Source organism: Oncorhynchus masou, chromosome 21 (assembly GCF_036934945.1).
Source record: "Oncorhynchus masou masou isolate Uvic2021 chromosome 21, UVic_Omas_1.1, whole genome shotgun sequence".
Taxonomy (NCBI): domain Eukaryota; kingdom Metazoa; phylum Chordata; class Actinopteri; order Salmoniformes; family Salmonidae; genus Oncorhynchus; species Oncorhynchus masou.
The window spans coordinates 50,765,597-50,837,685 of record NC_088232.1 but is presented as its reverse complement, the minus strand read 5'-3'; the positions used below and the strand labels follow the sequence as shown (position 1 = coordinate 50,837,685).

General features: G+C 43.3%; 3 protein-coding genes across 4 annotated transcripts; 2 read left to right on the top strand and 1 right to left on the bottom strand.

Annotated features, from left to right (window-relative positions):
• Positions 1-5,691: 5,691 nt before the first annotated feature.
• Positions 5,692-11,694, bottom strand: LOC135508488 (GTPase IMAP family member 7-like). The gene is made up of 3 exons (XM_064928723.1): positions 11,568-11,694; positions 9,776-9,814; positions 5,692-7,883 (listed from the first exon to the last, which is right to left on the bottom strand). The coding sequence occupies exons 1-3, from the start codon at positions 11,593-11,595 to the stop codon at positions 6,961-6,963; spliced, it is 990 nt and encodes a 329-aa protein (XP_064784795.1). The 5' UTR covers positions 11,596-11,694; the 3' UTR covers positions 5,692-6,960.
• A 33,261-nt stretch (positions 11,695-44,955) lies between these two features.
• Positions 44,956-47,304, top strand: pomk (protein O-mannose kinase). 2 transcript variants are annotated; one of them, XM_064928716.1, is made up of 3 exons: positions 44,956-45,073; positions 46,037-46,324; positions 46,446-47,304. In XM_064928716.1, exons 2-3 carry the CDS (start codon positions 46,052-46,054, stop codon positions 47,220-47,222), a joined length of 1,050 nt encoding a protein of 349 aa, XP_064784788.1. In that variant the 5' UTR covers positions 44,956-45,073; positions 46,037-46,051; the 3' UTR covers positions 47,223-47,304. The 2 variants fall into 2 exon arrangements, with proteins under 2 accessions (XP_064784788.1, XP_064784787.1); XM_064928715.1 differs by having other exon boundaries at positions 44,956-45,080.
• A 247-nt stretch (positions 47,305-47,551) lies between these two features.
• ivd (isovaleryl-CoA dehydrogenase) lies at positions 47,552-57,599 on the top strand. The gene is made up of 12 exons (XM_064928714.1): positions 47,552-47,952; positions 48,732-48,821; positions 49,138-49,189; positions 49,339-49,508; positions 51,177-51,270; positions 51,417-51,547; positions 53,581-53,677; positions 53,781-53,874; positions 55,382-55,463; positions 55,688-55,792; positions 56,141-56,213; positions 56,400-57,599. The coding sequence occupies exons 1-12, from the start codon at positions 47,830-47,832 to the stop codon at positions 56,531-56,533; spliced, it is 1,245 nt and encodes a 414-aa protein (XP_064784786.1). The 5' UTR covers positions 47,552-47,829; the 3' UTR covers positions 56,534-57,599.
• Positions 57,600-72,089: the final 14,490 nt, after the last annotated feature.

Genomic DNA, 72,089 nt, shown 5'->3' with positions numbered 1-72,089 from the left:
GACCATTATTCGCAAATGGAAGAAACACAAAAGAACTGTCAATCTCCCTCGGCCTGGGGCTCCATGCAAGATCTCACCACGTGGAGTTGCAATGATCATGAAAACGGTGAGGAATCAGCCCAGAACGACACGGGAGGATCTTGTCAATCATCTCAAGGCAGCTGGGACCATAGTGTCGTGTCTCTGGCTATGCCGGATTAAGTGATATGACATGCTATTCTATAAAATAATTTCTCCGTAATTAATATTACCTGATTGAGCTAATCATGTAAATGTAATCAACTAGAGAGTCGGGGCACCACAAAATAATATATATAGAGCTGTTATCTTCCGAATAAACTCTTAAAGACCTAGTAATATTTTACATCAATAGCAGTCAATATTAATCGTCACCTTAATTCAGTCTCATCTGAAAGTTGTAAATTCTTGTTTATCTTCACGAACCCTGGCTAACAAATTGAATCAGCAATGCAATATTGAGTTTATTTATTTACTAACTACCTAACTAATCACACAGAGTTACACATACACATAATTAGTCATAACGTGATTACAAATTACATCATAAAGGAAAAAGTCCCTAGCGGGCGAAACCGATGACAGCTTGTTACACAAAAGAAAAGGGGCTGGGTTTGAGTGAAAGAGCGGGAAGACTGAGAAACAAAGGAAGAAGCTGTGCTATCGTAAATACAGTATCTTATGCATTCTAAATTACCGCCCATTTGGAAAAGGAAAATGCAATAGATATTTACTCTGAGCTGTGCTTCAGTAGGTTGGTGGTAGATGGAAGGCCGTGTTGCCAAACCGAGTCCTTTGTTTACATTTACATTTAAGTCATTTGTGTCCTTTGAAGAATGTCTCTGGTGGTCAATTGGATACGTTGTAGACGGGATACTCTGTCTGTTCCTTCCTAACCCTTGTTTGCAGCTGTTGTTGCTAACTCAACGGCTAGGAGGTATCACTTCTGTAGTGAATAAGAGTTCAAAGTTCATACCATTCGCAACCAAAGCTCACGCTGATGTTGGCTTCGTTCTGTAGTTATTATCTGAACCATTCTGACATCGGACGTCGTCCTCACATCCTCGGAACAGGAGGTTATATTGTCGTCAAGGCTTTATATAGGAAGGGAGAGGAGGGCGAGTTTGAAAAGTTTTATAACCCATGTCCTTTCACAGGGACAGGCCACTGATTGAGCAGAGCCCAAACCTTATGAAAACCCAAATCTCACATTTTAGAAGCTAAAATCACATTTCATCCCATCACGAATAATTTCATATTCAAACAATAAAATTGAACAACAATTCCACGTGAATCTGATAACTCTGATGTGTAGACTTTCCACTGTAGAGTTTGTCATCTTATCATTGATGAGAATGTCTCAGATGACAACCGAACTGACATCATATTCATTAAGTACCACCGCATATGTTCAATTGGTCGGATTACCAGAATATAGTTCATTTCCCCCCACCTTCTGATGTTCCCAGAATCTCTATGTTAACCAAGGGGTTTGCAAATAAAACATCAGTAGGGTAGAGGAAAAAGGGGGGAAGAGGTATTTATAACTGTCATAAACCTACCCCCAGGCCAACGTCATGACAATAGTCACCAAGAAAACAATTGGTAACACACTATGCCGTGAAGGAATGAAATCCTGCAGCGCCCGCAAGGTCCCCCTGCTCAAGAAAGCACATATACATGCCCGTCTGAAGTTTGAATGTTGTCATCTGAATGATTCAGAGGACAACTGGGTGAAAGTGTTGTGGTCAGATGAGACCAAATTGGAGATCTTTGGCATCAACTCAACTCGCCGTGTTTGGAGGAGGAGGAATGCTGCCTATGACCCCAAGAACACCATCCCCACCGTCAAACATGTAGGTGGAAACATTATGCTTTGGGGGTGTTTTTCTGCTAAGGGGACAGGACAACTTCACCGCATCAAAGGGACGGACGGGGCCATGTACCGTCAAATCTTGGGTGAGAACCTCCTTCCCTCAGCCAGGGCATTGAAAATGGGTCGTAGATGGATATTCCAGCATGACAATGACCCAAAACATACGGCCAAGGCAACAAAGGAGTGGCTCAAGAAGAAGCACATGAAAGTCCTGGAGTGACCGAGCCAGTCTCCAGACCGTAATCCCATAGAAAATCTGTGGAGGGAGCTGAAGGTTTGAGTTGCCAAACGTCAGCCTCGAAACTTTAATGACTTGGAGATCTGCAAAGAGGAGTGGGACAAAATCCCTCCTGAGATGTGTGCAAACCTGGTGGCCAACTACAAGAAATGTCTGACCTCTGTGATTGCCAACAAGGATTTTGCCACCAAGTACTAAGTCATGTTTTGCAGAGGGGTCAAATACTAATTTCTCTCATTAAAATGCAAATCGATTTATAATATTTTTGACATGTGTTTTCTGGATTTTTGTTGTTATTCTGTCTCTCACTGTTCAAGTAAACCTACCATTAAAATTATAGACGGATCATTTCTTTGTCAGTGGACAAATGTACAAAATCAGCAGGGGATCAAATACTTGTTCCCTCACTATATGTCCATAGATGCCACATATCAAGTTTTGTGCAGATCGGCCATACGGTGCCAGAAGAGTAGCATTTTAAGTGTTTAAAAAAAAAATCTAAATGTCGGAAAATCCACCATGGGTCCCTGAGGAAAATCCTTTGTGAGGAGAGTGACCGACAGTATGTACTGAATTTCATGACTTAATGTCAAACGAGGTGAGGGGTGTGACTTTTCAAAGTTCGTATTTTCAACCTCCTGTTATAGCGCCACCATCTGGTCAATTTTGTAAATGCTGGATATCTATGGCAGGACGCATCATTCACATAAGTTTTGTCAAAATTGGGCCAGTACTGTTTGAAATATTGCGTGTGACTAACGTATGAATGTACTAACAGATGGAGACCGATCCACAGTCCCCTCCCTAATTGTATTGTTGTGGACAATGAAGCGGCCTTCTCAAAACATAAATACATTCATCAATACTGAAAAAACGGAATTACAACTATCGAAAGGTGCAGAATTATGGGTGATTACTCTTCTTTTATGCATATTTCACCAAACAATTTGATACACATCACATGTTATTCCTGATAAGCATATTGTGTGATTCATTCACTGTTTTCCTCACAATCCAACTGCATATATTCAGTTGAGAGGCTTGTCTGCTCATAGGTTCCACTGAAGCAGAAACACAATCCACATAACAAATAAGAAAAGGTGTCTACAGTGGAGGAACATAATAAGTATGAATGCAGAGGCCTCAACCCAAACCAAAGCTCTGCCATGTTGAAGATAATGACTTCATTCTTTTTATTGTCTGCAAAGTTGTAAAACAGTTCCTAGAAATTAGACAGTCCCCTTTGCTAGATCGTTTTCTGTATTGTATCTGTTTCAGACCTACTACGGATAAAGACATGAATCATTTTGTGCAGTAGTATTTACTGACTGCTGGAAACAGTGAACACATTTGCAATCTTTTTTTCTTATGATGAAAACAACGTGTTGGTATTCTATGAAGAGAACGCTTTACAGTCAATTTAGTATTTATTGATGACCATTTTATTTTAAAGCTTTGCAAAAGGTGGTGTAAGATATACAGCCCAGGTACAAAAGCAAGACATTCTGAAAATGTGATTAAAGCATTAGAACATTGTTGTTCTGCCATAGGTACGTTTAACGACAGTTCCTAAAAATGCTTCTATGCCATTGAGAAAAATTCTAAAGTTGTGAATTGTAAAGTTTTGAAAAACAATCAGCATCCATTTTCTCTCCTTCTTTATGCTTCGACAGACAATACAATGATGCTCAGATGGGGTTTCTAGTTGTTTTTCTTCCTCACAACATTATAGCCTCCTGTCATGGCAGTGAGAGCTAAGCTACCCACATCTGTTCTTGATCCTTCCATGGTAAACACTTCATCCTGGCTGCAGTTATATCAAGGCTACACCTGGGGACAGACACCTGGGGACAGACACCTGGGACAGACACCTGGGCTACAGACACCTGGGGACAGACACCTGGGGACAGACACCTGGGGACAGACACCTGGGCTACAGACACCTGGGACAGACACCTGGGGACAGACACCTGGGGACAGACACCTGGGACAGACACCTGGGGACAGACACCTGGGGACAGACACCTGGGGACAGACACCTGGGCTACAGACACCTGGGGACAGACACCTGGGGACAGACACCTGGGGACAGACACCTGGGGACAGACACCTGGGGACAGACACCTGGGACAGACACCTGGGGACAGACACCTGGGACAGACACCTGGGGACAGACACCTGGGGACAGACACCTGGGGACAGACACCTGGGGACAGACACCTGGGCTACAGACACCTGGGCTACAGACACCTGGGGACAGACACCTGGGGACAGACACCTGGGGGGACACACCTGGGGACAGACACCTGGGCTACAGACACCTGGGCTACAGACACCTGGGCTACAGACACCTGGGGACAGACACCTGGGGACAGACACCTGGGACAGACACCTGGGGACAGACACCTGGGGACAGACACCTGGGGACACACACCTGGGGACAGACACCTGGGCTACAGACACCTGGGCTACAGACACCTGGGGACAGACACCTGGGGACAGACACCTGGGGACAGACACCTGGGGACAGACACCTGGGGACACACACCTGGGGACAGACACCTGGGGACAGACACCTGGGGACAGACACCTGGGCTACAGACACCTGGGGACAGACACCTGGGGACAGACACCTGGGGACAGACACCTGGGCTACAGACACCTGGGGACAGACACCTGGGGACAGACACCTGGGGACAGACACCTGGGGACAGACACCTGGGCTACAGACACCTGGGGACACACACCTGGGGACACACACCTGGGGACAGACACCTGGGGACAGACACCTGGGGACAGACACCTGGGGACAGACACCTGGGCTACAGACACCTGGGGACAGACACCTGGGGACAGACACCTGGGCTACAGACACCTGGGCTACAGACACCTGGGGACAGACACCTGGGGACAGACACCTGGGGACAGACACCTGGGGACAGACACCTGGGCTACAGACACCTGGGACAGACACCTGGGGACAGACACCTGGGGACAGACACCTGGGGACAGACACCTGGGGACACACACCTGGGACAGACACCTGGGGACAGACACCTGGGGACAGACACCTGGGGACAGACACCTGGGGACAGACACCTGGGACAGACACCTGGGGACAGACACCTGGGACAGACACCTGGGGACAGACACCTGGGGACAGACACCTGGGCTACAGACACCTGGGGACAGACACCTGGGCTACAGACACCTGGGGACAGACACCTGGGGACAGACACCTGGGGACAGACACCTGGGCTACAGACACCTGGGGACAGACACCTGGGGACAGACACCTGGGACAGACACCTGGGACAGACACCTGGGGACAGACACCTGGGGACAGACACCTGGGGACAGACACCTGGGCTACAGACACCTGGGGACAGACACCTGGGGACAGACACCTGGGCTACAGACACCTGGGCTACAGACACCTGGGGACAGACACCTGGGGACAGAATAGAACTGTCACCGATGTTGACATGTTGACCTGTACAGGGACTTATCCTGACCCCTGAAAGCTAAGTAGCAAGATTTTTACACAGGAGACAACAGAGACAGTTTCACTTTTTATTTGTTTTAAACAATGTGCAACTAGATATATAAAACATATATAAAACATATTCCACAGGAAATTCAGCTAAAGTCACAAACATTTCATAATTCCCTTTTGTTAACAAAAACAATTATGAATTCCTGTTTTTACTAACATGAGTGGCGCAGCGGTCTAAGGCACTGCATCTCAGTGCAACAGGTGTCACTACAGTCTCTGGTTGGAATCCAGACTATATCACATCCGTCCGTGAATCGGAGTCCCAAAGGGCGGCGCACAATTGGGCCAGCGTCGTCCGGGTTTGGCCGGGCTAGGCCGTCATTGTAAATAAGAATTTGTTTGCCTAGTTGAATAAAGGTTCAATAAACATGTACACACAGGGATGTTTATTTGGTAACTTCATTGCTATTGAAGCTTCTACACCCAAAATATTTTCATTATTATTTTATGAAAATGAAGGTACTGATAAAGGACTAAAGAATAATTGAACAAAGTGGTAAACAAAAGTAAGTTTCCAAAGCTGTAACAACTATCACCATCTAAAATATAAATACCCCCTCCAGAAATGATCCAATATATTGGTTCATATTAGCAAGCAGGTGTGCTATTTATCAATAACAAGTTTTACCTGTAGCCCAACTGATGCAGCATAGTGGCTATATCATTAGCTAGATCACAAACTATAAAACTTATCTTATTGCTAGTTAGCAATGTATTGATGAATTGAATGTCCCCGAAAAAAAACATTCCACTGGCACTCATTCAAGTTACATATAGCATCGGACTCCCCTATGCATTCAACACCATTGGCGAGCTCTAAAACAGATCATCCCAGCTGTTGCTAAAAACTCCGGTTTTAATAGGGTGCAGTCCGCACATTTTCTGTAGTTCAGAAATACAATGTAGATGCACTAGAAAGCTGTGATCCTCCTCTTTTTAACAGTAGCCATCAAAGCTGAATGTTGTGCAATGACTGGGGCATGCAAGTTTCTTTCCTTGTGGCACTCTCAATTTGAAAGCGCCTCAAGATAAATATTATTTTCTCACATAGAATGCGACAAGTTGACCAATTGAATAAGTAAACTATTCCACAATGGGGTTGTCTGATTTTGCAGTTGATTACTTGTGCTGTTGGAAAAATGTATGTGGACCAAAGAAATGAATTATAATAAAACATTTGGGAAAACCAAAGCTGCAAGGGCACAGCTCCGCCTGGCTCTCAATTAGGTTCATAGGTGCCAGGTTTCAGATGTGTCTGGAACAGGCCCAATTTTACACTGAGGCAAGTGTGCCAGCTCCACTTCTTTGTGTCTTGAAAATCTTAGCTATTATGACACCTGCTATTATGACAACTGTTACTCCTACAATAATTAATGTTACTCCAATAGCATTTCCCACTGTTCCCCCTACAGTAGCTATTAAATGCACCCCTCCTATGACCAACAGAACAGCAACAGGCAATATCACAAAGAACATTATCTTTCTCCTCCCCTTCTCAACTCCCTCCTGTCTTATTCTTTGCTCTATGATTCGTTCCTGCTCCTGCCTCTGCTTTTCTTCCTCCGCTTTCCTCTTCTCCTCCTCCTCTTTGATCCTTTTCTGAGCCTTCTCATACATGTCATTGGTGTAGTAATGTCCTCCATTATTCTCCACCATTTCTTTGATCTTCTCCAGAAGCTCTGTAACCTGAGTGGGGTCTTTATCGTTGTTATTGAACGAGTGATATCTGCCCCCGCAGGTGTTGAGAAGTTTCTGGATGTCCTTGGACTTTCTCAGAACGTTGACCACTTCTTGACCATTCAGCTGATCTTTACAGGTGAACAGCAAGAGGGTGTGCAATGAAGCGTCCTCTCCAAAGTTCTCCTGGATCCACTTCACGGTGTTCCTCTCCTCCTCTGTGAACCTCCCCCCCAGCCTGATCACCAGCAGGAATGCGTGGGGTCCCGGAACAGACAAGTTGACACACTCCCCTACTGTCTTTTTCACTTCTTCATCTGTCTTCACTGTGTCGAAGATGCCAGGAGTGTCAACAATATGCACCCGCATCCCACAAACCTCTCCAATCGTTTTGTAACACTTGTCTGTCACAGAATTAAGAGAGGCGTTCACTTCAAACACCTTTTTCCCCAGGATGGTGTTTCCGGTTGCACTCTTCCCTGCTCCAGTCTTACCCACCAGAACAATCCTAAACAAATCTAAAAAGACAGGACTGTTCATGACAAGATGTTCTGTTGTTTTATTCTTCCTTAGAGGTACAGTGCATTTGGGAAAGTATTGACCCCTTGACCTTTTCAACATTTTGTTATGTTACAGCATTTTAATGACATTATATTTTTTACCTCATCAATCTACACACCGTAAGGACAAAGCAAAAACTTTTTTATTTTTTATTTTTTGCCAATGTATTTTCAAATAAAAAAACTGAAGTATCACATTTACATAAGTATTCAGACCCTTTACGCAGTACTTTGTTGAAGCACCTTTGCTAGCGATTAAAGCCTAGAGTCTTCTTGGGAATGACGCTACAAGCTTGGCACACCTGTATTTGGGGAGTTTCTTCCATTCCTCTCTGCAGATCATCTCAAGCTCTGTCAAGTTGGATGGGGTGTGTTGCTGCACAGCTATTTTCAGGTCCCTACACAGATCTTCAATCGGTTTCAAGTCCGGGCTCTGGCTGGGCCACTCAAGGACATTAAGATACTTTTCCCGAAGCCACTCCTGCGTTGTCTTGGCTGTATGCTTAGGGTCCTTGTCCTGTTGGAAGGTGAACCTTCGCCCCAGTCTGAGGTCCTTAGAGGTCTGGAGTAGGTTTTCATCAAGGATCTATCTGTACTTTGCTCCATTCATCATTCCCTTGATCCTGACTGGTCTCGCAGTCCCTGCCGTTGAAAAACAACCCCACAGCATGATGCTGCCACCAATATTTATGTATTTTTTATTTCACCTTTATTTAACCAGGTAGGCCAGTTGAGAACAAGTTCTCATTTACAACTGCGACCTGGCCAAGATAAAGCAAAGCAGTGCGACATAAACAACAACACAGAGTTACACATAAACAAACGTACAGTCAACAACACGGAAGAAAAGAAAGATATGCTTAACCGTGGTGATGGTGCCAGGTTTCCTCTACACGTGACGCTTGGCATTCAGGCCAAAAAGTTTCATCTTGGTTTCATCAGACCAGAGAATCTTGTTTCATATGGTCTAAGAGTCCTTTAGGTGCCTTTTGGCAAACTCCAAGTGGGCTGTCATGTGCCTTTTACTGAGGAGTGGCTTCCATCTGGCCACTCTGCCATAGAGGCCTGATTGGTGGAGCGCTGCAGAGATGGTTGTGCTTCTGGAAGATTCTCCCATCTCCACAGAGGAACTCTGAACCTATGTCAGAGTGACCATCAGGTTCTTGGTCACCTCCCTGACCAAGGTCCTTCTCCCCTGATTGCTCAGTTTGGCCGGGCAGCCAGCTCTAGGAAGAGTATTGGTGGTTCCAAACTTCCACTGAGGCCACTGTGTTCTTTGGGACCTTCAATAATGCATAAATGTGTTGGTACCCTTCCCCAGATCTGTGCCTCGACACAATCCTGTCTTGGACTCTACGGACAATTCCTTCGACCTTATGGCTTGGTTTTTGCTCTGACATAGACTGTCAAGTGTGGGACCTTATATAGACAGGTGCGTGCCTTTCCAAATCATGTCCAATCAATTGCATTTACCACAGGTGGACTCCCAAGTTGTAGAAACATCTCAAGGATGATCAATGGAAACAGGATGCAACTGAGCTCATTTTTGCGTCTCATAGCAAAGGGTCTAAATACTTATGTAAATAAGTTATTTAAGTTTTTTATTTTAATAAATTTGCAAAAAAAATCTAAACCTGTTTTCACTTTGTCATTATGGGGTATTGTGTGCAGATTGATAATTGATTTTAGGATAAGACCAACGTAACAAAATGTGGAAGAAGTCCAGGTGTCTGAATACATTCCGAATGCGCTGGAGATTGAGTATAGATCTGAATCGGCTCAGTTGATGGAAATGGGAAATATCAGTCCTTCTAATCTGGGGTGGTATTTTTGGAGATGAATTAACTCACCAGTAGAGGAGGTCTTGTCTTGGGCTACCAATGGAACAACTGAATGGTGTAAGACAAAATAATACACAGTGAGACATTTTTTTTAATAATGACAATAGGAAACAAAAAAGAATAACTCATTATATACAGCAATCATTTTAAGTGGACCACAAAAACATATCAAATACTTAGGATGCTTAATTAAGTGACAACAAACCACACATATATAAAGGTAACTTTATCCTATTACTGAACAATATGAAAGCAGATCTAATTCTATGGAACAATTTTCACCATACAGTATATCTTACAAGTAGACTTAACATCGTCAGAATGGCATGGCACCCAATGTTTTTACATGTATTCTCTGTAATACCAATTACCCCACCTGGGATATTCTTTAAAAAGTATACTCAGTCATAACAGACGTTATATAGGCAAATACAACTCATAGAATAAAACAAGGGAAATGGTGGTTTTCATTTTGCAGGTTTGGAATTGTATCATCTCGCCACGCAGGGCTTTTACTTGCAACATATCGTTAAACGCACTAAAGAGGAACAACGGGTACATATTTTCATGCATCTGTTTTCAAAGGATAAACCTAAGAACATGACCAACTTCATAGGTCATAACACTAAAACAATATGGGATAAAATTAAACGTATTCTACAAGAACCAATATCACTCCCTGAAAACACAACCTATGGAACAGCCCTTGGATAGCTATTCAGAATTCATAGATAAATTGGCCCGCGTGGAAATGAAAGGAATGGATACCATAAATGACTTGTTAAAAGAAAATACATTTATTTCCAAGACAGAATTAAGAAGCCATTTTGGATTGACCAATGTAGATATTTTCAAATACGTGCAATTTAAAAGTGTAATATCAAGAAATGTCTATTTGAAATATTTTGGACATCAGAGCAATCTTGAGGGAATCCTATTTGAGTCAGAAAAGGATGTTCATATGATAAGTAAACTGTACAACTACCAAGACATAAAAATATCTGATATTGGCACAAATTGGAGGGAATGCTGAAAATAACGAGATTACAGCAAACGAAAATGTTGCTTAATCCACTATAAAATGAATGTATAGAACGTATTATACAAGAGACAAAATCCACAAGTTCTACAGCACAACGAACGATTCGTGTCTTAAGTGTAAAACTAACAACGACTGAATAAGTATTACAATGCAAATATAATTTTAATGTGTCTGTCTGCGTATTTCCAGACATAGCGTATGAGGGTGCAGTGAAATACCCGATATATTGGACGATACTTTTTTCGTCAATCATTTTGAGAAAAAAAAACGTATACTTAAAAACTGAAAATCAACTAATCTTCCATCGTTAACACAAAGGAAAGGTCAATGCTTTGTTATCTAAACGTTGAAAGTGCGTTGGCAAGGGTAAATATTTAGTGGTGGCACAGTTTGAGTCCATGTTCCGGAGTCTGATACGGGCGCTGGATATGGGGATGTGAGCAGGTGATGTAGTTGATGTTTGTGTGCGTCTGTACGTTGTCGTTTGTATGTGTATGTTTTGTATTGTATTGTATTGTAAAAAAAAAAAACATGAATAAAATCTTACTAAAATGTGAAATACATGTCACATGCAATAATCAGATGCGTTGAACGGGTACTAGCTTGACTTCAGGCTCTGTTTAATGTTCAATATAAGAGATCAAATTTAAACTACTCAATTCAGTACATTTGGAAGCATGACAACATTGAATCAGTTTAACACGGATAATATTGCAAAATGTAAATATTTATACTGTACAGTTGCTGTTCAATACTCACTCTCGTCCTCAGCCATTCTTTCAGTCATTCTTTATCTCCGATATTCTACACACACCAAGGCAATAATATTCTACACACACCGAGGCTATACACCGAGGCTATACGTGACTATACCTCGCTCCTTCCTCTATAGATATACAGTATGTTATCAGAAGTCATGTGACGTTGTTGTGGCCAACCCCATGTTTCAATGCAGGTGCGGAGGGACACGTGTAAACCCTGTACAAAGCAGAGGTTTCACTTTCAGTTTTGTGAACACTTGATGTTAACAAGGTCTATTTCATTTTGACAAATTAATAAAAAATGAAAAGCTCAAATGTCTTGAGTCAATAAGTATTCAACCCCTATGTTATGGCAAGCCTAAATCAGTGAAATTGTGCTTAACAAGTCACACAAGTACAGTTGAAGTTGGAAGTTTACATACACTTCAGCCAAATACATTTAAAACTACATTTATCACAATTCCTGATATTCAATCCTAGTAAAAATGCCCTGTTTTAGGTCAATTAGGATTACCACTTTATTTTAAGAATGTGAAATGTCAGAATAATAGTAGAGAATTATTTAATTCAGATTTTATTTCTTTCATCACATTCCCAGTGGTTCAGAAGTTTACACACACGCAATTAGTATTTGGTAGCATTGCCTTTAAATTATTTAACTTGGGTCAAATGTTTTGGGTAGCCTTCCACAAGCTTCACATAATAAGTTGGGTGAATTTTGGCCCATTCCTCCTGACAGAGCTGGTGTAACTGAGTCAGGTTTGTAGGCCTCTTCGCTCGCACACGCTTTTTCAGTTCTGCCAACACATTGTTTATGGGATTGAGGTCAGGGCTTTGTGATGGCCACTCCAATACCACGCCATTTTGCCACAACTTTGGAAGTATGCTTGGGGTCATTGTCCATTTGGAAGACCCATTTGTGACCAAGCTTTAATTTCCTGACTGATGTCTTGAGATGTTGATTCAATATATCCACAAAATTTAACTTCTTCATGATACCATTTATTTTGTGAAGTGCATCAGTCGCTCCTGCAGAAAAGCACAACATGATGCTGCCACCCCCGTGCTTTACGGTTGGGATGGTGTTCTTCGGCTAGCAAGCCTCCCCCTTTTTCTTCCAAACATAACGATGGCCGTTATGGCCAAACAGTTCTATTTTTGTTTCATCAGACCAGAGGACATTTTTCCAAAAAGTATGATCTTTGTCCCCATGTGCAGTTGCAAACCATAGTCTGGCTTTTTTATGGCGATTTTGGAGCAGTGGCTTCTTCCTTGCTGAGCGGCCTTTCAGGTTATCGATATAGGACTAATTTTACTATGGATATAAATACTTTTGTATCGGTTTCTTCCAGCATCTTCACAAGACCCCTTGCTGTTGTTCTGGGATTGATTTGCACTTTTTGCACCAAAGTACGTTCATCTCTAGGAGACAGAACGCGTCTCCTTCCTGAGCGGTATGACGGCTGCGTGGTCCCATGGTGTTTATACTTGCATACTATTGTTTGTACAGATGAACGTGGTACCTTAAGGTGTTTGGAAATTACTCCCAAGGATGAACCAGACTTGTGGAGGTCTACAATTGTTTCACTAGTTCTTGGCTGATTTATTTTGATTTTCCCATGATATCAAGCAAAGAGGCACTGAGTTTGAAGGTCGGCCTTGAAATAGCTCCACAGGTACACCTCCAATTGACTCAAATGATGTCAATTAGCCTATCAGAAGCTTCTAAAGCCATGATATAATTTTCTTGAATATTCCAAGCTGTTTAAAGGCACAGTCAACTTAGTGTATGTAAATTTCTGACCCACTGGAATTGTAATACAGTGAATTGTAAATGAAATAATCTGTCTGTAAACAATTGTTGGAAAAAATTACTTGTGTCATGCACAACGTAGATGTCCTAACCGACTTGTAAAAACTATAGTTTGTTAACAAGAAATTTGTGGAGTGGTTGAAAAATTATATATGTAAACTTCCGACTTCAACTGTACATACACACATACATATATATATATATATATATATATATATATATATATATATATATATATATATATATATATATATACACACAGTGCATTTGGATGGTATTTAGACCACTTGACTTCTCCCACATTTTGTTGTGTTACAGAAAAATTCTAAAATGGACTAAATCATATTCTAAAATTGATTCAATCATTTTCCCCCTCATCAATCTACAGACAATACCACATAATAACAAAGTGGAAACAGGTTTTTAGAAATATTTTCAAATGTATAAAAAATAAGAAATAAACTTAAATACATTATTTATGTAAGTATTCAGACCCCTTGCTATGCAACTCGAAATTGAGCTCAGGTGCATTCTGTTTCCATTGATCATCCTTGAGATGTTTCTACAACTTGATTGGAGTCCACCTGTGATAAATTCAATTGATTGAAATGATTTGGAAAGGCACACACCTGTCTATATAATGTCCCACAGTTGACAGTGCATGTCAGAGCAAAAACCAAGCCATGAGGTTGAAGGAATTGTCTGTATAGCTCCGAGACAGAATTATGTCGAGGCACAGAGCTGGGGAATGGTACCAAAACATTTCTGCGGCATTGAAAGTCCCCCAAAACACAGTGGCCTCCATCATTCTTAAATGGAAGAAGTTTGGAACTACCAAGACTCTTCCTAGAGCTGGCCGCCTGGCCAAACTGAGCAATCGCGGGAGAAGGGCCTTGGTCAGGGAGATGATCAAGAATCCGATGGTTACTCTGACAGAGCTCCAGAGTTCCTCTGTGGAGATGGGAGAACCTTCCAGAAAGACAACAATCTCTGCAGCACTCCACCAATCGGGCCTTTACGGTAGAGTGGCCAGACAGAAGCCACTCCTGAGTAAAAGGCACATGACAGCCCGCTTGGAGTTTGCCAAATACAACAAAAAAAACATCACAAGTACCACTATTCATATTTTCAAACATGGTGGTGTCTGCATCATCTTCTGGATGTGCTTGTCAGTGGCAAGGGAGTTTTTTTGGATCAAAATAAACTTCTTTTTTTTTCCGTAGAGGAAAACCTGGTTCAGTCTGCTTTCCAACAGATACTGGGAAACAAATGCACCTTTCAGCATGACAATAACCTAAAACACAAGGCCAATATCTACACTGGAGTTGCTTGCTAAGACGACATTGAATGTTCCTGAGTGGCCTTGATACAGTTTTGCCCTAAATTGGCTTAAAAATCTATGGCAAGACTTGAAAATGGCTGTCTAGCAATGATCAACAAACAACTTGACAGAGCTTGAGGAATTTTAGGTGTGCAAAGCTCTTAGACTTATCCAGAAAGACTCAGCTGTAACATGTATTTCTGTATTTCACTTTCAATAAATTTGCAACTATTTCTTAAAACATGTTTTCACTTTGTCTTTACGGTTTATTGTGTGTAGATGGGTGAGGAAAAAAACAATCAATATAATCCATTTTGAATTCAGGCTGTAACAACAAAATGTGTAAACAAATCAGGGGTTATGAATCCTTTCTGAAAGGCATTATACACGTGACTAAAGAACATCACATATCAGGAACCACCTCAGGGAGGATTGAAATCATGCAGCAGTGTCTCGTGGGTCTTTTTCCTGGTCTGACCCACCCCACATGGTTCAATAGTTTGATTGACTGGAGGATGAATGAGTTCCTGTATCGGTTTACTTCGCATAGTGGTTCTCTGAGCGTCTTTCTGAGGGCAAGACTATGTATTCTGAGTGGAGGACATGGTTGGAGTCCATGGAGATGTTTGATGCTTGTCTGTTCACGCTCTTGATGTAATTTACTGTTGAAGCATTGTTATAATTAGTATTATTATTAGTAGTAGTAGTAGTAGTATTATTGGTATTATTATAATTAGTATTATTAGTAGTAGTAGTAGTAGTAGTATTATTGGTATTATTATAATTAGTATTATTATTATTAGTAGTATTATTTTTATTATTATTATAATTAGTATTATTATTGGTAGTAGTATTATTATTGGTATTAATATAATTAGTATTATTATTATTAGTAGTAGTAGTAGTATTACTATTGGTATTATTATAATTAGTATTATTATTGGTAGTAGTATTATTATAATTAGCATTATTATTATTATTATTATTATTATTATTATTATTATTGGTATTATTATAATTAGTATTATTATTGGTAGTAGTATTATTATTGGTATTATTATAATTAGTATTATTATTGGTAGTAGTATTATTATAATTAGCATTATTATTAGTATTATTAGTATTATTATTATTATTGGTAATATTATAATTCATATTTTATTAGTAGTAGTAGTATTACTATTGGTATTATTATAATAATAATAATAATTATTATTATTATTATTGGCATTATTATAATTAGTATTACTATTTGTATTATTATAAATAGTATTATTATAATTGTAATTATTATAATTATTATTATAAATAGTATTATTATAATTGTAATTATTATAAGTAGTATTATTATTGATGCAGTCTTCAGAAGGCGGAGGATATCTTGTTTGGTGTGGTACGTCATGCAGTGTTGTCATGCAGTGTTGTCATGCAGTGTTGTCATGCAGTATTGTGTGATGGACTGGAGGGTCAGTGATGCTCAATGTCATTTTTAGTTGTTGTTTGTCTTGCAATTTAAGACCACAGCTCTTTGAAACCAAACAGATCAGAAAGATGTGAAGTATATTTCTCTCTTGTTAACAAGAAAGGTTCACTCATTAGACTCTGGTCTGTGCCCCATGTGCCTCTGTCTTCCTGGTCCCCATACAGTACATGGCCCTCTGACCCTGTAATGGTGGTCTGTGCCCCCTGGGCCTCTCTGTCTTCCTGGTCCCCTATACAGTACATGGCCCTCTGACCCTGTAATGGTGGTCTGCGCCCCCTGGGCCTCTCTGTCTTCCTGGTCCCCATACAGTACATGGCCCTCTGACCCTGTAATGGTGGTCTGCGCCCCCTGGGCCTCTCTGTCTTCCTGGTCCCCATACAGTACATGGCCCTCTGACCCTGTAATGGTGGTCTTCAAAACAACACTACTTCAGAACAACACTGTACTTCAAAACAACACTGTACTTAAAAACAACTGAAAAAAATCTAAATGCATATTACCATGAAACTGATTTAGATCAAATGATTGGCATAAAGATGCTTTATTATCATTCATGATTGACAGTGTGAAATGTGAAGGACATGCATCGATGCCGTCATCCCCATAGTGACCATTCGTACATATCCCAACCAGAAGTCCTGGACTATAGGCAATATCCACACTGAGCTAAAGGGAAAGGAAAGGAAAAGGGGGATAACTAGTCAGTTGTACAACTGAATGCCTTCAACTGAAATGTGTCTTCCGTATTTACCCCAACCCCTCTGAATCAGAGAGGCACTGCCTTAATCGACATCCATGTCTTCGACGCCTGGGGAACAGTGGTTTAACTGCCTTCCTCAGGGGCAGAATGACAGATTGTTACCTTGTCAGCTTGAGGATTCAATCCAGCAAACCTTCGGTTACTGGCCCAACACTCTAACCGCTTTAACGGAGCGGGACTCTAATCCAAATGCTTATAAGAAGTCATGTTATGTCCTAAGAAGAACCATCAAACAGGCAAAGCTTCAATACAGGACTAAAATAGAATCCTACTACACCGGCTATGACGCTTGTAAGCAGGACTGTATCACAGGTAACAAAGGTAAACCCATACGCGAGCTTCCCAGTGATGTGACCCTACCAGAAGAGCTAAATGCCTTCTATTCTCGCTTCGTGGCAAGCAGCACTGAACCATGCATGAGAGCATCAGCTGTTCTGGATGACTGTGTGATCGCGCTCTCTGTAGCCTATGTGACTAAGAAATTTTCACAGGTTAACATTCACAAGGCCGCAGGGCCAGACAGATTACCATGGCGCGTACTCCGAGCATGTGCTGACCGGCTGTCAAGTGTCTTCACGGACATTTTCAACCTCTTCCTGACTCAGTCTGTAATACCTACTTGTTGCAAGCAGACCACCACGGTCCCTGTGCCCAATAATGGCAAGGTAACGTGTCTAAATGACTATCTGCCTGTAGCACTCACATCTGTAGCCATGAAATGCTTTGAAAGTCATGGCTCACACCATCATCCCAGACACCCTGGGCCCACTCCAATTCGCATACCGCCCCAACAGATCCACAGAAGACACAATCACTATTGCACTCCACACCTGCCCTTTCCCATCTGGACAAGAGGAACACCTATGAGAGAATGCTGAGAATGCAGTTCAATGACTACAACTCAGCATTTAACACCATATTCCCCTCCAAGCTCATCATTAAGCTCAGGACCCTGAACACCTCCTTCTGCAACTGTATCCTGGACTTCCTGACGGGCCGCCCCCAGGTGGTGAGGGTAGGCAACAACACATCTGCATCCTGGACTTCCTGACGGGCCGCCCCCAGGTGGTGAGGGTAGGCAACAACACATCTGCATCCTGGACTTCCTGATGGGCCGCCCCCAGGTGGTGAGGGTAGGTAACAACACATCTGCATCCTGGACTTCCTGATGGGCCGCCCCCAGGTGGTGAGGGTAGGTAACAACACATCTGCATCCTGGACTTCCTGATGGGCCACCCCCAGGTGGTGAGGGTAGGTAACAACACATCTGCATCCTGGACTTCCTGATGGGCCGCCCCCAGGTGGTGAGGGTAGGTAACAACACATCTGCATCCTGGACTTCCTGATGGGCCACCCCCAGGTGGTGAGGGTAGGTAGCAACACATCTGCATCCTGGACTTCCTGATGGGCCACCCCCAGGTGGTGAGGGTAACACATCTGCATCCTGGACTTCCTGAACAACACATCTGCATCCTGGACTTCCTGATGGGCCACCCCCAGGTGGTGAGGGTAGGTAACAACACATCTGCATCCTGGACTTCCTGATGGGCCACCCCAGGTGGTGAGGGTAGGTAACAACACATCTGCATCCTGGACTTCCTGATGGGCCACCCCCAGGTGGTGAGGGTAGGTAACAACACATCTGCATCCTGGACTTCCTGATGGGTGGTGAGGGTAGGTACAACACATCTGCATCCTGGACTTCCTGATGGGCCGCCCCAGGTGGTGAGGGTAGGTAACAACACATCTGCATCCTGGACTTCCTGAGGTGGTGAGGGTAGGTAACAACACATCTGCATCCTGGACTTCCTGATGGGCCGCCCCAGGTGGTGAGGGTAGGTAACAACACATCTGCATCCTGGACTTCCTGATGGGAGGGTAGGTAACAACACATCTGCATCCTGGACTTCCTGATGGGCCCCCCAGGTGGTGAGGGTAGGTAACAACACATCTGCATCCTGGACTTCCTGATGGGCCGCCCCCAGGTGGTGAGGGTAGGTAACAACACATCTGCATCCTGGACTTCCTGACGGGCCGCCCCCAGGTGGTGAGGGTAGGTAACAACACATCTGCATCCTGGACTTCCTGATGGGCCGCCCCCAGGTGGTGAGGGTAGGCAACAACACATACGCCACGCTGACCCTCAACACGGGGCTCCTCGTGGGTGGGTGCGTGCTTAGTCCCTTCCTGTACTCCCTGTTCACCCGTGACTGCGTAGCCGTGCATGACTACGTCATTAAGTTTGCAGACGACGCGACGGTGGCAGGACTGATCAACTAATCACAGCCTATAGGGAGGAGGTCAGAGACCTGCTGGTGTGGTACCAGTACACCAACCTCACCCTCAGCGTCAGTAAGATAAAGGAGCAGATCGTGGACAACAGGAAACGGAGGGCTGAGCACGCCCCCATTCATATCGACAGGGCTGAAGTAGAGTGGGTTCCTCATGTTCCTCTGTGTCCACATGACTAAGGATTTAACATGGTCCACACACACCAACACAGTCTTGAAGAGGGCACAACAACTCCTCTTCCCCCTCGGGAGGTTAAAAAGATTTGTCATGGGCCCTCAGATCCTCAAAAAGTTCTACAGCTGCACCATTGAGAGCATCTTGACTGGCTGCATCATTGCTTGATATGGAAACTGCTTGGCATCTGATCGCAAGGTTCTACAGAGGGTAGTGCAAACGGCCAAGTACATAACTGGGGCCGAGCTCCCTGCCATCCAGGACCTCTATACCAGGCGGTGTCAGAGGGTAGTGTATACAGCCAAGTACATAACTGGGGCCGAGCTCCCTGCCATCCAGGACCTCTATACCAGGCGGTGTCAGAGGGTAGTGTATACAGCCAAGTACATAACTGGGGCCGAGCTCCCTGCCATCCAGGACCTCTATACCAGGCGGTGTCAGAGGGTAGTGTATACAGCCAAGTACATAACTGGGGCCGAGCTCCCTGCCATCCAGGACCTCTATACCAGGCGGTGTCAGAGGGTAGTGTATACAGCCAAGTACATAAATGGGGCCGAGCTCCCTGCCATCCAGGACCTCTATACCAGGCGGTGTCAGAGGAAGGCCTTAAAAAATTGTGAAAGATTCAAGCCACCCAAGACAGACGGTTCTCTCTGCTAACGCACGGCGAGCGGTACCCTTTACACCAAGTCTAGAACCAACATGACCCTGAAAAGCTTCTACCCCCAAGCCATAATACTGCTAAATACTGTAGTTAGTTAAATAGTTAACCAATAGCTACCTAAACTATTGACCTTTTCTGCACTAACTTTTTTGACTCCTCACATACGCTGCTACTACTGTTTACTCTGTGTATTTATTATTACTTTTATTATTATGTGTTTATTTTTCTATTATTTATCTATTTTCTGTCTCTCTGCGTTGTTCGGAAGGGCCCATAAGTAAGAATTTCACTGTTAGTCTTCACCTGTTTTTTTTTCACAAAGCATGTGAGAAAAAAATTGCTTGTTTTGATTTTGAAGGAAAGGTGACCACAAAAATGTGTGGGTAAAGTAGAGATAAAGAAACATGTGCAGAACGTGATTTGAATCTTCAGTTCTGGGAAAAGGCTTCAAGGGGTTTAGGGATGTAGGGGTGTAGGGACTGGGATGGGGATGTAGGGATGTGTAGGGATGTGGGGTGTAGGGAGGGATATGGGTGTAGGGATGTAGGGGTGTAGGGATGTAGGGATATAGGGACTGGGATGTAGGGGTGTAGGGGTGTAGAGATGTAGGGATGTAGGGACTGGGGTGTAGGGATGTAGGGACTGGGATGTAGGGGTGTAGGGATGTAGGGACTGGGGTGTAGGGGTGTAGGGATGTAGGGACTGGGGTGTAGGGATGTAGGGATGTAGGGGTGTAGGGACTGGGATGTAGGGGTGTAGGGATGTAGGGGTGTAGAGATGTAGGGATGTAGGGATGTGGGGTGTAGGGATGTAGGGGTGTAGGGATGTGTAGGGGTGTAGGGATGTAGGGACTGGGGTGGGGTGTAGGGGTGTAGGGATGTGTAGGGATGTGGGATGTGGGACTAGGTGTAGGGGTGTAGGGATGTAGGGATGTAGGGATGCAGGGGTGTAGGGATGCAGAAATTGCTTGTTTTGATTTTGAAGGGAAGGTGACCACAAAAATGTGTGGGTAAAGTAGAGATAAAGAAACATGTGCAGAACGTGATTTGAATCTTCAGTTCTGGGAAAAGGCTTCAAGGGGTTTAGAGATGTAGGGGTGTAGGGACTGGGATGTAGGGATGTAGGGGTGTAGGGAGGTATGGGTGTAGGGGTGTAGGGATATAGGGGTGTAGGGATGTAGGGGTGTAGGGATGTAGGGATGTAGGGGTGTAGGGACTGGGATGTAGGGATGTAGGGGTGTAGAGATGTAGGGATGTAGGGACTGGGGTGTAGGGGTGTAGGGATGTAGGGACTGGGGTGTAGGGATGTAGGGATGTAGGGGTGTAGGGACTGGGATGTGGGGGTGTAGGGATGTAGGGGTGTAGAGATGTAGGGATGTAGGGACTGGTGTGTAGGGATGTAGGGGTGTAGGGATGTAGGGACTGGGATGTAGGGGTGTAGGGATGTAGGGACTGGGGTGTAGGGATATAGGGGTGTAGGGATGTAGGGATGTAGGGACTAGGGTGTAGGGGTGTAGGGATGTAGGGGTGCAGGGGTGTAGGGATGTAGGGATGTAGGGATGTAGGGGTGTAGGGAAGTAGGGTTGTAGGGACTGGGATGTAGGGGTGTAGGGATGTAGGGACTGGGGTGTAGGGGTGTAGGGGTGTAGGGATGTAGGGATGCAGTGGTGTAGGGGTGTAGGGATGTAGGGGTGTAGGGATGCAGGGATGTAGGGACTGTGGTGTAGGGGTGTAGGGACTGGGATGTAGGGGTGTAGGGATGTAGGGGTGTAGGGATGCAGGGGTGTAGGGATGTAGTGGTGCAGGGGTGTAGGGATGCAGGGGTGTAGGGATGTAGGGGTGTAAGGATGTAGGGATGTAGGGACTGGGGTGTAGGGGTGTAGGGACCGGGATGTAGGGGTGTAGGGATGTAGGGATGTAGGGACTGGGATGTAGCGGTGTAGGGGTGTAGGGATGTAGGGGTGTAGGGATGTAGGGGTGTAGGGATGTAGGGACTGGGGTGTAGTGGTGTAGGGATGTAGGGGTGTAGGGACTGGGATGTACGGGTGTAGGGATGTAGGGTTGTAGAGATGTAGGGATGTAGGGACTGGGGTGTAGGGGTGTAGGGATGTAGGGATGTAGGGACTGGGGTGTAGGGATGTAGGGATGTAGGGTCTGGGGTGTAGGGGCGTAGGGGTGTAGGGATGTAGGGACTGGGGTGTAGGGGTGTAGGGGTGTAGGGATGTAGGGATGTAGGGACTGGGGTGTAGGGGTGTAGGGATGTAGGGGTGTAGGGATGCAGGGGTGTAGGGATGTAGGGATGTAGGGGTGTAGGGATGTGTAGGGATGCAGGGGTGTAGGGATGTAGGGGTGTAGGGATGTAGGGACTGGGGTGTAGGGGTGTAGGGACTGGGATGTAAGGGTGTTGGGGTGTAGGGACTGGGGTGTAGGGGTGTAGGGATGTAGGGATGCAGGGGTGTAGGGATGCAGGGGTGTAGGGACTTAGGGATGCAGGGGTGTAGGGATGTAGGGATGTAGGGGTGTAGGGGTGTAGGGGTGTAGGGACTGGGATGTAGGGACTGGGATGTAGGGACTGTGGTGTAGGGGTGTAGGGATGTAGGGATGTAGGGACTGGGGTGCAGGGGTGTAGGGGTGTAGGGGTGTTGGGATGTAGGGACTGGGGTGTATGGATGTAGGGGTGTAGGGATGTAGGGGTGTAGGGATGTAGTGACTGGGGTGTAGGGGTGTAGGGATGTAGGGACTGGGGTGTAGTGGTGTAGGGGTGTAGGGACTGGGATGTAGGGGTGTCGGGATGTATGGGTGTTGAGATGTAGGGATGTAGGGACTGGGGTGTAGGGGTGTAGGGATGTAGGGGTGTAGGGATGTAGGGGTGTAGGAACTGGGATGTAGGGGTGTAGTGGTGTAGGGATGTAGGGACTGGGGTGTAGGGCTGTAGGGATGCAGGGGTGTAGGGATGCAGGGGTGTAGGGATGCAGGGGTGTAGGGATGTAGGGATGCAGGGGTGTAGGGATGTAGGGGTGTAGAGATGTAGGGATGTATGGACTGGGGTGTAGGGGTGTAGGGATGTAGGGACTGGGGTGTATGGACTGGGATGTAGGGGTGTAGGGATATAGGGGTGTAGAGATGTAGGGATGTATGGACTGGGGTGTAGGGGTGTAGGGGTGTAGGGATGTAGGGGTGTAGGGACGTAGGGATGTAGGGACTGGGATGTAGGGGTGTAGGGATGTAGGGACTGGGGTGTAGGGGTGTAGGGGTGTAGGGATGTAGGGGTGTAGGGGTGTAGGGATGTAGGGACTGGGGTGTAGGGGAGTAGGGATGCAGGGGTGTAGGGATGCAGGGGTGTAGGGATGTAGGGGTGTAGGGACTGGGGTGTAGGGGTGTAGGGGTGTAGAGATGTAGGGATGTAGGGACTGGGGTGTAGTGTGTAGGGATGTAGGGATGTAGGGATGCAGGGGTGTAGGGACTGGGGTGTAAGGGTGTAGTGATGTAGGGACTGGGGTGTAGTGATGTAGGGATGCAAGGGTGTAGGGACTGGGATGTAGGGATGTAGGGGTGTAGGGACTGGGATGTAGGGGTGTAGGGATGTAGGGACTGGGGTGTAGGGGTGTAGGGGTGTAGGGATGTAGGGGTGTAGGGACTGGGGTGTAGGGGAGTAGGGATGCAGGGGTGTAGGGATGCAGGGGTGTAGGGATGTAGGGGTGTGGGGACTGGGGTGTAGGGATGTAGGGGTGTAGAGATGTAGGGATGTAGGGACTGGGGTGTAGTGTATAGGGATGTAGGGATGTAGGGATGCAGGGGTGTAGGGACTGGGGTGTAGGGGTGTAGGGATGTAGGGACTGGGGTGTAGTGATGTAGGGATGCAAGGGTGTAGGGACTGGGATGTAGGAATGTAGGGGTGTAGGGACTGGGATGTAGGGGTGTAGGGATGTAGGGACTGGGGTGTAGGGGTGTAGGGGTGTAGGGATGTAGGGACTGGGGTGTAGGGGTGTAGGGACTGGGATGTAGGGGTGTAGGGATGTAAGATTGTAGGGACTGGGGTGTAGGGGTGTAGGGATGTAGGGGTGTAGGGATGTAGGGATGTAGGGGTGTAGGGATGTAGGGGTGTAGGGATATAGGGACTGGGGTGTAGGGGTGTAGCGATGTAGGGACTGGGGTGTAGGGATGTAGGGGTGTAGGGACTGGGATGTAGGGGTGTAGGGATGTAGGGGTGTAGAGATGTAGGGATGTAGGGACTGGGGTGTAGGGGTGTAGGGATGTAGGGATGTAGGGGTGTAGGGACTGGGGTGTAGGGGTGTAGGGACTGGGGTGTAGGGGTGTAGGGATGTAGGGATGTAGGGGTGTAGGGACTGGGATGTAGGGGTGTAGGGATGTAGGGATGTAGGGATGTAGGGACAGGGGTGTAGGGGTGTAGGGATGTAGGGATGCAGGGGTGTAGGGATGCAGGGGTGTAGGGATGTAGGGGTGCAGGGGTGTAAGGATGCAGGGGTGTAGGTATGTAGGGGTGTAGGGATGTAGGGACTGGGGTGTAGGGGTGTAGGGACTGGGGTGTAGGGGTGTAGGGATGTAGGGATGTAGGGGTGTAGGGGTGTAGGGATGTAGGGGTGTAGGGACTGGGATGTACGGGTGTAGGGATGTAGGGGTGTAGAGATGTAGGGATGTAGGGACTGGGGTGTAGGTATGTAGGGGTGTAGGGATGTAGGGACTGGGGTGTAGGGGTGTAGGGACTGGGGTGTAGGGGTGTAGGGATGTAGGGATGTAGGGATGTAGGGGTGTAGGGGTGTAGGGATGTAGGGGTGTAGGGACTGGGATGTAGGGATGTAGGGATGTAGGGACTGGGGTGTAGGGGTGTAGGGGTGTAGGGATGTAGGGACTGGGGTGTAGGGGTGTAGGGGTGTAGGGACGTAGGGGTGTAGGGATGTAGGGATGCATGTAGGGATGCAGGGGTGTAGGGATGTAGGGGTGGAGGGGTGTAGGGATGCAGGGGTGTGGGATGCAGGGTGTATGTAGGGATGTAGCGATTGGGGTGTAGGGGTGTAGGGACTGGGATGTAGGGGTGTAGGGGTGTAGGGGTGTAGGGATATAGTGACTGGGGTGTAGGGATGTAGGGGTGCAGGGATGTAGGGGTGTAGGGATGTAGGCACTAGGGTGTAGGGCTGTAGGGATGTAGTGACTGGGGTGTAGGGATGTAGGGGTGTAGGGATGTAGGGGTGTAGGGATGTAGGGATGTAGGGACTGGGGTGTAGGGGTTTAGGGATGCAGGGGTGTAGGGATGCAGGGGTGTAGGGGTGTAGGGATGTAGGGATGCAGGGGTGTAGGGATGTAGGGACTGGGGTGTAGGGCTGTAGGGATGTAGGGACTGGGGTGTAGGGACTGGGATGTAGGGGTGTAGGGATATAGGGGTGTAGAGATGTAGGGATGTTGTGACTGCGGTGTAAGGGGTGTAGGGGTGTAGGGATGTAGGGGTGTAGGGGTGTAGGGATGTAGGGATGTAGGGACCGGGGTGTAGGGGAGTAGGGAGGCAGGGGTGTAGGGATGTAGGGATGCAGGGGTGTAGGGATGTAGGGATGTAGGGGTGTAGTGATGTAGGGATGTACGGACTGGGATGTAGGGGTGTAGGGATGTAGGGGTGTAGGGATGTAGGGGTGTAGGGGTGTAGGGATGTAGGGACTGGGGTGTAGGGACTGGGGTGTAGGGATGTAGGAGTGTAGGGTTGTAGGGGTGTAGGGATGTAGGGACTGGGGTGTAGGGGTGTAGGGATGTAGGGATGTAGGGACTGGGATGTAGGGGTGTAGGGATGTAGGGGTGTAGGGATGTAGGGATGTAGGGGTGTAGTGATGTAGGGATGTAGGGACTGGGATGTAGGGGTGTAGGGATGTAGGGGTGTAGGGATGTAGGGGTGTAGGGGTGTAGGGATGTAGGGACTGGGGTGTAGGGACTGGGGTGTAGGGATGTAGGAGTGTAGGGTTGTAGGGGTGTAGGGATGTAGGGACTGGGGTGTAGGGGTGTAGGGATGTAGGGACTGGGATGTAGTGGTGTAGGGATGTAGGGGTGTAGGGATGTATGGGTGTAGGGATGTAGGGATGTAGGGGTGTAGGGATGTAGGGGTGTAGGGATGTAGGGATGTAGGGGTGTAGGGGTGTAGGGGTGTAGGGATGTAGGGATGTAGGGGTGTAGGGGTGTAGGGATGTGTAGGGATGTAGGGGTGTAGGGATGTAGGGGTGTAGGGATGTAGGGATGTAGCGATGTAGGGGTGTAGGGATGTAGGGGTGTAGGGATGTAGGGGTTTAGGGATGTAGGGGTATAGGGATGTAGGGGTGGGGTGGAACGGGGTGGTTACCTTCGGATCCAGCCTCTGCCTTTTTATATGTTTGATTTAATGCTTTTAGGTCACATTACTTGCAGGTTTCAGAAGATAAAGGAAACTAAATCAAATATTTTGTTATCTAAAGAAGCATTTACTATCTATTAGAGTAGAACCAAATCCCCTGCTTTTACACTGTGATTTGACTATTTGGCCATTTTCTGATGTTTTGTGGTGGAAAATTGAATGCATGGAGCATAATATGTCAATCGTGTTACTCATAAATACTGTAAGTAGGCTAGAAATGTTTTAGCACATTAAAAAAAATGTTAAAGCTTGAGTTCATTTGCCAATCTCTGTTGAACATGAAAAGCTTCCATTCCCTCTGTCACAAGGAGAGTAAAGGCTAATTTAAGAAAATATCGTGAACCCTGTTATGGTCAACCACGTTACGGTCAACCCCGTTGTCAAATAAAAGTGTCATTAAGTTGAACGTGCTGTTTATGACAAAATTGTACAATTAGGTGAAATAAATTGTTATTTTTTGACCAAATTACACTACCAGGCAATATTCGTTTAACGAAACTACTATACTGCCACTACTATACTGCCACAACTATATTGCCACTACTATACTGCCACTACTATACTGCCACTACTATACTGCCACTACTATACTGCCACTACTGTGCTGCCACTACTATACTGCCACTACTATACTGCCACTACTATACTGCCACTACTGTGCTGCCACTACTATACTGCCACTACTATACTGCCACTACTGTGCTGCCACTACTATACTGCCACTACTGTGCTGCCACTACTATACTGCCACTACTATACTGCCACTACTATACTGCCACTACTATACTGCCACTACTGTGCTGCCACTACTATACTGCCACTACTATACTGCCACTACTATACTGCCACTACTGTGCTGCCACTACTATACTGCCACTACTGTGCTGCCACTACTATACTGCCACTACTGTGCTGCCACTACTATACTGCCACTACTATACTGCCACTACTATACTGCCACTACTGTGCTGCCACTACTATACTGCCACTACTATACTGCCACTACTATACTGCCACTACTGTGCTGCCACTACTATACTGCCACTACTATACTGCCACTACTGTACTGCCACTACTGTGCTGCCACTACTATACTGCCACTACTGTGCTGCCACTACTATACTGCCACTACTATACTGCCACTACTATACTGCCACTACTATACTGCCACTACTAATTAATTCTTCTGGGCTACAAACCATTTCAAAATAAGATTTGTGGTTTTTTTTCTCACAAAGCTCTGCTGGTGGTTCAGGCTCTGGTCTTGTCCCATCTTGATTACTGTCTGGTAATATGGTCAGATGCAGCAAAGAAGACCTAGCAATGCTGCAGCTAGCTGAAAACAAAGCAGCAATAATATAGTTAGTCTTCTGAGAGTAATTGTGTTATACCTAGTTTTTCAGAGATGCCTCAACCCCCCCCCCCCCCCACACACACACACACAAGTCTGTGTGTTTATGTCTCTGCTAAGGCATTGTGGTTTGCCCTCTGCAGCACAGCAATAACGATCGCAATAACCTGTACTTTCCATCCTGTTGCAAAGACCAAAGCATTCTCATGTCCTGTTGAGAAACTCTAGCAATGGCTGCCTCATCTCTGAAAAACTATCAGCAGTATAATGACTAAAATCTCCAAGTTTCACAATAAACAGCCTGAATAAAGACAATGTGTTTATTAGGATATATTTTATAATGTATATTTAGCCCAAAGTGATTCAAATATGACTGGACATATTTGCCCAGTGGAGTCAAAAACATCAAGAAAGAGACTTACAAAAGTCATTGCAATAACAGCTAGTTTTCGGTTTTCTCCTCCCCACTCAGACCACTCAGACCACTCCCAGACAGTCCTAGAAAAATTCATGATTGAGAAATTGGTCTTGCTAATAGCTAAGAAGCGATTTCTGTTAAAAAAAACACATTTTTTCTTAAAAAAATCACATTAACGTACTTAATTGTTACAGAGAACACCACTACTACTACCACCACTAATACTACCACTACTACTACCACCAACTACTACCACTAATACTACCAACAATACTACTACCACTAATACTACCACCAATACTACTACCACCACTAATACTACTACCACCACTACTACTACTACCACCAATACTACTACTACCACTACTACTACCACCACTACTACTACCCACTACTACTACCACCACTACTACTACTACTAGCACAACTAATACTACCCCCAATACTACCACCGCCACTACTACTACCACTACTACTACCACTAATACTACCACCACTAATACTACCACCACTAATACTACCACCAATACTACTACCACCAATACTACTACCACCAATACTACTACTACCACCACTACTACTACCCACTACTACTACCACCACTACTACTACTACTACCACCACTAATACTACCTCCAATACTACCACCGCCACTACTACTACCACTAATACTACCACCACCACTACTTCTACTACTACCACCACTAATACTACCACTAATACTACTACTACCACTACTTCTACTACTACCACTACTACTAAAACCACTAATACTACTACCACCACTAATACTACCCCCAATACTATCACCACCACTACCACTACTACTACTACTACCACCACTACTACAACCACCACTAGCACCACCACCACCACTACTACCACCACTACTACTACCACCACTAGCACCACTACTACTACTACTACCACCACTTTTACTACTACCACCACTATCACCACCACTACCACTACTACTACTACTACCACCACTAATACTACCCCCAATACTACCACTACTACTACTACTACTACTACCACCACCACTACTACTACCACCACTAGCACCACCACCACCACTACTACTACTACTACTACTACTACCACCACTACTACTACCACCACTATCACAACCACTACCACTACTACTACTACTACTACCACCACTAATACTACCCACAATACTACCACCACCACTACCACTACTACTACTACTACTACTACTACTACTACTACTACTACCACCACTACTACTACCACCACTAGCACCACCACCACCACTACTATTACCATTGACACCACCACCACCACTGACAACACCACCACCACTATTGCCAGTCACCACTTTTACTTCTACTATTACTACTGCAGTCACTACTACTACTGCTACTATAACTTATTTCACAACTAGAAATACTTTAGGAGAAGATAGTAAGCACACAAAGTACTTTTCTATTCTTATTTTAAAATATATATTTAATGTAATTCGGGGTTAAACCTACTCAAATATAGATTGGTGACTCTTTTTTTTCTAATTTGGCACCAGTCTTCTCTGAACAGTTGATGTTGAGATGTGATAAAGGTTTATAGCTCCATATACTACACCTCCCTCCCCCCTCTTAGATAGAGCTTACAAGCAAAAAAGTGTTTTTTTCTTTACCTTTCAACAATACCTTTTTAAAAGAAGTACAGACTTTTTAATACTGCTGTAGAGTCAAAGGTAACTGGTTCTTGAGTTTCACTTACAGTACCAGGCTTTTCCTCTGACTCACTCAAGAATATAGTCTTGAAGCCTCGCTGGTAGTTTAGTACACCTGGCTGCTCTGGTGATCTAACTGACAGATGGTTCTGGTGATCTAACTGGTGTGAGTCTCTTTGACAGAGGGTTCTGGTGCTCTGACTGGTGTGAGTCTCTTTGACAGAGGGTTCTGGTGATCTGACTAGTTTGAGTCTCTATGATAGAGGGTTCTGGTGATCTAACTGGTGTGAGTCTCTTTGACAGAGGGTTCTGGTGATCTGACTAGTGTTAGTCTCTATGATAGAGGGTTCTGGTGATCTGACTGGTTTGAGTCTCTATGACAGAGGGTTCTGGTGATCTGACTAGTTTGAGTCTCTATGACAGAGGGTTCTGGTGATCTGACTGGTTTGAGTGTTTATGACAGAGGGTTCTGGTGATCTAACTGGTGTGAGTCTCTTTGACAGAGGGTTCTGGTGATCTGACTAGTGTGAGTCTCTATGATAGAGGGTTCTGGTGATCTGACTGGTTTGAGTCTCTATGACAGAGGGTTCTGGTGATCTGACAAGTTTGAGTCTCTATGACAGAGGGTTCTGGGCCCAGATTCACAAAACCTTCTTAAGAAGAAATTTCTTCTTAACTGCCATTTTGTTAAACTTAACTACAGATTTAAGAAGAAAGTTAAGCAAAGTTGCTATTCCTCAAAAATATTATTGGAAATGCTATTTCTTTTGTTTCTCCTCCTCTTTCTCCAGAGGGTTCTGGTGCTCTTTCATTTGTCATGTTTTGTCTGTGTTCTGTCTCTTTGTTTCTCCTCTTCGACCTCCTGGTCTGAATCAGAGTCAGTGATTGTGACTTCCTCTTGTCTCTGTACTTGGCTGTTCTGTCGGGTCTGAGATGCTTTCTGTTTCCGCGGCAGCGAGCTCCTACTGGTGTGATGCCATCAACTGAAACTGCACCGCCCGCAACTGCAGGGCTCTGCAGAGAGTGGTGCGGTCTGCCCCTCACGTCACCAGGGGCAAGCTACCTGCCGTCCAGGACACCTACAGCACCTGTTGTCACAGGAAGGCCAAAAAGATCATCAAGGACAACAACCACCCGAGCCACTGCCTGTGTGTATTGTTGTGAACGGGTAGATATTACTGCGTTGTTGGAGCTAGAAACACAAGCACTTCACTACACCCGCAATAACATCTGCTAAAGATGTGCATGTGAACAAATCAAATTTGATTTGATATCATATGATCTCGGTTAATCTCTGATCCTCACTGTTGATGGCTGCCATCCTATTGGCCTCTCCATGCACACACTCGCTCCCAGAATGAAGGAAGCGGTGATGCCATTTTGTAGTAACATGTCTTCTGCTGTGGCTGTCTGTGTTTTGGGAATCACTGGCTGAAGGGCTGCTTAAGTTGCAGGTAGGATGGAGCGTAGGACACGTCCCATGGGTAGCTGAGCAGGGGAGCACTGGACAGGTGTATTTCTTAGGTTCAGGAGTCAACACCTGTTTGTGCTGTGGATCTCAGCATGTTTTTGACTAACGGAATAGTCTTCTCAGCCATTCGGTTTGACTGGGAAAACCCTGTACTTGAATTTGTGATTTTGAAATCCCACTCTTTTGCAAACTGAGCCATCTCAGCACTTGCAAAGGGTACATGGTCTGCAATACCATGTCAAGCAAACACAGCGTTCCACTTTGCTATGACATTACCTGATGTCTTGTCCGACAGCCTCAGCACCTCTGGATATGTGGAGTAGTAGTCCACTATTAGGAGGAATGAGCATCCTTGGAACTCCAAGATATCAGCAGCGATTTGTTTTCGCCATGGAATGTCAGGCACTGAGTGTGGTAGGAGTGGTTATTTTTGGTTGCTGGGAAGTTTTTCTTGAAAAGAAGTGCACAACTTGAACATCATGCATACATCATCAGCGAGGCCCTGACCAGTACATGAAAGCTCTTGCATGCGTTGAATGTCCTGATGTGCAGTGTGAAGCCTTTTAAGTACTTCAGCTTTAAAGTCTCTGGGAATGATAATGCATTTGTTTACCATGAGTAGTCCATCTTCAATGTAAAGAAAGTCTCAGATATGCCAGTAGGTCTGTGCTTTGATTGGTGCACTTTTCCTGTCTAGCCATCCATCTCTGTGCAGGTTCCTCAGCAGCTGTATCTCGCTGTCTGTGGCTGTTCTCAGCTGTTGCATAACAGCGCCCTCCAGTGGATAATGTGTGGAAACGGCATAAATTACTTTCTCGTCACAGAGTTCAACACTTCATGTCTGACAGTCCAGGGTACAGGCCTGGATAGTGTGTCTGCTATTAACATGTCTTTACCTGGAGTGTAGACAATATGAATGTATTATTTCTGTCTTTGAAGCAGCATCCTTTGAAGATGTGCAGGCACCTTTTCAATGGGCTTGGTGATTATAGCCTCAAGTGGTTTGTGGTCGGATTGAACTCAGACCTGGAAACCATAGACATACTGGTGAAACCTCTAGTCCGAACTCTATTGCCAGGACTTCTTTTTCTATTTGGGCATAATATTGTTCTGCCCCAGACAGAGCTCTGGATCCAAAGGCTATAGACCGTTTACCAGTCCATCTATAGACCATTTACCAGTCCATCTATAAACCATTTACATGTCCATCTTTAAACAATTTAGCAGTCCATCTATAGACCATTTACCAGTCCATCTATAAACCATTTACCAGTCCATCTATAAACCATTTAGCAGTCCATCTATAGACCATTTACCAGTCCATCTATAGACCATTTAGCAGTCCATCTATAGACCATTTACCAGTCCATCTATAGACTGTTTACCAGTCCATCTATAAACCATTTACCAGTCCATCTATAGACCATTTACCAGTCCATCTATAGACCATTTACCAGTCCATCTATAGACCATTTAATAGTCCATCTATAAACCATTTAGCAGTCCATCTATAGACCATTTACCAGTCCATCTATAAACCATTTAGCAGTCCATCTATAGACCATTTACCAGTCCATCTATAAACCATTTACCAGTCCATCTATAAACCATTTACCAGTCCATCTATAAACCATTTACCAGTCCATCTATAAACCATTTACCAGTCCATCTATAAACCATTTACCAGTCCATCTATAGACCATTTACCAGTCCATCTATAAACCATTTACCAGTCCATCTATAAACCATTTACCAGTCCATCTATTGACCATTTAGCAGTCCATCTATAAACCATTTACCAGTCCATCTATTGACCATTTAGCAGTCCACCTATAGACCATTTACCAGTCCATCTATAGACCGTTTACCAGTCCATCTATAGACCATTTACCAGTCCATCTATAGACCATTTACCAGTCCATCTATAAACCGTTTACCAGTCCACTATAGACCATTTAGCAGTCCATCTATAGACCATTTACCAGTCCATCTATAGACCATTTAGCAGTCCATCTATAAACCATTTACCAGTCCATCTATTGACTATTTAGCAGTCCACCTATAGACCATTTACCAGTCCATCTATAAACCATTTACCAGTCCATCTATAGACCATTTACCAGTCCATCTATAGACCATTTAGCAGTCCATATATAGACTGTTTACCAGTCCATCTATAGACCATTTACCAGTCCATCTATAAACCATTTACCAGTCCATCTATAGACCATTTAGCAGTCCATATATAGACTGTTTACCAGTCCATCTATAGACCATTTACCAGTCCATCTATAAACCATTTACCAGTCCATCTATAAACCATTTACCAGTCCATCTATAAACCATTTACCAGTCCATCTATAGACCGTTTACCAGTCCATCTATAGACCGTTTACCAGTCCATCTATAGACCATTTACCAGTCCATCTATAGACTGTTTAGCAGTCCATCTATAGACCATTTAGCAGTCCATCTATAGACTGTCACAGTCGTTGTATGGAGGAGACCAAAGCGCAGCGTGGTAAGCGGACATACTTATTTTAATGAAGAAAGAATACTGAACAAACTATACAAAACAACAAAACGAACCGTGAGGTTAATATGAGAAGTGCAGAACAGGCAACTAAACATAGAATAAGAACCCACAAACTACCCAAGGAATATGGCTACATAAATATGGTCCCCAATCAGAGACAACGATAAATTGAGAACCAATCTAGGCAACCATAGACATGTAAACACCTAGACTTACAAAAACCCCTAGACATACAAAACCCCTAGACATACAAAAAACCCTAGACAATACAAAACGAAACAAACCACCCTCGTCACACCCTGACCTAACCAAAATAATAAAGAAAACAAAGATAACTAAGGTCAGGGCGTGACAATAGAACATTTACTAGGCCATTTATAGACTGTTTACCAGTCCATGTTTGGATGCATCAGCTTGCATTTCAATCTCTTGGGTTAGGAAACGTCAGGGGATATACTGGGTTAGGAAACATATCATGCCCAGTAGCCTCTGTAGAACCCTGTCTTCTGGTGGAGGAATCTGTGTGATTGCTGTCAACTTGGAGTTGTCTGCTTTAACCCCCACTGTTCCTAGGCCGTCATTGAAAATAAGAATTTGTTCTTAACTGACTTGCCTAGTAAAATAAAGGAATTTTCATACATCCATGAACAACAAGGGTGGACTTTTTCAAATCAGATTTCATTGGTCATATAAACATGGTTAGTTAATGCGAGTGTAGCGAAATGCGTGTGCTTCTAGTTCCGACTATACAGTAATATCTAACAAGTAATCTAACAAATTCACAACAACTACCTAATACATACAAGTGTAAACGGATGAATAGAATATGTACATATACAGTTGAAGTCAGAAGTTTACATACACTTAGGATGGAGACATTAAAACTCATTTTTCAACCACTCCACACATTTCTTGTTAACAAACTATAGTTTTGGCAAGTCGGTTAGGACATCTACTTTGTGCATGACACAAGTCATTTTTTCAAAAATTCTTTACAGACAAATTATTTCACTTACAATTCACTGTATCACAATTCCAGTGGGTCAGAAGTTCAAATACACTAAGTTGACTGTGCCTTTTAAACAGCTTGGAAAATTCCAGAAAATTATGTCATAGCTTTAGAAGCTTCTGATAGGCTAATTGACATAATTTGACTCAATTAGAGGTGTAATTGTGGATGTATTTGAAGGCCTACTTTAAAACTCAGTGCCTCTTTGCTTGACATCATGGGGAAATCAAAAGGAAACAACCAAGACAGCAGAAAAGAAACTGTAGACCTCCACAAGTCTGGTTCATTCTTGGGAGCAATATCCAAATGCCTGAAGATACCACGTTCATCTGTACAAACAATAGTACGCAAGTATAAACACCATGGGACCACGCAGCCGTCATACCGCTCAGGAAGGAGACGCGTTCTGTCTCCTAGAGATGAACGCACGTTGGTGTGAAAAGTGCAAATCAATCCCAGAACAACAGCAAAGGACCTTGTGAAGATGCTGGAGGAAACAGGTATAAAAGTATACATCCAGTAAAACGAGTCATATATTGACATAACCTGAAAGGGCGATCAGCAAGGAAGAAGCCACTGCTCCAAAACCGCCATTAAAATGCCAGACTACGGTTTACATCTGCCCATGGGGACAAAGATCATACTTTTTGGAGAAATGTCCTCTGGTCTGATGAAACAAAAATATAACTGTTTGGTCATAATGACCATCGTTATGTTTGGAGGAAAAAGGTGGAGGCTTGCAAGCCAAAGAACACCATCCCAACTGTGAAGCATGGGGGTGGCAGCATCATGTTGTGGGGATGCTTTGCTGCAGGAGGGACTGGTGCACTTCACAAAATAGATGGCATCATGATGGAGGAAAATTATGTGGATATATTGAAGCAACATCTCAAGACATCAGTCAGGAAGTTAAAGCTTGGTCGCAAATTGGTCTTCCAAATGGACAATAACCCCAAGCATACTTCCAAAGTTGTGGCAAAATGGCTTAAGGACAACAAAGTCAAGGTATTGGAGTGTTCATCACAAAGCCCTGAACTCAATCCTATAGAAAATTTGTGGGCAGAACTGAAAAACCGTGTGCGAGCAAGGAAGCCTTCAAACCTGACTCCGTTACACCATCTCTGTCAGGAATGGGCCAAAATTCATCCAAGTTGATCCTAACTTGATAACTAGGATTAAATGTCAAGAATTGTGAAAAACTGAGTTTAAATGTATTTGGCTGTATGTATGTAAGTGTGTATGTATGTAGATGTATGTTAACTTCCGACTTCAGCTGTATGGCTGAGCGATGGCGTGCGGCTTATACAAGATGCAGTAGATGGTATAGAATATAGTATATACATATGAGATGAGTAATGTAGGATATGTAAACATGATTAAAGTGCCGTTATTTAAGGTGACTAGTGATACCTTTATTGAGTCAATTTATTTAAGTGGCCAGAGATTTGAGTCTGTTAGTTGGCAGCAGCCTCTCTATGTTAGTGATGGCTGTTTAAAAAAGTTCTTCAGGATTGGTGGGTCCCCTGTGGGAAGGTTGAGCTGAAGTAAGCTAATGCGATTAGCATGAGGTTGTCAGTAAACAAGAAAATTTCCCAGGAAATAGACATATCTGATATTGGCAGAAAGCTTCAATTCTTGTTAATCTAACTGCACTTTCCAATTTACAGTAGCTATTACAGTAAAATAATACCATGCTATTGTGTGAGGAGAGTGCACAGTTTTGAACATCAAAAGTTATTAATAAACAAATTAGGCACATTTGGGCAGTCTTGATACAAAATGTTGAACAGAAATGCAATGGTTCATTGGATCAGACTAAAACTTTGCACATACGCTGCTGCCATCTAGTGGCCAACATCTCAATTGCACCTGGGCTGGAATAATACATGATGGCCTTTCTCTTGCATTTCAAAGATGCTGGTACAAAAAACAGTTTTTTTCTCTCTGTATTATCTTTTAACAGATCCAATGTTTTATATTCTCCTACATTCCGGTCACATTTCCACAAACTTCAAAGTGTTTCCTTTCAAATGGTACAAAAAAAATGCATATCCTTGCTTCAGGGCCTGAGCTACAGGCAGTAGGATTTGGGTATGTCATTTCAGGTGAAAATTTTTAAAAAGGGGGCAGATCCTTAAGAGTCCTCTTTGAATAAAACAATATTTCTCTCCCTGATTTGCTTTGGGGTCTGTGTTATCGAAGAGTAACATCAACTGCTAACAGAGTTATGTACTATTATGTTAAAAATGCACTATGCAGAAATCGCTCTGCCATTTCCTGGTTGCTAAAATTCTAATTATTTGCCTAATTTTAGTTCATGTGACAAAACAAGCAATGGAGAGTAGTGTAGAGAAACATTGTACCATCTAAACCGCTGAGAGATATATTTTCAATTACCAAAAATATTGTAATTTCAGCTGTTTGAAACTGGTGTACAAAACCGAAAGTAAAAGAGGCAACAAAAAAAAACATAATGGGATGCATAGAAATACTGCACATAGAACATATATACTGCTTATTGGACTTGCTTTTAATGAGAATGACAAGTCTATAACATGCATTTCTATGTGAATTTGGTCAGTCACCCAAAAATATTTCATATTGCAGCTTTAATGGTGTATAGCTCCATCTACTAAAATCTGTAGCTACAGATTATCTCACCACCATGCGTTTCCATCTCCTCCTCTCTCTCTTTCATGCCTATCTTGAGCGCGTATAGAGAGGGGCTGCCAACAGTTTAATTAAATATGTTGGGTTGTGAAAACATGTTACTATCAATGTTCCCGAATAGATTTAAGTACAGGGTAGCTGCAGGAACAGGGTTGGAGAGCCCATTGCATACAGAGTTTGGGCGGAATATCATCTGTCATTCAGCAAGTGGCTGCATGGTCCTCAAATAGTGGTTGATGCCTGGGTGTTGTTGAGGAATATTTACTATATGCTTATGTTAAATAATACATTCATGCTATGTTAATTCTTTATGTGAACAATGGAGGAACTGTAGCTGAATAGTAAAATGCCAGTGTTTGGTAACTTGAGGGTAACCAGCTTTGCATAACTTGTATCTGAGGATCCATGAGATAACAGGATGTAGGGAGGGTTTGTGGCAGAATCAGGCAATTGGCAGAACGCCCAGAATATTGTGCATTAGACTGAGAGCAGGTGCTGTGGGAACACAAACAGTTTCTGCAAAAGATATAGAGAACAAGGCAGTTTATTGAACAATGCAGTTCCTAGGCCATCATTGAAAATAATAAATTGTTCTTAATTAACTGACCTGCCTGGTTAATTAAATAAAGGTTAAAAAAAAGAAGAAGAAAAAATACACTCCTTATAACTATGGCATGTGAACAAAGGTTTATTGAGTCCTACTCTAGCTGTGTCTGGAGTGGGTCTCTGTTGCTGCAGCTCGTAATAAATAACAACATCTCTTAAGGCTGATTATTTCCCATAACAGTGTTAAATGTGGTTTTTTTTATAAGCGAGTTTTGATGGTTGCTGCTAAAAAGAGGAACGAGACGTTCACAAAAGATAGAACTGTTTAGCAATAATGACCATTGTTACATTTGGAGGAAAAAGGGGGAGGCTTGTAAGCCGGAGAACACCATCCCAACCGTGAAGCACGGGGGTGGCAGCATCATGTTGTGGGGGTGCTTTGTTGCAGGAGGGACTGGTGCACTTCACAAAATAGATGGCATCATGAGAAGGGGAAATTATGTGGATATATTGAAGCAACATCAAGACATCAGTCAGGAAGTTAAAGCTTGGTTGCAAATGGGTCTTCCAAATAGACAATGACCCCAAGCATACTTACAAGTTGTGGCAAAATGGCTTAAGGACAACAAAGTCAAGGTATTGGAGTGGCCGTCGCAAAGCCCGGACCTCAATCCCATAGAAAATTTGTGGGCAGAACTGAAAAAGTGTTTGCGAGCAAGGAGGCCTTCAAACATGACTCAGTTACACCAGCTCTGTCAGGAGGAATGGGCTAAAATTCACCCAACTTATTGTGGCAAGCTTGTGGAAGGCTACCCAAAACGTTTGACCCAAGGTAAACAATTTAAAGGCAATGCTACCAAATACTAATTGAGTGTTTGTAAACTTCTGAACCACTGGGAATGTGATGAAACAAAGAAAACCTGAAATAAATCATTCTCTCTGCTATTATTCTGACATTTCACATTATTAAAATAAAGATCATTTTTTTACCAGGATTAAATGTCAGCAATTGTGAAAAACTGAGTTTAAATGTATTTGGCTAATGTCTATGTAAACTTCTGACTTCAACTGTACCTGTGTGTTAGAATACTGTGTCCCTTTCACAGAATTTGAATGATCCCTCCACTGCCACATGCTCTCTCTTTCTCTCCAGGATAACATTAGGGGAAGCAGAGAGGAAGAGGAAACATCAGGGGAAGCAGAGAGGACGAGGAAACATCAGGGGAAGCAGAGAGGACGAGGAAACATCAGGGGAAGCAGAGAGGAAGAGGAAACATCAGGGGAAGCAGAGAGGAAGAGGAAACATCAGGGGAAGCAGAGAGGACGAGGAAACATCAGGGGAAGCAGAGAGGACGAGGAAACATCAGGGGAAGCAGAGAGGACGAGGAAACATCAGGGGAAGCAGAGAGGAAGAGGAAACATCAGGGAGGGCAGAGAGCACGAGGAAACATCAGGGGAAGCAGAGAGGATGAGGAAACATCAGGGGAAGCAGAGAGGATGAGGAAACATCAGGGGAAGCAGAGAGGACGAGGAAACATCAGGGGAAGCAGAGAGGACGAGGAAACATCAGGGGAAGCAGAGAGGACGAGGAAACATCAGGGGAAGCAGAGAGGAATAGGAAACATCAGGGGAAGCAAAGAGGACGAGGAAACATCAGGGGAAACAGAGAAGGAAGAGGAAACATCAGGGGAAGCAGAGAGGATGAGGAAACATCAGGGGAAGCAGAGAAGACGAGGAAACATCAGGGGAAGCAGAGAGGACGAGGAAACATCAGGGGAAGCAGAGAGGACGAGGAAGCATCAGGTGAAAGCTCCATCTACTACAAAGAAACAAATGCCTTATTTGCTACGTGGGGTTTATCTTATCGAATAAAAGGATGCTTAATGCTTAAGAGTTTACTGATATAAGTAGGAGACGTGACATCCTGGCAACTATGAGAAAAAACACTTCATATCGGAGTTGTCTTTGGATGGCTATGCATATTCATGTTATGAGGCTAGTAGCATAGCATCTCTCCCCATTGAATACAGGCAGTTGACGTCAACAACCCTCATTGAATATTCAAAAAAGGATTACAATAATGAGATGTAATCACAAATCCAAAGAAAGGAGAGACATGCATCTTGTCAGTATATCCATCATCTTTGGGGAAAGTTGTTTTGCTGTTGTCACCAATCCTAGGCTGCCAGACAACATCAACGATTTTATCCCCCTCTTCCTAAACTTTGCTAACTCTTGTTAAACTACTCTTTGATTAAATTGGTTTAATTAAATGTTTACTTTGGCTTCAAGTGTTTGTTTTTTACTGAACGTTGATAGATGACACTTCTATGGGATTAGACGTTTCACAGTGTAATCAGAAGCATAAAGGCCATTTTCCAGTTGGTTTTGGCTCAGAGTAAAACACACCAATCCCTGTCCTAATTCCAACAACGTGTACCAATGTGATATAAATTGTAATTTTTAGTAGTAAATCTCAGTTGTATTTTTAGACCTATTTTCAACTTCAGTACCAAAAATGTTGTGGCTGCTCCACATATGATATAGTAATTACAAAAGTGTACAATGTGGAAAGTAGAGCTTGTGTTTAAAAGCTCTCGTATGGTATTTGTCATTCGCGTTTTGGTGGGAACTATGCTGGCCCAAAGGTTCCATGGCCACAATGAAGCTAGATTATGAATCAGAATGTCATGGGAATTTTAGACCACAATTAATTTGGACCAGGATAACAGAGGACCTACTGCCTGATGTCTCTGGATCTGCAGATAGATAAAGAGAAGATATTGACTCAACACTCACCAGGCATTTTTATTTTATTTAACTAGGCAAGTCGGTTAAGATCAAATTCTTATTTTACAATGACAGCCTACCGGGGAACAGTGGGTCAGCTGCCTTGTTCAGGGGCAGAAAGACAGATTTGTACCTTTTCAACTCTGGGATTTCAATCCAGCAACCGTTTGGTTACTGTCCCAATGCTCTAACCACTAGGTTACCAGCCACCTCGATCAGTGATGGCAACGCAGTAGTACTGGAAATGACACCCTTCAAGTACTGAGGAAATGTCCAAATTAATTAAATGCCCTTAATTTGCATTGCGAATGTTGTTTTGATGGATACTAAATTTGACTGGTTGTGATTAACAGTACAAACGTAAGAGTGGTAATGTAACGAAGCAACAGTATTTTGACCCAGCAGATGGCAGTAATCCATCTTCAATAATGAGCAGAGTGCAGGAGGTTTAGGCTTGAGATCCAAAGGTGTAGAATTCACACAACATGTGCCTAAAATCCAAATCAAGCAGATTGAGTGCCATGACTCAGCGTTGAAGTTACTCAAATCAAATCAAATGTATTTATATAGCCCTTCTTACATTAGCTGATATCTCAAAGTGCTGTACAGAAACCCAGCCTAAAACCCCAAACAGCAAGCAATGCAGGTGTAGAAGCACGGTGGCGAGGAAAAACTCCCTAGAAAGGCCAAAACCTAGGAAGAAACCTAGAGAGGAGCCAGGCTATGAGGGGTGGCCAGTCCTCTTCTGGCTGGGCGGGTGGAGATTCAAATGTTCATAAAAGACCAGCATGGTCAAATAATAATAATCACAGTAGTTGTCGAGGGTGCAGCAAGTCAGCACCTCGGGAGTAAATGTCAGTTGGCTTTTCATAGCCGATCATTAAGAGTATCTCTACCGCTCTTGCTGTCTCTAGAGAGTTGAAAACAGCAGGACTGGGACAGGTAGCACGTCCGGTGAACAGGTCAGGGTTCCATAGCCACAGGCAGAACAGTTGAAACTGGAGCAGCAGCACGGCCAGGTGGACTGGGGGACAGCAAGGAGTCATCATGCCAGGTAATCCTGAGGCATGGTCCTAGGGCTCAGGTCCTCCGAGACAGAGAAAGAGTGAAAGAGCGAATTAGAGAGAGCATACTTAAATTCACACAGGACACCGGATAAGACAGGAGAAGTACTCCAGATATAACAAACTGCCTCTAGACCCCGACACATAAACTACTACAGCATAAATACTAACCCCACCCACTTTGTCAAAGCACAGTCCCCACACCACTAGAGGGATCTCTTCAACCACCAACTTACTATCCTGAGACAAGGCTGAGTATAGCCCACAAAGATCTCCGCCACGGCACAACCCAAGGGTGGGGCGCCAACCCAGACAGGAAGATCACATCAGTGACTCAACCCACTCAAGTGACGCACCCCTCCTAGGGACGGCATGGAAGAGCACCAGTAACTCCCCTGGAAGAGACCCTTTTTAAACCCACACCCACATTTCTGAAACGTTTTAACTGCTGTGCTCTGCTCACTATACTCAACCTAAAGTGCAACACATCCGGTTTTGTAAAAAATAAATATGAACGCAGAGCAGTTTACAAGCTACATGGAAAATATAACACCAGAATTGGATAACCTTATGAGAGAGAGAGAGAGAGAGAGAGAGAGAGAGAGAGAGAGATTAATCTCTAAACCTACATTGGAAACACATTAAAAAAAAAACATTTAACCTTTGATTTATTTAATATACAGTATGTGTTAGTCACAACAGATTATGGCAATGCACCATTCGACACATATCTACGATTGATATCAGCACTGTCACAATGCATCTTGAAATGGCCTATAGTGGTGACAGAATGTACTGTCAAACAAAGCTGAGAGAGAGAGGGGTTACCGGAGAGTTAGCTTCATCCAATGCACTGTAATTAGCATGTATATTAGTCTAGGTTACCTTTAGTTGGCTTTGTTTCAAAGCTTTTATGATCTACATTAAGATAATTCATAGGACTAACTACTAACTACACTACTGCCAGAAAGCATGTAATGCACCCAGAAATGTCATATCTCTGTTGAAGATGCAAAAAGCATTTGTGGACACCATTTTGAGATACTGTATGTGCTATTATTTCATTGTGTTTAGGAAAGTATATCCATCAATTTCCACGATTATGTTGGGAAATTGAAATATTTGTGATCAACATCAGAAAAAGGTTTGTAATCTAGGTCTAATAGCTGCAAAATGATGTATAGCCATCAATCTGAAAGCCTCAAATCCAATCTCAATAACAAAATTGAGGAATGAACTATCTAACTACATCCTATTAGACTATATATTATCAAATCGAACATAAAGCAGACATATTTGACAGCATTTGGAAACCGTAGGTTGACCAAAGTGCTGCATAGTGGGTGTTTTGTTTTGTGTTGTTTTTGTTTGTGAATGTCAGTTTGTTTTGGTTCGATTTTTTGGCCTTAGTGTTTTGCTTGTGGATCCCTCTGTGAGAATGAATGTAGATTTCTGTGGGTGGGTGGGGAGCGGGTGGGAGGGAGGTGTTGTTTTGTTGTGTTGTTGTTTTTGTCGCACTGCTTTGCTTTATCTTGGCCAGGTCGCAGTTGTAAATGAGAACTTGTTCTCAACTGGCCTACCTGGTTAAATAAAGGTGAAATTATATATTTTTTTAAATCAAGGCCTAATCACCGACAACAATGAGACTGCCTACAGAGAGGAGGTCAGAGACCTGGCAGTGTGGTGCCAGGAGAACAATCTCTCTCTCAACGACAGCAAGACAAAGGAGCTGATCTTGGACTACAGGAAATGGAGGGGCGAGCATGCCCCCATTCACATCGAAGGGGCTGTAGTGGACTGGGTCAGTCCAGTACATCACTGGGGCCGAGCTCCCTGCGATCCACGACCTCCATACCAGTTGGTGTAAGAGGAAGGCCCGAAAATCTTTCAAAGACCCCAGCCATAGACTGTTCACTCTGCTACTGCACGGCAAGCGGTCCCTGAGAGACATGTCTGGGACCAAAAAGCACCGGAACAAATCAAATCAAATCACATTTTATTTGTCACATACACATGGTTAGCAGATGTTAACTAACAATTCCAAAACTAATTTCTTATACACAGTGTAAGGGGATAAAGAATATGTACATAAAGATATGAATGAGTGATGGTGCAGAGCAGCATAGGCAAGATACAGTAGATGGTATTGAGTACAGTATATACATATGAGATGAGTATGTAAACAAAGTGGCATAGTTAAAGTGGCTAGTGATACATGTATTACATAAGGATGCAGTAGATGATATAGAGTACAGTATATACGTATACATATGAGATGAATAATGTAGGGTATGTAAACATTATATTAGGTAGCATTGTTTAAAGTGGCTACCCCCAAGCCATAAGACTGCCGAACAGTTAATCAAATGGCTACCCGGACAAAAAAATATGTTATCGGTAAAGTGAAATGTCTTGTTTTACAGGATCAGTCATAGTAGTACAGCAGCCATAGAGCAAATTTAGGGTTAAGTGCCTTGCTCAAGGGCAAATTGACATGTTTTTCACCTTGTCGGCCCAGGTATTTGAACCAGCGACCTTTCAGTTACTGACCCAACGCTCTAACTGCCTATTTGCATGGACGCTTTTTTGCTCTGACCCTCTTACACTGACTGTGCACAGTGAACACTCACTGAACTTGGTACTGGTACTCCGTGTATAGCCGTCATTGTAAATAAGAATTTGTTCTTAACTGACTTGCCTAGTTAATGAAAGGTTAAATAAATAAATATATATACCTGTTATTGTTATATTGCGTTATTATTTTTCTACTTTTATTAGCCAATTGTGTTACTTGTTAACTTCTGCAATGTTGGGGAAAGGCTCGTAAGTAAGCATTTCACGGTAAAAGTGTACATCTGTTGTATTCGGCGCATGTGACAAAGTGTGATTTGATTTGCTACGAGGGGGCTTTTATTATGAAGTTGAACTTCAAGTAGAAGTTTTACCCGGATGTAATTGTTCAACGTTGGAGAAATGAATGACAACAATATACTGTTGATAAAGAACAATTCCTAAATAGATAAGAGTCGAGGTCGGAGCGTCTTCACTCATCATGTAAAGTAAGGGGTAAGTTAGTTACTAGCTGCTAACCTGTAGTTCCCACTCGGGTCCTAACGTTACACCTTTACTATGTTTAAAGGCGAATTGGTTCTGGAGGCCAAAAACTCCATCTAAACGAGAATCGAATCTCAATTGCGGTAGCTACCGTTCTCGAAACATAAATCCCTCTACTGGTATGTTCAAATCAAATACAAATAATGTTACAAACGCAAAATACACCTGCATGTACACCAGAGGCTGGAACATGCGTTGTAAACAAATGTAGATTTTGTCTGTGGAGTAACACTCATCCTATAATATGAAAGATCAAGGTACAAAACCGTACTGCAAGCGATGCGTGTTAATCTTCAGACCGATCGTCGATGCTCTTGACCAAACTTTCGTCCAATCGCTCATGTGTAAAGGAACTGAGAGTCGTGATGCTAGCTAGCATGCAGCTGCTTAGCCGGGTGTTGGGTTGGCTAGTAACTGCTTGTTGTGTTGTGAACACGTTCATCTGAACACGCCTTAGGCTGTGAATAGGGCATGCTTTGTGTGTGTAATATGATTTATGTATGTATGTGTAATGGAGGTCAACGTGCCGTAAACTCACTCCACAGTTCGTTTGAATTGAGTTGTCCAGGAGGGAGGTCACGTGTGTTGCGGTGCAGAAAACCACTGGTTCGAGCTCAGTATTAGGCAGTCTGAAAGTGGCTTTTAGCAGCGCACGTTGACGTCGGTTTCATATGTAGTTAGTTAGCTATGCAAAGACCGAGGGTGCTGGAAGTATCAAGGTTAGTTTCTGTTCTCATTGTGGATTCTAGATCATGGCCCACTGCAGAGCTAGGTTGCTGCAACTCCTAAATGCCAGGGAGGGAGCTGGCTTGTAATTTAAGACTGAATGTCATAGCTACAGTAGCTAAGCCAATTTTTAGGTCTGTTGGTTTCTGAAAGTTGCCTACTTCTCTTCCTGTTGTGAGCAGGCTCAGGACAGCAACATGGGCAGAAGCAACAGCACTACCTCACGCGGTGTTCCAGTGGTCCTGGTGTGCCTTGGTGCTCTGCTATTGGGCAATGTGGTGATCTACTTGTACCTGGACTCGCTGCAGCAGAGTGGCGACGGCGACCCCCACCTGACTCCTCATGGGGCATGTCCACCCCGTCACTTTAGGATGGCCAACATGAGGAACTGTTCGCCCTGGCTGGAGTGTCCACAAGTCCGCACAGAGGTGCGCAAGTTGAAGATGATCGGCCAGGGAGCTGTTAAGCAGGTTAGCCACACAACAACAGAAAAAAAATCGAAACGTATGCCCAATTTCATTTGACGTAACAAACCTGAATACATAACAAAACCTGACGTGTTTATTCAGTGCCCTCCTCCCCCTCCCATAGGTTTTCCTGTCCGAATGGAAGGGTCACAAAGTAGCTCTGTCCAAGCTCTCCTCTCCAGAGTACCAGGAGGACTTCCTCCATGGGCTCTCCATGCTCCAGGTCCTCCAAGGGCCCCATGTGGTGGTGCTGGTAGGCCTGTGCTCAGAGGACCACACCCTGGTCACAGAGTACCATCCGCTGGGCTCTCTGCTCAATCTGGATGCCGTGTTGGCCCAGGAGAGGCACCGCGTACGGGACACCTGGCAGACTCGCCTGCGGCTGGCACTGGACTACGTCTCCATTCTCCATTACCTCCACACCAGCCCCGCCGGGACCAGAGTCATGTGTGACTCCAATGACCTGGTGAAAACCCTGTCACAGTTCCTGCTGACCAGCGACTTCCACCTGGTGGTCAATGACCTGGATGCCCTGCCAGAGATCGGGGCCCCTGCAGGCTCGCTAGTGAGATGCGGCCACCGAGAGCTCACAGGGGAATTTGTGGCCCCAGAGCAGCTGTGGCCCCATAGTGACGGCCAGCCATTTGTCGATGAGCTTATGCCGGGGTACGATGAAAAAACTGACATTTGGAAGATTCCAGATGTTACACGTTTCCTGATGGGGAGGGTAGCGGGAGGTGACGTGGTCCACTTCCACCTCTTTCAGATCAACGGGGAGTGTAAGAGAAGAGACCCTCATCTTCGCCCCTCTGCAATGGGTGTCCTGAGCGTGTACAGAGCAGTCTATGCAACCATGATGAGAGACAGTCCCGGTCCTGGTGGCTCCAGAGACATGCTTTAATCTCACTTTGTCTTTGTACTGATAAGAAACCGGACCGTGTAATTAAAAATAAAATAACGTTTTTTGTCAGTTTTATAATTTACCCTTTGAGATGTTACCTTTGAAAATCAAATAACAATTAATTATTATTATTATTTTACATTTTTTACATTTGTTCACTTTTATCTTCGATGCATGTGTTGAAATAATTAGTACAGTCTCTGCTGCAAGTCGCCCATCATGTCATGATGTGCTCCAGGACACAGGGTGGCGCTAACGCATCCGTTATTCCATTAACAGCTGACAGAAAACCTTCGCGCATAATAGAGGGAATTCCCTTCCAAACATGGGGTGTATTAATTAAAAACAATTGTTGAAAAACAATTAGTATTTTGCAACAGAAACCGTTTACGCCAAACGGCAACAGAACACGAGTTTCTATAGGACAAACTCAGGTAGGTCCCGCCCCGTTCGGTTCTTAACCGGTTTCCGTTGCAAGACATGATGAGTACATCACCGTTTTGTGGATTGTTGTAGCACGACGGACACTATTCCCGTTCTCCGTAATTATTCGACCTTTCGCTGATCTTGACTGTTTCGGAGGATAGTCTAGTACCGCAATTGAACAATGTTTGCAGTCAGGAGTGCATTCCGCCTGGGTGCAAGAATCACTGAGATTTCAAGACGAGGATGCGCTGTCGGTCTTCCCGTGGATGATGTCGTCAACGGGCTTACGGAGGAGCAGATACAAGTAACGTTACATAACTGAAGTAGCTAACGTTAGCCAGCTAACGACCAAAGACAGCTGACATTATACAGTCAACAAGCTCAATTGAAAGTGTATTGTGTTTGTTTTGTTTTTAATGAAGGAACAAAACAGAAAGGTGTCAAGGACGCCTAGCAAGTGTTAAAGGCCAAAATGACGGACTGCTACTGTTATGACATAAGGGTTGTGTCGAGAGTCTTATTTAGATAGCTTTTAGTTGTACTAACTACCTATATTGCCTGGACATCGAGACGCTCGTTCAGCTCAGTTAGGCTATCAGCTGTAGCTCACTAGTAGTCGGTTCAGAGCAAATGTATACACGGGGCAAACGATGCTTTCAGACCTCTGGTAGCTACTGGTATGATCCTAGACAAAGGTTACATGCGGACAGCTAAAGTTGATGTGGACGAGGGGTGGGTTTCTTGTGCAGCTTTTGATTGGGTGAAAGTTCGTGCATGCATGTGACGCTGCTTCGCTCTGAAGGGGAATAAACTACGTTTTGCATAACAATATCAAAATATGTTCAAATCAAATGTATTTTATATAGCCCTTCGTACATCAGCTGATATCTCAACGTGCTGTACAGAAACCCAGCCTAAAACCCCCAAACAGCAAGCAATGCAGGTGTAGGTAGAAGCACGGTGGCTAGGAAAAACTCCCTAGGAAGAAACCTAGAGAGGAACCAGGCTGTTGATACTATCTGGTAGTTATTGTATTGATACATATTTCTTTATATTTTTGCTGTCATTGCCTATTTTGTCCAGCTCCGACAGACAATCCGGAGGTTCCTAGCCGAGAAGCTGGCACCCATTGCCGATGAGATTGACAAGAGTAATGAATTTGTTGGGATGCGGGTGAGATGATGAATTCTACTATTCTAATAAGAACTAGTAAGCTAGGACAACGTTACCATAATACGATGTAGTGTGTGGTATTCCTCTTGAATCATTTTATTATCTTACTGTCTTACCTCATTTGAATAACAAGACATCATTAGGATCCATTACCTAAATCATAAAAATACTGGACATTGTATTACAATAGAGTTAACTCTTAATGTTCTTCATGTAGGTCTACATTGAGTGTGTATTTTGGGACTAAAAATATTAACTTTGTAAGGCCCCTGGCTTATACCTGGTAACCTCCTGGGTTGTTTTTTTTTTCATGCAGGACTTTTGGAGGGACATGGGTGATATGGGACTTCTGGGTATCACTGCCCCATGTAAGAGATGGATACTGATTTCAGTTGATGTATCACTATGCTATTTATCCCGGCATAAAAATAGTTTACCAGTAGTTTCACCAATGGCCGTGATGGGGATCTGATGTAGAAGTAGCATCATAACTATGTTAACTCTCCCTCCCCCACAGTGGATTATGGTGGTTCAGGATTGGGTTACCTAGATCATGTGATTGTGATGGAGGAAATGTCGCGAGTGTCGGCAGCTGTCGCCCTCAGCTACGGGGCCCATTCGAACCTCTGCGTCAATCAGATGGTGCGCCATGGCAACGCGAAGCAGAAGGACAAGTACATGGCCAAGGTGTGGATGATATTTGTAGCCCCATGCATGCTTAATGCACTCTGAAGTATACAGGCAGCCTCAAAGTGCAATAGCCAGGTGTTCTTTTTATTTATTTGATATGAAATGTATACCGTTGTCTTTTCCCAGCTAATGTTTGTGTCTACTCTATACAGGCAGTTTCACATTGAAATAGCCATGTTACAGTGCATTCGGAAACTATTCAGACCCCTTAGCATTTTCTGCGTTACAACCTTATTCTAAAATGGATTTTTTTCCCCCCTCAATCTAAACACAATACCCCATAATGACAAAGCAAAAAAAGTAACGATCACATTTTACTTGGAGTATTCAGAACCTTTACTCAGTACTTTGTTGAAGCACTTTGGCAGCATTCACAGCCTTGAGTCTACTTGGGTATGACGCTACAAGCTTGGCACACCTATATTTGTGGAGTTTCTCTAATTCTTCTCTGCAGATCCTCTCAAGCTCTGTCAGGTTGGATGGTGAGTGTCGCTGCACAGCTATTTTCAGGTCTCTCCAGAGATGTTCTATCGGGTTCAAGTCCGGGCTCAGGCTGGGCCACTCAAGGAAATTCAGACTAGTCCCGAAGCCACTCCTAGGTTGTCTTGGCTTTGTGCCTAGGGTCATTGTCCTGTTGGAAGGGGAACCTTTTGCCCCAGTCTGAGGTCCTGAGCGCTCTGGAGCAGGTTTTCATCAAGGATCTCTCTGTACTTCGCTCCGTTCATCTTTCCCTCAACCCTGACCAGTCTCCCTGTCCCTGCTGCTGAAAAACATCCCCACACCATGACGCTGCCACCACCATGCTTCACCGTAGGGATGGTGGCAGGTTTCCTCCAGAAGTGACACTTGGCAGATAGTTCAATCTTGTTTTTAGGTGCCTTTTGGCAAACTCTGAGCGGGCTGTCATATACCTTTTTACTGAGGAGTGGCTTCCATTTGGCCATTTTACCATAAAGGCCTCAACGGTGGAGTGCTGCAGAGATGGTTGTCCTTCGGGAAGGTCCTCCCATCGCCACAGCGTAACTCTGGCTCTCTGTCAGTGACCATTGGGTTCTTGGTCACCTCCCTTCTCTGCCGATTTCTCAGTTTGGCCGGGCAACCAGCTCTAGGAAGAGTCTTGGTGGTTCCAAACTTCCTCCATTTAAGAATAATGGAGGCCACTGTGTTCTGGGGATCTTCAATGCTGCAGCTTTTTTTTGTGGTACCCTTCCCCAGATCTGTGCCTCGGCACAATCTTGTCTCGGAGCTCTACAGACAATTCTTTCGACCTCATGGCCTGGTTTTTGCTTTGACATGCACTGTCAACTGTGGGACCTTATATAGACAGGTGTGTGTCTTTCCAACTTTCCAAATCATGTCCAATCAATTAAATTTACTACTAGTGGACTCCAAGTTGTAGAAACATCTCAAGGATGATCAATGGAAACGGGAGGTTCCTGAGCTCAATTTTGAGTCTCATAGCAAAGGGTCTGAATGCTTATTTAAATATGCTATTTCTTTTGAATACGTTTGAAATCATTATGGAGTATTGTGTGTAGATTGAGAAACAATGTATTTAATACATTTTAGAGTAAGGCTGTAACGTAACAATGTGGGGAAAAAGTCTAGGTCTGAATACTTTTTGAATGCACTGTATATCTTATCGTTCTAATATAATTTCCCCAGCTCATGACAGGAGAGCACGTGGGTGCCTTGGCAATGAGTGAGCCCAACGCCGGATCTGATGTGGTGTCCATGAAACTGAAGGCCAGGAAAGAAGGTGAGCCCTCTGGAATGAATACTCTCCTTAAAATCCCTTTCTGTAGTAGCACAAGTTCACTGCGATAGTTCCTTACCTTTTTTTTAAATGGGCATCATTGCTCATACTGCTGTCCGTCTCCTCTCTGGGTTTTTATTTTGCTGAAGGTGACCACTACATTCTTAACGGTGGAAAGTTCTGGATCACCAACGGGCCAGATGCAGACGTTCTCATTGTGTACGCTAAGACAGACCCGGAGGCTCACCAAAAGGGTATCACAGCTTTCATTGTGGAGAAGGCAAGTATTTATCTTAGGCAATGAAACCAAACGCCTTCCATATTCCGCTTAAAACGGCTTCACCAGTTATGGGTTTGGGCCTGTTTATGTTTGACCAGTTATGGGTCTGGGCCTGTTTACGTTTGACCAGTTATGGGTCTGGGCCTGTTTACGTTTGACCAGGTCTGGGTCTATTCCCTCTAGTTTTTTTTTTTGTTTGGCTTTGAGCAAATTTCAGGTCTGCGGAGTGCAAACTTAAACGTTTTGAAAAGTCTGCAACTTCCAGCGTGTGTTTACTGTGAACTCTGAAGCTTGTACCTGCTTTAAGTTAGTTTTAAGTGGCCAAGTATGCTACTGTGTATTTGATCATAATGTAGGCCTACCAGAGTGGCCTACAATCTAAAACAATGGAGAAAATGCATCCTTTAACATGGAAATAGCTGTTCGATCATTCAGCCTACAGTAGCAGCCAATGTTTGGTGTTCAATGTAGGCCTACATTCCAAAATACTTTTTTTTTTTTTTTAAACATGCAGGGCTTGGCATTAACCTGTTTATCCACTTGTCCTTCAGACAAGGTGACTGGAAATGTTGTTTAGGCAAACCACTTTACAAAATAAAATGCATTATACCATTTACAGAGAAACAGACAAATTTAATGCTCCCTCTGCCTATTGGCAGAGGGAATACAAACTATACAACACTGCCCCTTTAAGACAATCTCTTTACCGGACTCGTTTTTCAAATATGTCTAGGAATGTACATGTTTTGAGCTCTTGTAGGAAGCAATCACTCCCCTATCGCTGTCTACAAATTATCTATAACTGGGCTAATAACTCACTAACTAGCAAAGGATATGAACAAAATGTGCACACGTGGCTACATGCAGCTCTCACTTTGAGCTCAAAACAAGGCGAGAGCTTTGCTTGAATTGCCCTGCATAGTTCGGGACATGTTTTTATAAATATTTTTTTATTTCAAAATGAGGTAGGCTATACGATCACACTGGTAATCGATCCGTTGTTGTATTACTTGAGGCCCAGCTCAGTAAACATAATTTTACATGTTTATTTTACTGGCCTGAGGGAGAGGGCAGCAGACTGACGGTCCGCCTCTCAACATCCCTCCGCTCTCCCTTTCTTCCGCTGACACTGACCAAAAAGAGACACTGTCTTTCAGCTGATGGCGAAACTCGAGTCTCACCACATCATTTCTGCCTACAATTTCATGTTACTCCTATGAACAGAGAAAGTAAAATATTCCTTGATTATTAAAAGACCAAAGCCGTGAATTATAACAACGCCTGTGGAAATAGGAAGAATATGCATTTTATGCCTTATAAGTGTTGAATACAGTCTCTCTCTAGTCATGTTTGTAAATCTCACAGTATCAACTTTGCTTTCTTTTATGCCTGCTAAATTACTGGAGACACAGTAATATGAGCCATCCGATTCGCCAGCGGTAAGCCTATAGTGCACTTGATTTGCTCTCCAGGCCCGCCGGGAAGGAAGCGTTTGTACCTTCAGACACATGAAATGGTTCACAATGGTAAGTTTGCCTACCCATTGCACAGGGCAGCTAAATGGGCTGCACCTACTGGCAATAGCCTGAGACAAATAAAACAAAATAGGAACACAAGGCTTTATCGTTGGGTTTTTACAGAAATGTTTGGCTATCGACTAGGATTGCCTTGGAGGACGGTAGACCGGTTGGTGACCACTGCTCTAAAAAGTTGAGTCCAATCTCTGGCTTCTCTCCATGGGCTGATATTTGTTCTGCACGGCAGTCTGGGCTACTGCACGCCTGTCTTAGAGGGACCTTTGTTCTGGACCCGTTTATACTTAACTTTTTATTTTATTATGATCAATAATGGAAATGCTTCTGTCTCGGCCTCTACATGGACTTTTCCGACATTACCCAGGTTTCCCAGTAATCGTGTTTTTGGAGGATTATGGATTTCTGGGAAACCTGGGAGTTTTTTTGTGAAAGATACTAGAATTTTGCAACCCTAGTCTGGACATATTGGTAAATTGTGTCCAACTTTTATTCCTACAGGGTATGCCAGGGTTTAGCACAGCACAGAAGCTGGATAAACTGGGAATGAGGGGATCCAACACTTGTGAACTTATCTTTGAGGACTGCAAGATTCCAGGTGTGTGTGCCTGAGCGTGTATGCACATTTGTGAGTGTATTCAGTAATATTTTGTATCATAATGAATTACGTTTTCAATTGCAAAGGTGTCTTTTGATTACAGTGGAGAATGTCTTGGGTCCTCTCAACAAGGGAGTCTATGTGATGATGACTGGACTCGACCTGGAGAGACTTGTGCTCGCAGCAGGACCTATCGGGTAAATATACATATTCTAACACACCTATTCTGTCTACGTCTATCTAAACTCAGCAAAAAAAGTGACCCTTTTTCAGGGCCCTGTCGTTCAAAGACATTCACAGATCTTCATTGTAAAGGGTTTAAACGCTGTTTCCCATGCTTGTTCAATGAACCATAAACAATTAATGAACATGCACCTGTGGAACGGTCATTAAGACACTAACACATTAAAGACGGTAGGCAATTAAGGTCACAGTTATGAAAACTTAGGACAATAAAGAGGCATTTCTACTGACTGAAAAACACAAAGAGAGATGCCCGGGGTCCCTGCTCATCTGTGTGAACGTGCCTTAGACATGCTGCAAGGAGGCATGAGGACTGCAGATGTGGCTAGGGCAATGAATTGCAATGTCCGTACTGTGAGACGCCTAAGACAGCGCTACAGGGAGACCGTACAGGCAGCTCATTGTCCTCGCAGTGGCAGACCACGTGCAGCAACACCTGCACAGGATCGGTACATCCGAACATCACACCTGTGGGACAGGTACAGGATGGCAACAACAACTGCCTGAGTTAAACCAGGAACGCACAATCCCTCCATCAGTGCTGAGAGAGGCTAGACTGAGGGCTTGTAGGCCTGTTGTAAGGCAGGTCCTCAACAGACATCACCGGCAACAATGTTTCCTATGGACACAAACCCACCGTCGCTGGACAAGACAGGACTGGCAAAAAGTGCTCTTCACTGACGAGTCAATGTTTTGTCTCACCAAGGGTGATGGTCGGATTCAGGTTTATTGTCAAAGGAATGAGCGTTACACAGAGGCCTGTGCTCTGGAGCTGGATCGAGGTAGAGGGTCCTTCATGGTCTTGGGCGGTGTGTCACAGCATCGTCGGACTGAGCTTGTCATTACAGGCACTCTCAACGCTGTGCGTTACATGGAAGACATCCTCCCTCGTGGTACCCTTCCTGCAGGCTCATCCTGACATGACCCTCCAGCATGATAATGCCGCCACGCACAGAACGAGCAGTATGGCTGATTTCCTACAAGACAGGAATGTCAACCTTCTGCGACAGCCAGCAAAGAGCCCGGATCTCAATCCCATTGAGCACATCTGGGATTGGAGGGCTAGGGCCATCCCCCTCCTTCCCCAGAAATGCCTGGGGACTTGCAGGTGCCTTGATGGAAGAGTTGGGGTAACATCTCACAGCAAGAACTGACAAATCTGTTGCAGTCATTGAGGAGGAGATGCACTGTATTACTTAATGCAGCTGGTGGCCACACCAGATACTGACTGTTACTTTTGATTTTTGGAGCCCCCCCCCTTTGTTCAGGGACACATTATTCAATTTCTGTTAGTCACATGTCTGTGGAACTTGTTTAGTTTATGTCTGTTGTGGAATCTTATGTTCATACAAATATTTATACATGTTACATTTGCTGAAAATAAACGCAGTTGACAGTGAGGATGTTTCTTTTTTTTTGTTGAGTTTGTTCTGCAATGAAGATAATGCTCCCCTCTTTCAGCATTATGCAAGCTGTGATGGACTTTTCCGTTCCCTACCTGCACGTTAGAGAAGCTTTCGGACAGAAGATTGGACATTTCCAGGTGGGAAATCAACCAAAACATTCTCAGGCAGTCAAATAAGGAAGGGCACTTGTGTCAATCATATTCCACTTACAACAGATCTCCACCTATTTCTCTTGCATATACCATTTCATTTAAGGTTATAAAATGACTAAATTTGATGTGAGAATTAATAATGCTTTCAAGTATAACACTTAGTTTGCCTTTTTTGGAATTAATGTTTTGTTTTTTTCTCTTTCTACCAGTTGATGCAAGCTAAGATGGCTGACATGTACACGCGCCTGGGTGCATGTAGACAGTATCTGTATAATGTGGCACGAGCCTGTGACAAGGGACACTCTAATTCCATGGTGAGCATTCTCCACAACAACAAAGTCCATTTTATTAATGTGAAATTCATAGATGTAATGTAACAGCAAATATATTGGCTGACAGTGTTGATGACAAATGTAATGTGATAGGAAAAAAATATTGGATAGCACAGTTATCTTGGTGTTATTTTACCTTTATCTTACTAGGCAAGTCAGTTAAGAACAAATTCTTATTTTCAATGACGGCCTAGGAACAGTGGGTTAACTGCCTGCTCAGGGGCAGAACGACAGATGTGTACCTTGTCAGCTCGGGGATTCGAACTTGCAACCTTTCGGTTACTAGTCCAACGCTCTAACCACTAGGCTACCCTGCCGCCCCTATTGTAGGACTGTGCTGGGGTCATTCTTTATTGTGCTGAGAATGCCACTCAAGTTGCCCTGGATGGAATTCAGTGCCTGGGTAAGAACCAAGCCATGCACTTTATAGAAACATGTTGATCTTTGTAGCTAATGTTAACATTGCATGCTCAACTGTTTTACACTTGTGTTAATCCTAACTATAATCTCTCTGTGGAGGTGGAGGGATTGGAGGGCTTGATTTTCATTTCATTTATGACAAGTCATTTTTGCGTTTTTTCACCTACAGGTGGCAATGGCTACATTAATGATTACCCCATGGGCCGTTTCCTGAGGGACGCCAAGCTGTACGAGATCGGAGCAGGCACCAGTGAGGTGCGCAGGCTCATCATTGGTCGAGCCTTCAATGCCATGTACAAGTAGACCTTGAAATCTGAAGAGAAGTACACGCACTGGATCACGACTCACCCAAAGGCCTTACACGAAATACCATTATACACTCTTAGAAAGGTTTCTAAAAGGGTTCTTTGCCTGTCCCTGTGTAGGAGAACCCTGTATTGGTTCCAGGTAGAACCCTTTCACTCAATAAAGAACTGTTTTTAAGAACCCTTTAGTGAAAAGTCTCTACCTTGGACCAAAACGGTCCCTGTAGGAGAAACAGCCGAGGGAACACTTTATGATTCTCCATATCAGCTTTAGTCACGGGCAACAGGCACCGAAATAGCATCAACAGATGATAATTCATCTGGTGTGGACTTAGCTCTCTGCCTCCAGTGTTTTAGATACAATAAGTAGTCTGGTATCAACCTAATTAAACTGTATTTATCATACTTTTAACATTTCCTATTTCAGTGTAACAATTTAATTTATGGCATTTAAATAGGGTTTTATTGATTCTACCTTGCAGTGAAATGACCTTAGTCTATATAGTGGAGGAATCTAGTAGTGTGCGTCTGAAGCAGTGAACCATACAATATGCTCTATTATGCAAAGAGTTCTTGCAAGCCGCAGCATTTTTAAATCATGACAAACTTCAGATTAAAATTTCCCCCTTCCGTTAGTTGTTGCCTTCCATTGGTGTTTCCTGGGTACATGGCTTTGTACACAAGTGGCTACCATTAACGACTTTTAAAACTATCGTTATGTTTTTATGTTGTCACTCTTTCTTATTTTTTTTCCAAAGTATTTGTAAACTTTCCATTTCTCAGTGGTGTTGAGCTGTGTAGAAAATCTTCTCCATGAATGAATGTGAAGTGAAGATTGTTTTTGCTGACTATGTACTTGTACCAAACAATGATTTTCTATAATGGAAATATCATTGTTTACTTTTAAGAGCATATTCGAATGGTTAAATCAACTAAAAATTGTCTGATAGGAAGAAGAAAAAAAATGCAAGATTTGTTAATTCCTCAAGATTTTGTTTCAAACTAAGTATCCAAATTGGTTGGTGTCCTGTTTGTGTAGAATAAAAAATTACTTGGATTTTGCACTATTGGGCCATGTCTTATTTAAAATTCAAACTGTGCACCATGTCTAATATTAACCTCTCGATAGTACCCATCCGGGATCGTGAATACAGCCTCAAGCTCATTACCATAACGCAACGTTAACTATTCATGAAAATCGCAAATGAAATAAATATGCTAGCTCTCAAGCTTAGCCTTTTCTTAACAACACTGTCATCTCAGATTTTCAAATTATGCTTTTCAACCATAGCAAAACAAGCATTTGTGTAAGAGTATTGATAGCTAGCGTAGCATTTAGCGGGCAACATTTTCACAAGAACCAGAAAAGCATTCAAATAAAATCATTTACCTTTTTGAAGAACTTCGGATGTTTTCAATGAGTAGACTCAGTCAGATAGCAAATGTTCAGTTTTTCCTGAAAGATTCTTTGTGTAGGAGAAATCGCTCCGTTTTGTACATCACGTTTGGCTACCAAAAAAAAAAAACGAAAATTCAGTCATCAAAACGCCAAACTTTTTTCCAAATGAACTCCATAATATCGACTGAAACATGGCAAACGTTGTTTAGAATCAATCCTCAAGGTGTGTTTCACATATCTCTTCGTTGATATATCGTTCGTGGAAGTCTGCTTTCTCCTCTGAAATCACATGGAAGAATACTTGCAGCTGAAGATTACGCACCAATTTCGACGCAGGACACTGGTCGGACAAATGTGGTCTCTTATGGTCAATCTTCCAATGATCTTCCAATGATATGCCTACAAATACGTCACAATGCTGCAGACACCTTGGGGAAATGGCAGAAAGTGTAGGCTCGTTCAGGGCACATTCACAAAACTTTGCTCATTTCCTGTTTGAAGTTTCATCTTGGTTTCGCCTGTAGCATCAGTTCTGTGGCACTCACAGATAATATCTTTGCAGTTTTGGAAACGTCAGTGTTTTCTTTCCAAAGCTGTCAATTATATGCATAGTCGAGCATCTTTTTGTGACAAAATATCTTGTTTAAAATGGGAATGTGTTTTTTTTCATCCAAAAATGAAATACTGCCCCTAGAGTTCCAAGAGGTTAAGGAAGTCTTGAGGTATTGCTCGCCGGAGGTAGAATACCTCATGATAAGCTGTAGATCACGTTATTTACCAAGAGTTCTCATCTATATTATTCGTAGCTGTCTATTTACCACCACAAACCGATGCTGGCACGAAGACCGCACTCCACAAGCTGTATAAGGTCATAAGCAAATGCTCTTCCAGAAGCGGCGCTCCTAGTGGCAGAGAACATAAATGCAGGCAAACATATCCGTTTGACCTTTTTTTAATTTTACCTTTATTTAACTAGGCAAGTCAGTTAAAGAACATTCTTATTTTCAATGACGGCCTAGGAACAGTGGGTTAACTGCCTGTTCAGGGGCAGAACGACAAATTAGTACCTTGTCACCTCGGGGGTTTGAACTTGCAACCTTCCGGTTACAAGTCCACCACTCTAACAACTAGGCTACCCTGCCGCCCCTACCTAACTTCTACCAGCATGTCACGTGCAACCAGAGGAAAAAATGTAACTCTAGACCACCTTTACTCCACACACAGAGACATATACAAAACTCTCCCTCGCCTTCCATTTTCCAAATCTGACCATAATCATATCCTCATGATTCCTATTGACAAGCTAAAGCAGGAAGTACCGGTGACTCGCTCAATACAGAAGTGGTCAGATGACACAGATGCTACGCTACAGGACTGTTTTGCTAGCACAGACTGGAATATGTTCCGGGATTATTCCGAAGACATTGAGTACACTACATCAGTCACTGGCTTCATCAATAAGTGCCTCGATGATGTTGTATTTTTATACCCCAACCAGAAACCATGGATTACAGGCAACATCCGCACTGAGCTAAAGGGTAGAGCTGCCACTTTCAAGGAGCGGGACTCTAACCCAGAAGCTTATAAGAAATCCTAATCCGTTTTTAATGTCCCGTTGGTAGGATATACGTGCTCGTAGTTCCTCTATTTTATTATCGATCGATTGTACGTTGGCTAATAGGACTGATGGTTAAAGGTAGATTACAAGACACCCGGACCGTCGTCCATAAAAATCTCTGTCTTTTCCTCCTGTGAATGACTGGGATGAGGGCTTTGTCTGGAGTAAATCCTTCCCGTCCGACTCGTTGAAGAATTAGAATTCCTCCACTACGGGGTGAGTAATCTATTTCCTGACATCAGGAAGCTCTTTTTGGACACGACACGGTGGCAGAAACATTATGTACAAAATAGAAATTGGCCTATAACAGTTAGGATCAGCTTTATCTCCCCCTTTAAATAAAGGATGCATCGTGACTGCCTTCCAAGCAATGGGAAGCTCCCCAGAGAGAAGAGACAGGTTAAAAAGGTCAGAGATAGGCTTGGGGATGATAGGGGCAGCAACCTTAACTTTTTTGCAATCGGTGTCCCATCCATGGGACAGTTGAGCTAACGTAGGATAATGCGATTAGCATGAGGTTGTAAGTAACAAGGACATTTCCCAGGACAGAGGCATATCTGATATTGGCAGAAAGGGTAAATTCTTGTTAATCTAACTGCTCTGTCCCATTTACATTAGCTATTAAAGTGAAAGAATACCATGCTATTGTTTGAGGAGAGTGCACAGTTTAGAACTTAAAGTTATGAATAAATAAATTGGGCACATTTGGGCAGTCTTGACACAAAAATGTTAACCGAAATGCAGTGGTTCATTGGATCAGTCTCAAACTTTGTACAAACACTGCTACCATCTAGTGGGCAAAATCTAAATTGCACCTGGGCTAGAATAATACATTATGGCCTTTCTCTTGCATTTCAAAGTTGAGGGTACAAAAAAAATCTTTATTATATTTTACCAGATCTAATGTGTAATATTCTCCTACATTCCTTTCACATTTCCACAAACGTCAATGTGTTTCCTTTCAAATGGTATCAAGAATATGCATATCCTTGCTTCAGGGCCAGAGCTACAGGCAGTTAGATTTGGTTATGTCATTTAAGTCAAATTATGGTGGAAAAGCATCTGGTCTGTAAGAGGAAAGGGTCTGAACCAGATGTTTTTTTAGGGTCAAGTTTAAGGAGCTCCTTTAGCACCTTGGACTCAGTGATTGCCTGCAGGGAGAAACTTTGTAGCGGGGCAGGGGAAAAAAGAGGGAGGAACATCAGGGATATTCACATTAGAAGGGGTGGGAGATGAGGAAATGTTGGACGGGCAAGGAGGCATGGCTGAGTCAAATAGGAATCCTGACTTAATCAAGTGGTGATTAAAGAGCTCATCCCATGTGCTCCTTGTCAGTAAGGAGGCGGCAGGTAGCCTTGTGGTTAGAGCGTTGATTAGACCGAAAGGTTGCAAGATCAAATCCCCGAGTTGACAAGGTAAAAATCTGTCGTTCTGCCCCTGAACAAGGCAGTTAACCCACCATTCCTAGGCCATCATTGAAAATAAGAATTTGTTCTTAACTGACTTGCCTAGTTAAAGGTCAAATTTAAAAAAGTAACAGCCACATCAACATTAAGGGACACAGGCAGTTGTGAGGAGGGTTTATTCTCCAGGTCTTTAACCGTTTTCCAGAACTTCTTGGGGTTAGACCCACAGAGAGGGAACTGCTCCTTAAAGTAACTAACTTTGGCTCATATATCCTGAGTGCACTTATCTCTAATTTAATGAGAGCCGATCAGCCTAAGTGTGCGTGTGCCGAGCCATTTGCCAAATGGAATTCTTGAGGTGGAGTAACTTTGCCAGATCACGGTCGAACCAGGGGCTGAATCTGTTTTTAATTCTCATTTTCTTTATGAGCGCGTATTTGTGAACGATACCACTGAAAATATAAAAAAAGAAGGTCCAAGCGTCTTCGACAGAGGGGATCAAGCTGATTCTATACCAATTTACAGAGGCCAGGTCATGAAGGAAGGTTTGCTCATTAAAGTTTTACAGCAAGCGTCTATGACAAGTCAGGACAGGTCGTTTCACTGAGCAGCCATTACGAACAGAGGTTGTAAAACAGTGATCACTAAGGTCATTACAGAAACACCATACTGATACCTATCAGGATAACATCAAGGAGAGTAGCCTTTTCTGATTGTTTGAAGTCATACTTTGTGGGATTGGTAATAATTTGAGAAAGATTTAGGGAGTCCCATTGCTGTAGATTTAATCAGTGGTGGGCCGTCAGGGCCAGCAAGGCCTTCTCTGCTGGCCTAAACATCATCAGAATATAATATTTTTTTAAATATATTTTCCCACAAATATGTATTCAATTATTCCCCAGAGTAAGAGTTACACTCTTCATTTCATAGCGTTCCTCTTGGTTGCACTGCTTCCAGCCCCAGGTTGAGATTTGGAGGGCTGGTCTTTATGTTAGATATTTTATCCAATCATATTCAGTCATCATGTGTTGCCAGGGGTCTAAAATCTGCCCTCAGGCCTTCAGAATCAACAGTGCGGGCGCTTGTAGCTGAAAGTGAATGGAAATTAAAATTTAGTGTCAACCAATCAGCTTTAGAGTTGGCTATTGTACGCCTGCTGGCTGGCTCCAGTGTTACACAGGAGCCAGCTAGCAGGCGTAGTGCCTGCATGTCTTTTGATTGGATTACCAATATTGAGAGGCAGGTCCTATATGGGCAGGTCTCAGAACTAGGAAACTGAAATTGATCAACAAATTAATTAATTTGCGTACTACTAAGCTGTTTTGTCAACCCACAATGGCGGAAGGAGAAGATATTGATTTGGTCGAGGATATAATTATAACGCCATTCTCAAGACACACTTTTCAAGAAAAGTTAGACATTGTCAGGAGAGGTAGACGCCGACGCTACAAAGCCTGTCACAGGCGGGAAAGGGGTTAGTTCGCCACTTTCAATTATGGGCTCCTCACAGAGAAGCACTGCAAACTGTACTGCTGGGAATGCCTATTATTTGCAAGTGATCGATTTGGTGTTTGGAGCAAGCCTGAGTTGTCTAACCAAGGCAGCAACGAAACACCAAAGTACGGCTGGGCACTTACAAACAATGGTGCTTTTGAAAATTTGGGGACACCCGAGTGGATCTACAGCTCAACGAACAAGCGCGCAGGGCAACGAAGCTGCACAATGAAAAGGTATTGTACTCTTCCCCTGCAATTCTCTGAATAAAAATGTCAATTTCAAGGTGACGCAACGCCTGGTTATACTGCGTTTCTGTCTAAATGTATAGTGTCTAGAGCCATGGCATCATAATGATGGTAATAAGAGGTGGATTAATTCGGTTGGGACTGTGTAGGACTTCACTGGAGGCCCGGGCCCCAGAACCACGGCACGCTACTGGATTTAAGCATGTCCCAATTTAGGTCACCTAACAGGATATATTCAGACTTAGTGTAAGGGGCCAGGAGAGAGTTTAGGGCATTTAGGGTACAGGTCGGTGCTGATAGTGGCCAATAACACCAGGAAACAGTCAACAAAGAGTTATTTGAAAGTTTAAATTGCACAACTAGCAAATCAAATTGTTTGGGGACAGACTTGGTGGAGACAAACAAGCCCTGAAGATGTTCCTTGGTTAAAATTGCCACTCCACCACTTTTGGAAGATCTGTCTTGCCGAAAGAGGTTATAACCAGAAAGGTTACCATCAATGTTCAAAACACTCTTTCTTTACTCAGTAATGACCAACACATCTGGATTGGAGCTGTGAACCCACACTTTCAATTGATCCATTTTAGGTAATAAGCTTCTCATGTTAACATGCAGAAAACCCAGGCTTTTACGAGAGCAGAAATCAGTGAAGCAGATATCAAGAGCACAAATCAGAATTGGGGCAAGCAACAGTAGATGGGCCAGGGTGTACATGCACATTTCTATATATAATCAGCAATAATACAACCAGGGTACGGCAGAGGACAGGTAAAGCTCTGCAGTGTTGTTTTATAACATTTGCATGTGCACTAGATGGCAACAAGATCATATTGTACAGCAATTTCATTAGGTAACATGAATACAAAGCCAGTGAGAGGTGGTTACAATAGGATGGGAGGCCAAGAGTCCGTGTAACCAATAGAGAGTCAGAGTCCCGAGTGTGGGAACAAACAGACTGTCACGGTTGGGTAAACAAGCATGTTCAAAGTCGACAAAGCATGCAGGAGTCATGAGGCAAATAGCATTTTTTTTCACCTGTATTTAACCAGGTAGGCCAGCTGAGAACAAGTTCTCATTTACAACTGCGACCTGGCCAAAATAAAGCAAAGCAGTGCGACACAAACAACAACACAGAGTTACACATCAACAAACGTACAGTCAATAACACAAAATAAAATAAAAATAGAAAGATCTATAAAGCACAAGCGAAAAATGTAACAACTTGGGGCTAGCCATTGTAAGTTCAGAGTCACTCGCCTCAACAGCTTGGGAGAGAGGGGGGAGTGTGTCGGGGGGTACCTATACCAGACAGGGGGAGACCGGCCAGGGCAGACGGTGAATAGATCGTCAGTTGGAATCCAAGCAGCGTTGCAGCATGCAACGGGAGTAGGTGTCACACCCACTTGGGCGAAGCTTTTTTCGGGAGGCAGATTCCTTGTAGAAAATCCCAGCTAGCTCACTAATGTAGCTAGCAAATCTCTGTCCTTCTTTTCCGTGTTGAGAAGATCGTTAGCTAGCTATATCTTTTCAGTGTCAGTGAATGGTCCTTGACCACGTCCAAACAAAGTTGTCCTGTGGCTGTATTTTGGGGATTCGGAGGAGGATATCTTCTCTGCACAGATGGAGGGGCTTCAAAGGCCTCTGCATTTGGCTGGGGAGGGGCTGTGAAACTCTCCTGCCATTGTTTGGATCAAGAGTTTTCACACTTCAGTGTAAGTTTCAGTCAGATTCTTTCCTAGCAGCTTGTTAGATTTATTTATTAAGCTTCATTTAGCAAAAATAACCTAGAGATTAGTTTGTCTTTTACGTTTTGGCTTTAGAAAGTAGGTTCAGACCGAACATTACTCACTCAATTTTGTGTTGGATGGTATTTCCAAGTTCCGCTGTGTTTCTTCTGCAGGTTTTGGCAGAAGAAACACAGAAGTAGAAGTATTTTTTCTGGATAGTCCTTGATATTAAAAGTCTGTTCAGGTAATTTTGTCCACAATCAAAGGTTTTAGGTATGCAATTGTGAAGGTTTTGATATTGAGGTTAGTGTCCTGTATAAGTCCTTGCAAAAACAATTCAGGTTTATCTACATTTATCCAACTCCATTTATATATTTTTGCAGAAGAATTTAGGATCATATGTGTCTATTCCCTTTCACTCCCTGCTAGGCGATTGAATAAGTGCATCGACGACATCGTCCCCACAGTGACCATACGTACATTTCCCAACAAGAAGCCATGGATTACAGGCAACATCCCCACTGAGCTAAAGGCTAGAGCTGCCACTTTCAAGGAGCGGGACACTAATCCGGACTCTTATAAGAAATCCCCCTATGCCCTCCGACGAACCATCAAACAGGTAAAGAGTCAATACAGGACAATGATGGAATCTTACTACACCGACTCTGATGCTCGTCAGATGTGGCAGGGCTTGAAAACTATTACAGACTACAAATGGAAACCCTGCCGCAAGCTGCCCAGTGGGGCGAGCCTACCAGATGAGCTAAATGCCTTTTATGCTCTCTTTGAGGCAAGCAACACTGAAGCATGCATATGAGAGCACCAGCTGTTCCGGATGACTGTGTGATCATGCTCCGATGTGAGCAAGACCTTTAAACAGGTCAACAGCCACAAAGCCGCGGGCCAGATGGGTTACCAAGACGTGTACTCAAAGCATGTGCAGACCAACTGCCAAGTGTCTTCACTGACATTTTCAACCTCTTCCTGGCCATATGTTTCCCATGAAAACATACATGAAATGAGTTGCAAAATGAATAGGAAATATTGTCAAGATGTTGACAAGGTTATAAATAATGATTTTTAATTTAAATAATAATTGTGTCCTTCAAACTTTGCTTTCGTCAAAGAATCCTCAATTTGCAGCAATTACAGCCTTGCAGACCTTTGGCATTGTCACGCCCTGACCTTAATTATCTTTGTTTTCTTTATTATTTTGGTTAGGTCAGGGTGTGACAAGGGGTGGTTTGTTGTGTTTTTTCCTGTTTAGGGTTTTTGTATGTTTATGGGGTTGTTTACAAGTCTAGGTGTTTTGTATGTCTATGGTTGCCTAGATTGGTTCTCAATTAGAGGCAGCTGTGTATTGTTGTCTCTGATTGGGAACCATATTTAGGCAGCCATATTCCTTGGGTAATTCGTGGGTGATTGTCTTTGTATTAGTTGCCTGTGTCTGCACTTATTCTATATAGCGTCACGTTTGTTTTGTTGTTTTTGTAAGTTTGTTGAAGTGTTCTTCGTTTCATTAAAATAGAAGATGTATTCACATCACGCTGCGCCTTCGTCTCATCCATACAACGAACGTGACAGGCATTCTAGTTGTCAATTTGTTGAGGTAATCTGAAGAGATTTCACCCCATACTTCCTGAAGCACCTCCCACAAGTTGGATTGGCCTGATTGGTCACCTCTTACATACCATACGGTCAAGCTGCTCCCACAACAGCTCAATAGGGTTGAGATCCGGTGACTGTGCTGGCCACTCCATTATAGACAGAATACCAGCTGACTGCTTCTTCCCTAAATAGTTCTTGCATAGTTTGGAGCTGTGCTTCGGGTCATTGTCCTGTTGTTGGAGGACATTGGCTCCAATTAAGCGCCGTCCACAGTGCTGCAAAATTATTGTGAGTGATAGCCTTCCTTCTTCATGATCCTTTTTACCCTGTACACATCTCCCACTTTACCACCACCAAAGCCCCCCCAGACCATCACATTGCCTCCACCATGCTTAATAGATGGTGTCAAGCACTCCTCCAGCATCTTTTAACTTTTTTCTGCATCTCAAGGATTTTATTCTTTGTGATCTGAACACCTCAAACATAGATTTGTCTGTCCATAACACTTTTTTCCAATCTTCCTCTGTCCAGAGTCTCTGTTCTTTTTCCCATCTTAATATTTTCTTTTTTTGGGCCAGTCTGAGATATGTCTTTTTCTTTGCAACTCTGCCTAGAAGCAAGCATCCCAGAGATGCTTCTTCACTGTTGACGTTGAGACTGGTGTTTTGGAGTACTATTTAATGAAGCTGACATTTGAGGACTTGTGAGGTGTCAGTTTCTCAAACTAGACACTAATGTACTTGTCCTCTTGCTCAGTTGTGCACCGGGGCCTCCCACTCTTTCTATTCTGGTTAGAGCCAGTTTGCACTGTTTTGTGAAGGGAGTAGTACACAGTGTTGTACGAGATCTTCAGTTTCTTGGCAATTTCTCACATGGAATAGCCTTCATTTCTCAGAACAAGAATAGACTGACGAGTTTCAGAAGAAAGTTATTTGTTTCTGGACATTTTGAGCCTGTAATCGAACCCACAAATGATGATGCTCCAGATACTCAACTAGTCTAAAGAAGGCTAGTTTTATTGCTTTTTTAAAATCTGAGGTTTGTAGTTTTTCAAGTGATTGTCTATCCAATATCCAGTGTAAATGGGGTTAGATTGCACTTCCTACGGCTTCCAGTAGATGTCAACAGTCTTTAGAAAGTTGTTTCAGGTTTCTATTGTTAAAGGGGTCAGCCTGAAAGCCACTAGTTGTGGCCGTGAGCGCGACGGTCGTTCACTTTCCTTTTTAATGACAACGGAATTGTCCAGTTAGAATATTATTGAAGATTTATGATAAAAACATCCCAAAGATTGATTATACACATTGTTTGACATGTTTCTATGAACTTTAATGGAACTTTTTAGACTTTTCGTCTGGACTTAGTGCTCACGCTGTGTGCATTTGGATTAGTGAACTAAATGTGAGAACAAAAAGGAGTTATTTGGACATAAAGATGGACTTTATCGAACTAAACAAACATTTATTGTGGAACTGAGATTCCTGGGAGTGCATTCCGATGATGATCATCAAAGGTAAGTGAATATTTATAATGCTATTTCTGACTTTTGTTGACTCCACAACTTGGTGGGTAACTGTATGGATTGTTTTGGTGGCTGAGCAATGTACTCAGATTGGCGCATGGTGTGCTTTCGCCGTAAAGCTTTTTTGAAATCTGACACAGCGATTACATTAAGGAGAGGTTTATCTTTAATCCTATGTATAACACTTGTATCTTTCATCAAAGTTTATGATGAGTATTTTTGTAAATTGACGTGGCTCTCTGCAAATTCACCCGGATGTTTTGGAGGCAAAACATTACTGAACATAACGTGCCAATGTAAACTGAGAGTTTTGGATATAAATATGAACTTTATTGAACAAAACATACACGTGTAACAAAGCCCTATGAGTGTCATCTGATGAAGATCATCAAAGGTTAGAGATTAATTTGATCTTTATTTCTGATTTTTGTGACTCCCCTCTTTGGCTGGAAAATTGCTGTATGTTTTTTGTGACTAGGCGCTGACCTAACATAATCGCGTGGTATGCTTTCGCTGTAAAGCCTTTTTGAAATCGGACACCGTGGTTGGATTAACAAGAAGTTTCTTTAAAATGGTGTATAATACTTGTATGTTTGAGGAATGTTAATTATGAGATTTCTGTTTGAATTTGGTGCCCTGCAATTTCACTGGCTTGATCCCTAAGAAGTTTTAACAATGTGTCTATACTGTATTTCTGATCAATTTGATGTTATTTTAATTGACAGAAAATGTGCTTTTCTTTCAAAAACAAGGACATTTCTAAGTAACCCCAAACTTTTGAACAGTAGTGTGTGTACTAGGAAGTGTCAGAGGAAGGCCCAAATAATTGTCAAAGACTCCAGTCACCCAAGTCATAGACTGTTCTCTAGGACTCAAAGGCTCCTCAACAACTTCTACCCCCAAGCCATAAGACTTCTGAACAACTAATCAAATGGCCTCCCGGACTATTTACATTTAGTTTTTACACTGATGCTACTCAATGTTTGTTATCTATGCATAGTCACTTTACAAATTACCTCGACTAACCTATACCCCCGCCTATTGACTCAGTACCGGTACCCCCTGTATATAGCCTCCTTATTGTTATATACATTTCTTGAATTGCATTGTTGGTTAAGGGCTTGTAAGTAAGCATTTCACGTTAAGGTCTACTACACCTGTTGTATTCGGCGCAAGTGACAAATAAAATTTGATTTGATTTTCTGTATTTTTGTAAGTAATTAAACTGGAATATGGTGAAGTATAAGCAACTGGCGTAAATCAATGGATCTGATTCATTTGATTCAATGCCATTCCATCACAGAATCCTCCAGTTAATGCATCTTCTACCCTACACAAGACACATTTATGCGGGTAATATAAGCTATTCAGAACTTCTCTTCTATATTACGTTTTGTGCATATTTTTCTCACTGCCAATTGCTTATGCAAAACATCAACAAATAGGTGCAATATTGAAAAATACTTTGGTTACAAATATAACTGGGTGCAGAGCCGCGGCGGAGTGGTAACACTCCCCGCCCTCAATACCTATGTGACTCCTCGCCAGAGACCGGGGTTCACAAACCTTCAGCCAACCCTTCCAACTTTCTCCCCTCTCTACCTCCAGTGGCAACTTGTATGGCAATTAAAGTCTCTGTCTGACCACATACCATAGAATAACTATTGTGATGCATAAATTCCATGGTTTACTATTAATTGCCATGGTAATTTAGAATGTTCAGTCAAAGAGCATTATGGGTCATGTAGTTATTCCAAAAGTCTAGTTTTAAACATGGGTTTTTAGTAAGGTTTATTTAATCTGATCTTGTAGGTTATATATTTGCAGCTAAAAGCTGAATTACAGTATACTGACAATAATACAAAATTAGATGGGTAGGAAAATGAAGGATGACGGCCTTCAACAAATCTTTCATTTTATCAAATCTTTCATTGAGTTATTTATTTACAATAGATAAACAACATCTAACAACATAACTCTGGCCCTTGAAAAAAGACAAGATTACATAGGCATAATTTAACAGCAAAAACTGGCCTATGCATCACAATGTAGCTTCACAGTAAATGGACACCGTATATAATCAGAAATAGAATTTCTCTTCAATTCTAATTCTAAATGTGTCAGGTCTCATACTCCACTGACAATCCACATTTATTTTCAGTGTAGCACTTTGTCTGTACAGAAATTAAATTCTCAAAAATGGTATTATTCTGTTCAAATGTTTTATCTCTCGATCTGATGCTAATATTCTCAACTTCGGAGCATTTAAAAAAAATATCTGTCCAATTGGTCCAATTGATCATGGCACTTGTTACTTTCTCTTCGAAATTCAATGATTCAATAGGCTGTGCCTCTTTAAAGCCCAAAATAAAGAAAATAAAGAAAATAGGTCCAAAATTGTAGGACGCAAATCTACCACCAGTGTCTTACGGTAATATATACTGATTTTTTTTAACACAACGTGCAACAAAATGTCATTCTCTAAAATTACAGTTTATGGTAGAGAAATTATCTGGCAACAGCTCTGGTGGACATTCCTGCAGTCAGCATGCCAATTGCACACTACCTCAACTTGAGACCTCTGTGGCATTGTGTTGTGTGACAAAACTGCACATTTATAGAGTGGTCTGTTATTGTCCCCTGCACAAGGTGCACCTGTGAAATGATTATACTATTTAATTATCTTCTTGATATGCCACACATGTCAGGTGGATAGATTATCTTGGAAAATGAGAAATGTTCACTAACAGGAATGCAAACAAATTTGTTGTGCCGTGGCGGAGATCTTTGTGGGCTATACTCTGCCTTGTCTCAGGATGGTAAGTTGGTGGTTGAAGATATTCCTCTAGTGTTGTGGGGGCTGTGCTTTGGCAAAGTGGGTGGGGTTATATCCTGCCTGTTTGGCCCTATCCGGGGGTATCATCAGATGGGGCAACAGTGTCTCCTGACCCCTAATGTCTCAGCCGCCAGTATTTATGGTGCAGTAGTTTGTGTCGGGGGGGCTAGGGTCAGTTTGTTATATCTGGAGTACTTCTCCTGTCATATCCGGTGTCCTGTGTGGATTTAAATATGCTCTCTCTAATTCTCTTTCTCTCTCTCTTTCTTTCTTTATTTCTCTCTCGAAGGACCTGAGCCCTGGGACCATGCCTCAGGACTACCTGGCATGATGACTCCTTGCTGTCCCCAGTCCACCTGGCCGTGCTGCTGCTCCAGTTTCAACTGTTCTGCCTGTGGCTATGGAACCCTGACCTGTTCACCGGACGTGCTACCTGTCCCAGACCTGCTGTTTTCAACTCTCTAGAGAGCGCAGGAGTGGTAGAGATACTCTTAATGATCGGCTATGAAAAGCCAACTGACATTTACTCCTGAGGTGCTGACTTGTTGCACCCTCGACAACTACTGTGATTATTATTATTTGACCATGCTGGTCATTTATGAACATTTGAACATCTTGGCCATGTTCTGTTATAATCTCCACCCGGTACAGCCAGAAGAGGACTGGCCACCCTTCATAGCCTGGTTCCTCTCTAGGTTTCTTCCTAGATTTTGGCCTTTCTAAGGAGTTTTTCCTAGCCACCGTACTTCTACACCTGCATTGCTTGCTGTTTGGGGTTTTAGGCTGGGTTTCTGTACAGCACTTTGAGATATCAGTTGATGTAAGAAGGGCTATATAAATAAATTTGATTTGTGCACATCATTTGAGAGAAATTAGCTTTTTGTGCGTATGGAAAAATTGTAGGATCTTTTATTTCAGCTCATGAAACATGGGACCAACAATTTACATGTTGAGTTTATATTTGAGTTCCGTCTAGATTGTCCATTTTGCGAACAAAATGAACCTAGTTGATCCAATCTTCCAGCTATTATTCAACTCTCTAACCTCTAGTTGTCAAGGCTTATTTTTTTATTGATGTAGTTCTGTCCTTGAGCTTTTCTTGTCTATTACGGTTCCATGTTTTGTGTTGAATGTGGATCCTAATAAAATACCAAATATCCCAAACTCGGTCCTGGGGCCGTCCCTGGATACACATTTTGGTTTTTGCCTTAGCAATAAACAGCTGATTCAAATAACCAAAGCTTGACGAGTTGGTTATTTTAATTAGCTGTGTAGTGCTATGGCAAAAAAACAAAATGTGCAGGATTGAGTTTGGGAGACTTTTGGTCTAAGCTACCTACTTCCCTCTGAGCAAGAACCACACTGTAATAAGCAAAACCCTTGCATCTACACAATGAACTAACAATATAGCCTATTTGATGACATGGGTGTAAAAATGAGGTCTGAATTTGGTGTACTTTTGCCCCCATGTGGTGATTTGTAGCTTGCCATTCAGTTACTTTAGTTGTGTATGCAATGTAATAAGGGCTGTTGTCATGTCAGCAGCTATCCTAAAAAATTATAACAATTCAGTTCATGATTTGGGGAGGGGGGGGGGCAATAGCTCAATTATTTTGTGAAACCCTTATTTTATGCACTTTATAAATAAAATAAAGGCAGAGGATAGAAAAGAATATATAAATTGTGTTTGTGGAAAGGA

What these genes read in the sequence shown, in the direction of transcription:
- LOC135508488 (XM_064928723.1), bottom strand. Translation starts at nt 11,595, where the DNA reads ATGACTGAAAGAATGGCTGAGGACGAGA. An exon ending in AAGAATGGCTGAGGACGAGA is followed by an intron (nt 9,815 to 11,567) that starts GTGAGTATTGAA and finishes TACACCATTCAG; the next exon opens with TTGTTCCATTGGTAGCCCAA. An exon ending in AGACAAGACCTCCTCTACTG is followed by an intron (nt 7,884 to 9,775) that starts GTGAGTTAATTC and finishes CTGTCTTTTTAG; the next exon opens with ATTTGTTTAGGATTGTTCTG.
- pomk (XM_064928716.1), top strand. Translation starts at nt 46,052, where the DNA reads ATGGGCAGAAGCAACAGCACTACCTCACGCGGTGTTCCAGTGGTCCTG. An exon ending in GCCAGGGAGCTGTTAAGCAG is followed by an intron (nt 46,325 to 46,445) that starts GTTAGCCACACA and finishes CCCCTCCCATAG; the next exon opens with GTTTTCCTGTCCGAATGGAA.
- ivd (XM_064928714.1), top strand. Translation starts at nt 47,830, where the DNA reads ATGTTTGCAGTCAGGAGTGCATTCCGCCTGGGTGCAAGAATCACTGAG. An exon ending in AGGACAAGTACATGGCCAAG is followed by an intron (nt 49,509 to 51,176) that starts GTGTGGATGATA and finishes TAATTTCCCCAG; the next exon opens with CTCATGACAGGAGAGCACGT. An exon ending in CTCGCAGCAGGACCTATCGG is followed by an intron (nt 53,875 to 55,381) that starts GTAAATATACAT and finishes CCCCTCTTTCAG; the next exon opens with CATTATGCAAGCTGTGATGG.